Source organism: Aegilops tauschii, chromosome 1 (genome assembly GCF_002575655.3).
Source record: "Aegilops tauschii subsp. strangulata cultivar AL8/78 chromosome 1, Aet v6.0, whole genome shotgun sequence".
In the NCBI taxonomy this organism is placed as follows: domain Eukaryota; kingdom Viridiplantae; phylum Streptophyta; class Magnoliopsida; order Poales; family Poaceae; genus Aegilops; species Aegilops tauschii.
The window spans coordinates 37,927,564-37,999,652 of NC_053035.3; the positions used below are offsets into that span (position 1 = coordinate 37,927,564).

The 72,089-nt window shown below is 45.3% G+C and overlaps 3 protein-coding genes and 1 long non-coding RNA gene across 7 annotated transcripts; 2 read left to right on the top strand and 2 right to left on the bottom strand.

Moving 5' to 3' along the window:
* Positions 1 to 26,868: 26,868 nt before the first annotated feature.
* On the bottom strand, positions 26,869 to 31,451 carry LOC109782765 (uncharacterized). Of its 4 annotated transcripts, none has more exons than XR_005761010.3 (6): positions 30,678 to 31,451; positions 29,377 to 30,599; positions 29,051 to 29,095; positions 28,798 to 28,967; positions 28,430 to 28,520; positions 26,869 to 28,344 (listed from the first exon to the last, which is right to left on the bottom strand). It is a non-coding gene; the product is annotated as an uncharacterized lncRNA (long non-coding RNA). The 4 variants fall into 4 exon arrangements; XR_005761005.3 differs by having other exon boundaries at positions 29,051 to 30,413; positions 30,519 to 30,599; positions 30,678 to 31,445; XR_005761004.3 differs by having other exon boundaries at positions 29,051 to 29,503; positions 30,166 to 30,599; positions 30,678 to 31,410.
* A 4,644-nt stretch (positions 31,452 to 36,095) lies between these two features.
* Positions 36,096 to 37,040, top strand: LOC141027269 (protein FAR1-RELATED SEQUENCE 5-like). The gene has a single exon (XM_073504257.1). It carries the CDS (start codon positions 36,096 to 36,098, stop codon positions 37,038 to 37,040), a length of 945 nt encoding a protein of 314 aa, XP_073360358.1.
* An 18,548-nt stretch (positions 37,041 to 55,588) lies between these two features.
* On the top strand, positions 55,589 to 57,404 carry LOC123494770 (uncharacterized). The gene is made up of 4 exons (XM_045231128.2): positions 55,589 to 55,709; positions 56,148 to 56,253; positions 56,346 to 56,795; positions 57,141 to 57,404. Exons 2-4 carry the CDS (start codon positions 56,149 to 56,151, stop codon positions 57,402 to 57,404), a joined length of 819 nt encoding a protein of 272 aa, XP_045087063.2. The 5' UTR covers positions 55,589 to 55,709; position 56,148.
* An 865-nt stretch (positions 57,405 to 58,269) lies between these two features.
* Positions 58,270 to 59,856, bottom strand: LOC109782759 (uncharacterized). Its single transcript, XM_020341374.1, has 3 exons — positions 59,757 to 59,856; positions 59,492 to 59,702; positions 58,270 to 58,696 (listed from the first exon to the last, which is right to left on the bottom strand). The coding sequence occupies exons 1-3, from the start codon at positions 59,854 to 59,856 to the stop codon at positions 58,270 to 58,272; spliced, it is 738 nt and encodes a 245-aa protein (XP_020196963.1).
* Positions 59,857 to 72,089: the final 12,233 nt, after the last annotated feature.

Genomic DNA, 72,089 nt, shown 5'->3' on the forward strand with positions numbered 1-72,089 from the left:
GTTTGCTTCAGATAAAGAGTAATGTGTCTATATTTGAGGGACTTTAGCGTAATTGAGATATACATGGTCAATAGTGTGTGCACTCAAGGTTGATCAATTTGTTTCACAGTTTGGACTATGAGATAACGATACTTTTGAACATGCGTGACATACTTTGATGTACCAGAATTACAAACCTAAGATTGGAATTTTGGAATTCGACTCCATCATCAGCTTTTGTAATTCATTTAAACGGAGGTACATTTTTAAGCCGGGATTTCGTGATTTCAAATTCATATATCAAACCTAGAGATATACACATACAGGCATGTTCAAACTTTATAATCATCCACTTTATTCATACACATACACATTTTGCTTTTGTCATCATATTTAGGATAAACGCATTTGGAATTTCATTTGAATTGGACCATCTGATGGTATTTGCTTGTAGTAGCTCAATGATCCATATTTTAATTGAATGGACAATCTAAGTTTCGAGTTGAAGACATTGATTTTCAAAACTTGCACTTTTTTGCGTGCAAAACAAACAAATTCTCGGCCATGATATCATAGTCAGCCGTACAAGAGCAGAATATAATTTCAGGTGCCAAAAGCTTTCAAACTTCCCGCTCACATCGAAATATCTCGCGCCCGAAAGTTTAGCCCTGCGATATTCCTGTTTTACCCCTACCACATGAACGGAAAAGGGCTGCTTTGGTAACTCCATAGTTTTCCCCTCTTTGCCCCCAACATTCTTCCCGAGAGCCCCTCCCCTTCCCCTCCCCGACCCCCCCCCCCCCAACCACGGCAAGCCGCCGAATCTAGTCCTCCGCCGCAGCGGTGGACCTCACACCCCGACAGATCTACCTTCCGCACCTTGGAATCCCCAACTGCCAACTCACCACTTCACCGGAGCCGCTTCAGCGACTGGCTTCTACACCGCTCCAAATCTCCTTGACCGCCATCATGGTCCACCACACCGGATCTGCTTAACCGGCGCCCTCGTCCACCATAGTGTAGGCTCTTCACTGACTCCCTCATCCATCCCTTCGCTGGCCCTTCATACAAGCCCTCGTCCGCCACAACAGATCCGCCTCACCGAAAGCACTGTACAACGCGCCCGCCGAAGCCTTCGTCCACTGCACCGGACCCGCTCCACGGACGCCATATTCAACTCCACCGGCCTGCTTTACCGACACCGCAGCCTCATTAGGTTATTTTGATCTGTACTCCTTCGGTTTTTCTCTTTATAGTGCAACTGTTCACTTACCACAGATGAGCTTTCTTGTATGTCGACAAGCGCCGCAACCGTAGCACCGGAGCCGCTTCAGCGACGGCGACAGCCGGCCCAAACTCAACCGCAACACGAGTACCATCAATGATCCTTAGCTATCAAGTATGCCAACAATACCCATACGCCGCCGAGAATCAGGTACTATTATCCAACGGCCGGCGCCTACGTTCACTTTCTTAGCATAAGCACCGCACCTTTGAATTTCTTCAGGGCATCATTCAGTTTTTCATGAGACGTGTTATTCTGGTTGCACCTGTAGGGCCATACTTCTGGCAGTGAACATGTTACATGTGCTAAATTACATACCAGTGCACATATAGTTAATATGCTTTAGTTTTGTCCTAAGTATTACTGTACTTCCTAGATATCACTGCCTACTATTTTACTTCTTGCATGCTATATTTATGATAATGGTGTTGTTCTGATGCCACCTGTTGGTTCCATCAGACTGCTACATGTTCTCTATGCTTAATTACACATGAGCAAACTAGCATGTGGTTCCGCTTGTTTTTGTTCGTTTTACCCTACATTTTCTGATGCTAGCTATTACATCACTGCTACGAGCCTCTATTCATTACTTTTTTGTGTGTTCTTGATCTTCCCAAGTTGCATGACTAATTTGATGCTTCTATTAATTATGGAGCTGCCAACCCCATCAAGCAAAATATTTGTTCTTTTGGGGCTGGCACCTCGAACAAGCATAAAAATAGAGGGAAGCGGATATATTGCCGTGTATGCACACACCCTTCTTTCATTAGTTTAGATGAACCATTGATGATCAATTCAAACCAGTGCATGCGATTAAAAATTAATTTTACCTAAATAGAGGGTGCAGAATAAACTACAACAAGTAGATTTGCAACCACGGGATGCTGACGATATCTTCAAAGAACATTGCAACAGCAACGAGGCTTCACAGCAACATATCGTAAGCCAGTGTGTTTTAGTACATGTGAAATGTAATGCGTGTGGGTTGCTTCCTTGGCTTGTGCCCTCAACCTGTAATCCTACAGAATAACAAATAGTTCAGTTGTCTGCTTTGTTGTATTGCTTGATTCGAATGCTTGTTTGTTACTTGTTACGCTATACCTGAGTTGGCCAATATGTCAGCAGTGTCTGCTGTACTATCGTAAAGAAATGCATGCCTAGTTCATTTGAGTCCTTAACTTTTCCTCTGAACTTCATCACAAGACTGTCTTCGTAGTTTATATGAGGCCACACTGTTAAGTGCTTTCTCAGATTATTTCAATTGCTTAGATGCCTTGGCAACTTAGCGGTGGTACACTCCCTTTCAACTAGGGATGTCAACTCGGTCCCGTTTAATGCCGATTAAAGTCCACTAGTGGTATGATAGTTCAAAAGAGTTTTTGTTTTTGAGGAAAATGAACCAGGGAGCTAGCAAAAACTAACTAGATGGGACTGGCGGATGTCGTTTATTTGCCACTTACATCCCTAGTTTCATCTTACCATTTTAATTTCTTTTCGGCTGATGCTGCTTCAAACCATTTAAATATAGCTTGCCATGCTCGGCAATAATTCGTATGTCGTTTACCTTGTAAGCTTACTGCCTGGATCATGCGATAACTATCTCTTACTTATGTCCAGCGAAAACCTTTCAGGATGCCGTTCACACTAGGACACAATGTACAACCCCAGAATCTATTTGTGGAAGCAGTGCGCCATCCATGTTACCAGATGGTAGCAGTTCAGAGGCAACACCGCCGGAGAGCAGTCTGAGCACAGATATTACAGCTCTTGAGGCTCTACTAGAGGCAGAAAGAGATGGTGTGGCTGCCATGAATGAGGTAATCTCGATCGTGAAGCTGGAAATTATGCAATTAGCTGCACGCATTATGCAAGCAACCCAAGAAATGGAGGAAGTAAGAACGTTGCATTTGAAGACGGAGGAGGTCCTGCTGCTTCTGCTATCTGAAGCCCAGGGTAATCCCAGTTCTTCTTTAGATAGCAGTTGAAATTGTCATTAGATTATTGTACTTGCATGTTGTTTCATGTCTCTGAATGGATTATGTTGTAAGACCCACTATGTTGTCCATGTGTTGTAATGATCCAAATTTTTTAGGCGAGGTAATCCTCGGTACTTGTATGATTGACATAAGGTGAACTGTTTTTCGTGTGAGCATATTATATTGGATGAAATAACTGTTTGACTCAAAAGTGTATCCAACCTACTGAATTCGAAGATCATGGCATTTCTAAATCATAATCATATATAAAGGTGGAAAAAATCTTTGTTGTGGTTTTGAAGAAATAAATAACAAAACATAGAATTATCTGTGGATATTCGTAATCGAATAAAAATTGGATTTGGATTTAGTTGCCAGGGCCCAGGGCAAACGTGAATGCTAATTCTCCCAAGTTTTGAACGAAGCGGCTAAACACCCACTATCATTTGTGGGCTGCCCGAAGCAAGTGTTTGCGAGATGGAAATTACTGTCTACTCCTGACACTTGACATCCTTATCGACCGGATTTACACTGTTGTCGATAGGGGTAGACTAGTAACTTCAATCAGACGTGACACGACGGCCTCTGAGCCCATTCAGACACGGTGGGCGCCAAACATTGGTGGCAAAACACATTTGGTTCAAGTTCGTCCGAAAGACATGTGTCTCTCCCTCCATTTCCCCATTCATCCACGGTAGGCGGCAAAACAAACTCTCCTCGTCCGAAATCGATGTAGGCTAAATAGGGGCAGATGTGTAACTTCCCTCAGACGTGACACAACCGCCCTACCTATCAGCCCCGTTCATACACCGTGGGCGCCAACCGTGGGCAGCAAAACACCCTCTCCTTGCCTGAAATCGTTACCGGCAGATATTTGGGAGATGCGAGCTTATCGTCCTATCCCCAACCGACGTGATGTCCGAAATTTTAAATGGGGGATAAGTTCATAACTTTCCCACATTTCAGACAAGCGCGTCCCAAAGTTTGAGATCCCCCCCTCCCCCTCCATTTCCCCATTCATACACCGTCGGCGCCACGACAACCTCCCCACTGCGGCCAGCCTCCTCCATCCGCCACCCCATCCTCCACCTTGCCAGAGCCGCTACCCCTACCCCGTCGTCCACTGCAAGAGATGGACGTCTCTCATCCATGGCGCCAGACCAGGATCCTTTCATCGCGTCATCTCGCTTCATCGGCGCCGTCGTCCACTTTGCCGTTGCCGCTCCTACGACCGCCTCGTCCACGGCAACAGGATTTATCCCCCAACCCGGTCGTTTGCCATCTAAAGTCTTCTTCCCCGCAGCACCCTCAACGTATCAGCAGGGGCCTACACGGCGTCGCAAGAGAGGTGGTACTCTTCCATATGTGCTTAAGTTATTGATCTCACCGAAAAATAGATCTTAAATTGTTTACTGTACTTTTCTTGTCCGTACCAAATCGTAGTGGCTAGTTGAATGCAAACATTGGTTGCGAAGTAGCTTTGTCCATTTTGCACCTTCAGATCCGCCATTTCACGGTCACTATACTGGTAAAGCTTATGGTTTCCCCCCTTTATATTCACCACCATCATCGTAGGTGCTTCCCTGCTTCGTGTCGTGCTTGCACTGCTCCTCAAGACCTCAACCCATCAAGCGAAACAACATGCCACTCATAATTCCAAATCTTACGTGTTGAAATACGAATCTGATATGATGCTCATATTACTAAAATAGAGAACGTTTAATTGGTCACCTAATGTTCCTATATTCGTTTCAAAAAGCATGTGTGCCACCCACTGGTCCAGCTAGTTCCACTTTCCTGATTTTACTCTTGATGCTTAGGGTTTTCCCCTTTTATCTGCTCTACTATGATCTGCGTAGGTGCTTTCTGTCATACTAGCATTACTCCACCCTTCAAGCTAAACAACACAACACTCAAAATTCCAAAGCTTAGTTGTTCAAATATGATTGTGATATGATACTGATATTAGTTAACAGACACATTTAATTGGTTAGCTAAAGGTCCCACTTGAGTTTCCAAATGCATGTCGTGACATATAGAGAGACAGCAGAATTGCATTTCTTTGTCACTTGTTGACTGTACTTTCTTGTTCATACCAAATCTTAGTTGTTATTTCAAAGCAAATATCGGTTGCTAACTACCCTTTGTGCGGTTTGCAGCTTCAGATCTGCCATCCCACTGCCACGGTCAACACTATACTCATCATGCTTACGGTTTCCCCATTTTATGATGACCACGATCAGCCTACGTGGTTCGTGTCGTAATAGCACTGCTCCACCCATCGAGCTAAACAAGCTTAGTTGTACAAATTCAAATCTGATATTATGCTGATATTAGTAAAACTGAGAGATGTTTAATTGGTCAGCTAAATGTTCCTACTTTAGTTTCGAAATGCATGTGAGCCACATACGGAGAGACCGGAAGGAATAGTATTTCTCTGTGCGCTCTGGTTCATCATGGGAGGCCAACGGACATTGTATAGAAAGACTTGTAATATCTTCAATCTGCTTGCTCTTCTGCTCTTCTTTAAGATGATCCTCTTCTGTTGCGGTCGACTGGTCAGGTCGAGTTATTCTCCCTTAGTATATTTTGAATCTGTCAGGTCAGGTCGACTTGTACTTATTTACTATATGTTGAAGCTGTCATCTGCAAAGTATCATCACTTCTAGAGCTCTCATATTTTGAGTAGTAGGCCACATTATATTAATGCACACACCAAATTACAGCATGCATGGCACCTCTTAGAAGTTGCAGAGATAGCACAAAGGGGTTTACGGGGAGGAAGTATTGGATTAGAATCACTTCTGCATTACAAAGATAATCTCACTTGTTTTTATGTTTTCATGCATGTCAGGTATTGAACATTATCAAAATGAATATGAGAATGGGCGCACGAGAGGAATATTGCGGAATGATCCACTGGCTAACAAACTTGGCATGGTGGAGGATGACCTATCTTATTCACCCATCAAGGTGCATGCTCTAACTTGGCAAGGTTGTATTGGTCGCACATATTTTGCATCTGACCTCTTGCATTACTTCTACTTTGTTGCACCATTTGCTTAGTTTAAGCATCATATATGAGTATATGCCATACCTATCCATTTTCTGTACCTATTCCATGTGTCGTCATACTATGTTTTTCCAGTCAAATGTTGTTCTTTCGTAATAGATGTCCAAAAGGAAGAGGGTGATTGCAGATCCTCAAGGAGTACAAACTAGGTATTTGGAAAAGGTAGTGATACCTGTTAAATCAGATAGATCAGAAGCCACAGAAAACACAGGCCCAACTGTAATAGACTTTACCCCTACTTCAGTGGCCAAACCCCTATTAGAACTGCTGACAGCCCAGCGTCAGGTACTGTCTATGATATCAATTCAAAATTTGAACTCCTAAATTTCTGCATGTGCCTTACCTTCTCTCTTGTATGAAAACTAATTTCAGATGAATCTCCTTGCTCAAAGGATCATAGGATCTCACGACAATGCTGGGCTCTGCATTGCTCTTGTCAGTACCTCTTGCCCTTTGTCTGCATACTTACACTCATTGCTGTTTGATTATGTAGCATCACTGTAAATGTTCGCTTCTTTACCCTCCATTTGCTTGAAATTATAAGATTTATTTACTCTTAGATAAATGTAGAATTAACACAGTGGTTATTAAGTTTTGGATTGCTCATGTAAGTACCTATTGTCATGTACTCCCTCTGTATCGAATTAATTGTTGATCAATTGGATGTATTTAGAATTTAATAGTGCTAGATACATCCATTTGAGCGACAACTAATAAAGGACGGTGGTGGTATTACTGTACATGCATCGCGAGATAGTTGATTGTCTAGCATTACTCTGCATCTTATCTGCCCTGCCCTCCACTTTCTCCAAATTAACATATCTACATTTACTCTTACCAAAATGTTGAATAAAGCCAATGCCACTGCACACGTTGATGTCTGCATTCCTCTTGTCAGTACCTTTTGCCTTGTAACGCTGTACTTAATTAATTGCTATTTGATTATGTATCATCAGTCTGCACCTGAGCTTCATTATCCTCTATTTCTTCCAATATTATTTGATCTATATTTACTTTTGCAAAATGTAGAATAATGGCAACGCTTATAAAGAATTTTCTTCGGGGAATTTATTGAATTATCTTTCCATCAACATGGAGAAGGGCTTTGTCCAGCCCGTGTTAACATGTAATGTAAGTTCATCCTTCTCAAGCCTTCAAACTTTGTTCTAGTATGGATTTGGATAGGCATCATTTCCTCCACTACTGTTTACATCTAATTGGATGTTTGCAACAACTACCAGTTTAAATTGTAGTTGTAAAACATGTTCCTTATGCAGAACAGATCCGTTTATTTGCTTATATAATTGTGAAACCTGTTACGTGTCTCCTTGTTTCTCTTTCAGAGTCGTATCTCTTATGCCAGGCAGAACTTTAGGAAAGATAGTGAGCCAAACCATCTTGAGGACAGCGAGATGACCCAAAGGTCCTATCTTGATGAAGACAGTGAGTTGAAGCTACTCACCAGCAGGTGTGAGACAACCTCTGTGCAGTCGCTGCCTTAATCAGTTCGACTTCTTCAGTCTCAACTTAAAGCGGAAAGGCTTCCTTCAGCTCAGCTCCGACTTGAAGTCAAAGATGTAATGAAGATGTCAGGGGACTGCCTTGCGCACTATGGTGCCATACAGCTAGGGATGAAGCATCTATCATTGACACAACTGAGGTCTCATCAGCTTGTTCGGCTGCTTGCGGGGGCCCGAGCTTGCCAGGTCTAGTGCCTTCTGAAGTGCTCTCAGTTTTGTATATTCTTTTGTCGGCGCGTTTATATGCACTGGTGGCGACCTTTGATGCCCAGTGTATGTAATCCGCGGTCATGTTGCGCTTTATTATCACCGGGTAGCGAACTTGGATTCCTAATATGTCGTAATTTCTTTGTTGTATAGTCTAGTTTATTCTTTGGTCGGTATGTTGTAATTTAGGCCGGAAGGTTCAGTGGATCTCAGTGTTGTAGGTCTTCAGTCCGGCTCGTTACTCATATGGGCCAAAACGTGGGCCTATAATCAGCTTGGGCCATTAGCAGGTCTAAACCTATAGTAGTTTCCCGCCTTTAACAGGCCATGGGCTACATATTTACGATCGATTGGCCAAACATGGGCCAAAAACAGACCGCATTATGGCCGTAAACGGGCTAGAGTTGGAGTTGTCTGTTCATGGGCCGACCATAACGGGCCGTCGTTAATAGGCCGTATTTGATGACACTATGAAAACGGCCCAACGTATTAACGGGCCACAAACGGGCCGACTGTAACCACGGGCTGAATTTGGCCCACAAGCAGAAAATGGCAGTAACGGGCTGTAAGTAACCGAATGCTGGAAATGAGCCCAAGAATAAATGGGCCCTGAGAAGGCCGAAAGATAACATGGGCTGCAAACGGCCCAATGGATTAATGGGTCGTTAATGGGTATAAAGTGATACACTGTTCATTACGGGCCAGTTTCACCACGGGCCGTTAATGGGCCAAGAGTTACAAAGGGCCTCATATGGGCCGAAATACGTCATGGGCCATACATGGGCCGGAAGTTAAAACAGGCTGGAATTATATTGGACGGCCCAGATGACACTACTGGGCCTAATTCGGTTAGGCCGTAAACGGGCCCTGGGTTAGCGGGCTGTAAATGGGCTATATGCGAACAGGCCGTTAACAGGCTTCCCATGGGCCGGCCCGCCACCTTTTGACCAAGTCAAACGGGCCGGCCTTTTCACAGGAATGGGCCTCCGTTGGGCCGTGCCACGTGTGGACGTATCATAGGCGCTTTGTGTCCAATGAGTGGATGACATTTGTCCCAACGGTGAGCCGACACGTGTTTTCTCCAGCCAATGATCATTTTACACGTGGAAAATCCCCATTGGTCGGGGCTGTTAACGGGTTATCGGATCCAAAACCGGACCCGATAGCTTAACGGCATTCCGTTACGGTGGATGCCACGTGTCGGTCACCCTTGACGAAAGCACTTCTGTGACGCGCGATTTATCGTCATGGAAGTGGACACTTCCGTGATGATAATTTTGGTAATGTCATGGAACACTTCTACGACAGCACAGGTATGACTATCTTGATTATGTCATAAATTTTGCGTGGATGTACATGCAAGACAAAAAACACGACCTACTGTGACAAACACGTATCATCACGGAAGTGTCTTTTTTTTGTAGTGCAATACGTACCACATGGGGTGATGAATGATGTATTCTCTTCGTCTTCTCTTGTCATGAAGATCTGGTGGTAGCCCGAGTAGGCGTCGAGGAATGATAACAGATCACACCCGGCCGTGGAGTCAACAATCTGGTCGATGCGCAGCAACGGGAAGGGGTCCTTAGGACAAGCCTTATTGATATCTGTGTAGTCAATACACAGCCTCCACTTCCCGTTTTCCTTGCGCACCACCACCGGATTGGCCAAGAACGTCGGATGGAGCACTCCCCTCACCAAGACTGCTGCTTCCAACTTCCTAATCTCCTCTGTGATGAACTCCTGCCGTTCCAAAGCTTGCTTCCTGACCTTCTGCTTGACGGGTCGCGCATGGGGGCAGACAGCAAGATGGTGCTCAATCACTTCCCTGGGAACGCCGGGGATGTCGAATGCTTGCCATGCAAACACATCGACATTCGCCCGCAGGAAAGTGACGAGCGCACTTTCCTATTTGCTGTCGATGATGGAGCTTATGGTGAAACCCCTCCCGTGCCATCCTCCTTGACGGACACCTTCTTGGTCTCTAGTGGCGCAGCTCTGGATTTCTTGCTCTTGCCGGTGGAGCTCTCTGGCAAGTCCTCGACGGTAGCACAACACTCCGAAGAGGTGCGCTTGCCGGAGTGGGTGCGAGAGGTCTTGCCGGTCTTCTTCCCTCCCGGGGCTTCAGCGGCAGGAACAAGTGCCTTGGCGGCAGCTGCTGCAACTGCTTCCTGGTAGAGTAGGTCGGCGCAGATCAACGCATCCTTCTTGTCGCAGGGAACGGTGATGATGGTCATCGGCCCAGGCATCTTCGGCGTGTTGTAGGCGTAATGCGACGCCGCCATAAACTTGGCTAGTGTCGGGCGGCCGAGGATCCCATTGTAGGGCAAAGGGATCTCGGCTACATCGAAGACAATCATCTCCGTACTGTAGTTCAACTCGTCTCCAAACGTCACAGGCAACGTGACCTTCCCCTTCGGCTGGCTCCTTCCCGGGTTGACCCCTTGAAACGTGCCCGTCTCCTCGAGGTCTCCGTCAGGAATTTGCAGCCTTTTGATCACAACGGCTGAGATCAAGTTCAGACCGGCCCCACCGTCAACCAGCATCTTGTTCACCTTGAGGTTGCGTATCATTGGTGAAACCAACAACGGCAAACACCCGACCGCAGTTGTGCGATCAGGGTGATCCTCGGCGTCAAAAATGATGGGCGTGCTGGACCACTTCAGCGGCTTCTGAGCGTCGAACGATGGCTCCGCTGCTGTGATCTCACGCGCCCACTGCTTGAGCTAGCGGTGAGAAGTGTGCAGCGAGGCGGCACCATCAACGCACATGGCCTCCGTAGCCTTCTGAAACTCTTGCTCGCCGGACTCGTCGTCCTCGTCATGATCGTCGTCTTCATGCTTCTTGTCGCGGCCCCGAGCGGGACTCTCTTATTGGTTATCCTTGCCGCGGCGGCCTCCTTGACCGCCACGCTTCTTGTCGGATTCTTCGGCACCATCCTGACCCTTCTCCTTGTCCCGCCTCTCATACTCGTCCTTTTGCTTCTCAGCAAGCAGCTCGACTTGTCGGCAGTTCTGGAGGTCGTGGCCCTTGGTGCGGTGGATCTTGCAGTATTGCTTGTCGAAGCCTCCTGGCTTGTCGGCAGCCGCCAAGGCCCGGCAAGCGGCGCACCCGGCAATCTCCTTGCCGGGGTCGTCTGCCTTGGCCTTCTTGGCAGCGCCGGTGTCGTTGGATCCCTCGACGACAAGCACGGCCTTGCCCTTGCGTTTCCTGTTGTGACGCTGGCCCTTCTTTGTCGGGGCGGTGGTGTCTTCGTCGGTAGAGTCGGTTTCCACGCCGGCGTCCTCGCCGGGGTACTTCCTCCCCTCTTCAGCCCGAGCGCATCTATTGGCCAGAACATAGAGTTCGGCCACATCCTTGACCTTGTTCACCGCCAGCTCTTCACGCATCTTGCGGTTGCGCACATTCTGATGGAACACGCTGATCACGGTGGCAGGATGAACATCTGGGATGTTGTATTGCACCCGGCTGAACCTCTGTATGTACTTGCGCAGGTTTTCACCTTCCTTCTGGGGAATGATATGCAAATCACTCGCCTGGCCATGAGCTTGGTGGCCTCCGGTGAAGGCACCAACGAACTCATGACACGGATCCGACCAAGAAGAAATGGACTCCGCCGGCAAGTGCATCAACCAAGACATGACATTGGGTTTCAGGGCCAACGGGAAGTAATTGGCAATCACCTTGTCGTCGCGAGCTCCAGCGGCTTGCATCGCGATGGTGTAGATGCTGAGGAACTCCGACGGGTGTCTCTTGCCATTGTACTTCTCGTCGACGTCGGGCTTGAACGTACGGTGGGACGGCCATTGGAACTGCCGCAGCTCACGGGTAAAGGCCGGGCAACCCACCTCGTAAGGTAGGCCGCCGGAGCCTCCCGGTGCTAGGTGGTCCATAGCGGGCTCCGCCCGCCTATCTGACTGGTGGCTTGTATCGCGCCGGCGCTCGATGGTGGTTCGAGCGTCTTCATGGGCTCGCTCCCGAAGAACTTGGCGCTGGTCGCGGTGGGTCCGTGGGTCGGACGACGCTATGGAAATGTTATCACAAGCGTCATCACGACGGATCGACACCCGTGGTGGGTGGCGTGGAGGAGGAGAGTGCACCGTGGCCGCAGCACCTCCGGCCCCTCCACCGCTGGCATGCGGTGGTTCGACGGAGCGCCGGCCTGAGGGCCCCGCTGGCCGTGGCTCGTCTTGGTTGGCGACGCCGACAAGGCTCCAAATGGTGGCCCTCCACTCATCAAGCTTTTCCGCAGCAGGAGGGAAGTCGAGGAGTAGCTGCGCGCGCGCCAAAGCTTCTACTGGCGTGGGTGGTGGCGAGAGCTGCGTGGACCGTGGCGCGCTTCGACTTCTAACCATGTTAGAAGGAGCTCTATCACGGCCCAGCGGCTGCGTGCCATTTTCGGCAGCACTTCGGCGGGCATGCTGGCCTCCTTCGTCCCGCAGATGATGCACAGGACTCTTTCCACGGCAGCGTCCGGGGTCTCCAGCGTGGTGGCACTGCTCGTCACGCACACCCTGGGAAGAGCGCGCTGTGGGCGCCGGCGTAGGCGTCTTGGAGGTTGTTGCGCCGCCCGTAGGGGGCATAGTGACACCCCTGGAGGACCCCGCGCCGCCTGCGGGGGGCCCAACCCCGTCTTTGGATTTGGCGGTGTGCGGCCCGTCGTCTGGCACACGAACGACGCCCCTCGCCAGGCTCTGACTGCCTGAGCGATGCTGGTGCTCGCGGGCCGCTGCTCGGGTTCTGTCAGCGACCGGCCCGCTGCTCGCCCGCACTGGCGCGGGCCGTTCGGCTCCCGACGAGCCGATCACCGTGATCGTCTTCTTCTTGGGAGCCATGGCGATGATGAACTGCTAGGCTAACTTTTAGACCAGATTCTCGCAACTGCGCCCCCTACCTGGCGCGCCAAAGATGTCGGGGAAACGACACCTATGGGATCACTAGAATCCCTTCTACGGTTGGCGGGCGCGGGGTTGTGAGAAGAGCAGGTTTAGGAGCTAGCACAAAGATCGTTTACCCAGATTCGGGCCACGAGGATGCGTAATACCCTAGTCCTGCTTTGGTGTGTATTTCAGAGTGTTCTTGAGCTCTCGAACTAGCTACGGTGGCTGTGTAGTTCCAAAGAGCCGAATCCTTCTCCTGGTCGCCTCGGGCCTCCTTTTATAGGCAAAAGGGGTCGCCACAGTGGCACACATGAGGTGGAAAGGTGTACAGTGCGCGAGCTTATCGCCCGGCATTACTGGACAAAGCGCATTAAATGGGCTACTTAGGTGTCCATTAGCTTTATCGGGGACGGGAACGAGGCCCGTCCCGTCCATCGCCGCTCTGCCTCGCTTCGACACGCGCCCAGGCCAGCGATGTGTGCAGCGCCATGTAGGCAGGCAGGCTGGTGAGGTGGCGCGGTGGTGGAGCCTTCACGAAGATCTGCATGCCACCACACAGGTGCTTGCTGGGTTGGTGTAGAGGTCGCTCGTCGCCACGCAGGTGCCTGCCCAGTTGGTTGAGCTAGCAGCTGCATGGGGACGATGGTGGAGTCTTGGCTGGTGCAGGCCTGGCTGTGGCCCTGCTGATGCCCTCGACAAGGGTCTTGCGGGGGGGACCCGACAAGGATCTTGCCATGGCGCTACGGTCGTCCCCGGCAAGCGCCTGCATGGGGACGGCGGTGGAGTCTTGGCTGGTGCGGGCCTGGCTGTGGCCCTGCTGATGCCCTCGGCAAGGGTCTTGTCGTGGCACTGCGGTCGTCCCCGGCAAGGCGCTTGCCGGGGGTCTTGTGGATTTCCTCGGCTAGGATCCCGCCGAGGGCCGTCGTCTTCTGGTCCTCATCTCATTTCGTGTTTTTATGATCTTGACAAAGATCTGCATGCCACCGCGGAGGTGCCTCCCGAGCCCTGGTTCCAATGTAGTTGTTGACGGCGTTTGGAATCCTTGGTCTCAAGGGTGGCTCGCTCTGCTGGCGTTGGGCAAGTTGCCGCGGAGGGCATCCCGGCAAGGGTCTTGCCGGGGGGGTCCACCTCGCCCCTTTGCTCTTTGTGTTTCTGGTCTTGGCGTTGCCTCGGTTGTCTTGTGCTTCGGCTTCTCTCTGGCTTCCCTCCTCTGCCCTACTAAGTGCGGCCGCGGCGCGCGGCTCTGACTGCCCGCACACAAGTAAAGGGGTTAAAAGGAGAGCCCCTACTTTTGTACACCAACAATCACCGTCGCCACGCCGTCGTGCTGACGGAACTCTCCCTCGGCCTCAACTGGATCAAGAGTACGAGGGAAGTCATCGAGCTGAACGTGTGCTGAACACGGAGGTGCCGTACGTTCGGTGCTAGGATCGGTCGGATCATGAAGACGTATGACTACGTCAACCACGTTGATAAAACACTTCCGCTTTCGGTCTACGAGGGTACGTGGACACACTCTCCCCTCTCGTTGCTATGCATCTCCTAGATATATCTTGTGTGATCATAGGAAATTTTTTGAAATTACTGCGTTCCCCAACAGTGATATCAGAGCCAGGTTTATGCGTAGATATTATATGCACGAGTAGAACACAAAGAGTTGTGGGCGATAATAGTCATACTGCTTACCAGCATGTCATACTTTGATTCGGCGGTATTGTTGGATGAAGCGTCCCAGACCGACATTACATGACCGCGTTCATGAGACTGGTTCTACCGCCGTGCTTCGCACACAGGTGGCTATTGGGTGTCTGTTTCTCCAATTTTAGTTGAATTGAGTGTGACTACGCCCGGTCCTTGTTGAAGGTTAAAACAGCACACTTGATGAAAAATCGTTGTGGTTTTGATGCGTAGGTAAGAATGGTTCTTGCTAAGCCCGTAGCAGCCACGTAAAACTTGCAACAACAAAGTAGAGGACGTCTAACTTGTTTTTGCAAGGCATGTTGTGATGTGATATGGTCAAGACATGATGAGATATAAATTGTTATATGAGATGATCATGTTTTGTTGAAGTTATCGGCAACTAACAGAAGCCTTATGGTTGTCTCTTTATTGCATAAGATGCAAGCGCCAAATAATTGCTTTACTTTATCGCTATGCGATAGCAATAGTTGCAAAAGCAATAGTTGGCGAGACGACCATGTGACAACACGTTGATAGAGATCAAGATGATGGAGATCATGGTGTCATGCCGGTGACGATAGAGATCATGACAGTACTTTGTAGATGGAGATCAAAGGCACAAGATGATCATGTCCATATCGTGTCACATATTTTGATTGCATGTGATGTTTATATTTTATGCATCTTATTTTGCTTAGTATGATGGTAGCATTATATGATGATCCCTCACTAAATTTCAAGGTATAAGTGTTCTCCCTGAGTATGCACCGTTGCGACAATTCGTCGTGCCGAGACACCACGTGATGATCGGGTGTGATAAGCTCTACGTTCAAATACAACGGGTGCAAACCAGTTTTGCACGTGCAGAATACTCGGGTTAAACTTGACGAGCCTAGCATATGCAGATATGGCCTCGGAACACTGAGACCGAAAGGTCGAACGTGAATCATATAGTAGATATGATCAACATAGAGATGTTCACCATTGAAAACTACTCCATCTCATGTGATGATCGGACATGGTTTAGTTGATATGGATCACGTGATCATTTAGATGACTAGAGGGATGTCTATCTAAGTGGGAGTTCTTAAGTAATATTATTAATTGAACTTTAATTTATCATGTACTTAGTCTTGATAGTATTTGCATAACTATGTTGTAGATCAATAGCTCGCGATGTAGCTCCCCGTTTATTTTTGATATGTTCCCAGAGAAAAATAAGTTGAAAGTTGATAGTAGCAATGATGCGGACTAGGTCCGTGATCTGAGGATTATCCTCATTGCTGCACAGAAGTATTATGTCCTTGATGCACCGCTAGGTGACAGATCTATTGCAGGAGCAGATGCAGACGTTATTAACGTTTGACAAAGCTCGGTATGTGATGACTACTTGATAGTTTACTGCACCATGCTTTACGTCTTAGAACCGGGATTTCAAAAACGTTTTGAACACCACGGAGTATATGAGATGTTCCAAGAGATGAAATTGGTATTTCAGTCTCATGCCAATGTCGAGAGGTATGAGACCTCTGACAAGTACTTTGCCTACAAGATGGAGGAGAATAGCTCAACCAGTGAGCATGTGCTCAGAATGTCTGAGTACTACAATCACTTGAATCAAGTGGGAGTTAATCTTTCAGATAAGATAGTGATTGACAGAGTTCTCTGGTCACTGTCACCAAGTTACTAGAACTTCGTGATGAACTATAATATGCATGGGATAACGGAAACGATTCCCAAGCTCTTCGCGATGCTGAAATCAGCGAAGGAGGAAATCAAGAAAAAGCATCAAGTGTTGATGGTTGACAAGACCACTAGTTTCAAGTAAAAGGGCAAGGGAAAGAAACGGAACTTCAAGAAAGAACGGCAAGCAAGTTGCCACTCCCATGAAGAAGCCCAAAGCTAGACCCAAGCCTGAAACTGAGTGCTTCTGCTGCAAAGGAAATGGTCACTGGAAGTGGAACTTCCCTAGATGAAGGAAATATGCCCTAGGGGCAATAATAATGTTGTTATTTATATTTTCTTATATCATGATAAATATTTATTATTCATGCTAGAATTGTATTAACCGGAAACTTAGTACATGTGTGAATACATAGACAAACAGAGTGTCACTAGCTAGTACGCCTCTACTTGACTAGCTCGTTGAATCAAAGATGGTTAAGTTTCCTAGCCATAGACATGAGTTATCATTTGATTAACGGGATCACATCATTAGAGAATGATGTGATTGACTTGACCCATTCCATTAGCTTAGCACTTGATCGGTTAGTATGTTGCTATTGCTTTCTTCATGACTTATACATGTTCCTATGACTATGAGATTATGCAACTCCCGAATACTGGAGGAACACTTTGTGTGCTACCAAACATCACAACGTAATTAGGTGATTATAAAGGTGCTCTACAGGTGTCTCCGATGGTACTTGTTGAGTTGGCATAGATCAAGATTAGGATTTGTCACTCCGATTGTCGGAGAGGTATCTCTGGTCCCTCTCGGTAATGCACATCACTATAAGCCTTGCAAGCAATGTGACTAATGAGTTAGTTGCGGGATGATGCATTACGGAACGAGTAAAGAGACTTGCCGGTAACGAGATTGAACTAGGTATTGAGATACCGACGATCGAATCTCGGGCAAGTAACATACCGATGACAAAGGGAACAACGTATGTTATTATGCGGTTAGACCGATAATGATCTTCGTAGAATATGTAGGAACCAATATGAGCATCCAGGTTCCGTTATTGGTTATTGACCAGGGATGAGTCTCGGTCATGTCTACATAGTTCTCGAACCCGTAGGGTCCGCACGCTTAACGTTCGGTGACAATCGGTATTATGAGTTTATGTGTTTTGATATACCGAAGGTAGTTCGGAGTCCCGGATATAATCACGGATATGACGAGGAGTCTCGAAATGGTCGAGACGTAAAGATCGATATATTGGAAGCCTGTGTTTGGACATCGGAATGGTTCCGGAAGAGTTCGGGCATTTACCGGAGTACTGGGAGGTTACTGGAACCCCCCGGGGAGTATATGGGCCTTATTGGGCCTTAGTGGAATAGAGGAGAGGAAGGGAAAAGGTGGAGGGCATGTCCCCTAGCCCAATCCGAATTGGGTGCCCCCCCCCTTCCTTCCCTCTCTCCTCCCCTTCCTTCTCTCCTACTCCTACTACTTGGAAGGGGGGAATCCTACTCCCGGTGGGAGAAGGACTCCCCAGGGCGCGCCATAGTAGAGGGCCGGCCCTCCCCCTCCTCCACTCCTTTATATATGGGGGAGGGGGGCACCCCATAGACATAAGTTGATCGTTGATCTTTTAGCCGTGTGCGGTGCCCCCCTCCACCATAATCCACCTCGGTCATATCGTTGCAGTGCTTATGCGAAGCCCTGCGCCGGTAGCTTCATCATCACCATCATCACGCCATCATGCTGACGAAGCTCTCCCTCGACACTCTGCTGGATCGTGAGTTCGTGGGACGTCGCCGAGCCGAACGTGTGCAGATCGCGGAGGTGCCGTACTTTCGGTACTAGGATCGGTCAATCGTGAAGACGGTCGACTACATCAACCGCGTTGTCATAACGCTTCCGCTTACGGTCTACGAGGGTACGTAGACAACACTCTCCCCTCTCGTTGCTATGCATCACCATGATCTTGCGTGTGCGTAGGAATTTTTTTGAAATTACTACGTTCCCCAACACCAGATACTTGGCGGATAAGAAGGATGGCAAAGTGAACAAAGGTATATTTGATATACGTGTTATTGATGTGTACTTTACTAGTGTTTATAGCAACCCCTCGGTATTTGATACTGGTTCAGTTGCTAAGAGTAGTAACTCGAAACGGGAGTTGCAAAATAAACAGAGACTAGTTAAGGGCAAGGTGATGATGTGTGTTGGAAGTGATTCCAAGGATAAGATCACCATCGCACACTCCCTTTACCTTCGGGATTTGTATTGAACCTAAAATAAATGTTATTTGGTGTTTGCGTTGAGCATGAATATGATTGGATCATATTTATTGCAATACGGTTATTCATTTAAGTCAAAGAATAATTGTTGTTCTGTTTACATGAATAAAACCTTCTATGATCCTACACTTAATATAAATGGTTTATTGAATCTCGATCGTAGTGATACACATAATATTGATGCCAAAAGATGCAAAGTTGATAATGATAGTGCAACATACTTGTGGCACTGCCGTTTAGGTCATATTGGTGTAAAGCGCATGAAGAAACTCCATGCGGATGGACTTTTGGAATCACTTGATTATGAATCATTTGATGCTTGCGAACCATCCCTCATGGGCAAGATGACTAAGACTCCGTTCTCCGGAACAACGGAGCGAGCCACTGACTTATTGGAAATAATACATACCGATGTATGCGGTCCGATGAGTGTTGAGGCTCACGGCGGGTATCATTGTTTTCTGACCTTCACAGATGATTTGAGCAGATATGGGTATATCTACTTGATGAAACACAAGTCTGAAACATTTAAAAAGTTCAAAGAATTTCATAGTGAAGTAGAGAATCATCGTAACAAGAAAATAAAAGTTTCTACGATCTAATCGTAGAGGCAAATATTTGAGTTACGAGTTTGGCCTTCAATTAAAACAATGTGGAATAGTTTCACAAACTCATGCCACCTGGGACACCACAACATAATGGTGTGTCCGAACGTCGTAACCGTACTTTATTAGATATGGTGCGATCTATGATGTTTCTCACCGATTTACCACTATCGTTTTGGGGTTATGCATTAGAGATAGCTGCATTCACTTTAAATAGGGCACCATCTAAATCCGTTGAGACGACACTGTATGAACTGTGGTTTGGCAAGAAACCTAAGTTGTCGTTTCTTAAAGTTTGGAACTGCGATGCTTATGTGAAAAAGCTTCAACCTGATAAGATCGAACCCAAATCGGAGAATTGCGTCTTCATAGGATACCCAAAAAGAAATTGTTGGGTACACCTTCTATCACAGATCCGAAGGCAAGATATTTGTTGCTAAAAATGGATCCTTTCTAGAGAAGGAGTTTCTCTCGAAAGAAGTGAGTGGGAGGAAAGTAGAACTTGATGAGGTAATTGTACCTTCTCCCGAACTAGAAAGTAGTTCATCACAGAAATCAATTCCAGTATGCCTACACCAATTAGTGAGGAAGAATGATGATGATCATGAAACTTCAGATCAAGTTACTACCGAACCTCGTAGGTCAACCAGAGTACGTTCCGCACCAGAGTGGTACGGTAATCCGGTTCTGGAAGTCATGTTACTAGACCATGACGAACCTACGAACTATGAGCAAGCGATGATGAGCCCAGATTCCGCAAAATGGTTTAAGGCCATGAAATCTGAGATAGGATCCATGTATGAGAACAAAGTATGGACTTTGGTGGACTTGCCCGATGATCGGCAAGCCATTGAGAATAAATGGATCTTCAAGAGGAAGACGGACGCCAATGGTAGTGTTACTATCTACAAAGCTCGACTTGTCGCGAAAGGTTTTCGACAAGTTCAAGGTGTTGATTACGATGAGATTTTCTCACTCATAGCGATGCTTAAGTCTGTCCGAATCATGTTAGCAATTGCCGCATTTTATGAAATCTGGCAAATGGATAACAAAACTGCATTCCTTAATGGATTTATTAAAGAAGAGTTGTATATGATGCAACCAGAAGGTTTTGTCAATCCTAAAGGTGCTAACAAAGTATGCAAGCTCCAGCGATCCATCTATGGACTGGTGCAAGCATCTCGGAGTTGGAATATACGCTTGATGAGTTGATCAAAGCATATAGTTTTATACAGACTTGCGGTGAAGCCTGTATTTACAAGAAAGTGAGTGGGAGCACTACAGCCTTTCTGATAAGTATATGTGAATGACATATTGTTGATCGGAAATGATGTAGTATTTTCTGGAAAGCATAAAGGAGTGTTTGAAAGGAGTTTTTCAAAGAAAGACCTTGGTGAAGCTGCTTACATATTGAGCACCAAGATCTGTAGAGATAGATCAAGACGCTTGATAAGTTTTTTCAATGAGTATATACCTTGACAAGATTTTGAATTAGTTCAAGATGGAACAGTCAAAGAAGGAGTTCTTGCCTGTGTTGCAAGGTGTGAAGTTGAGTAAAGACTCAAAACCCGACCACGGCAGAAAATAGAAAAAGAATGAAAAGTCATTCCCTATGGCTCAGTCATAGGTTATATAAAGTATGCTATGCTGTGTACCAGACCTATTGTGTACCTCATCATGTGTTTGGCAAGAGGGTACAATAGTGATCTAGGAGTAAATCACTGGACAACGGTCAAAATTATCCTTAGTGGAATAAGGAAATATTTCTCGGTTACGAAGGTGATAAAGAGTTCGTCGTAAAGAGTTATGTCGATGCAAGCTTTTACACTGATCCGGATGACTCTGAGTCTCAATCTGGATACATATTGAAAGTGGGAGCAATTAGCTAAAGTAGCTCCATGCAGAGCATTGTAGACATAGGAAATTTGCTAAATACATACGGCTCTGAATGTGGCAGACCCATTGACTAAACTTCTCTCACAAGCAAAACTTGATCACACCTTAGTACTCTTTTGGTGTTAATCACATGGCGATGTGAACTAGATGACTAACTCTAGTAAACCCTTTGAGTATTAGTCACATGGCGATGTGAACTATGGGTGTTAATCACATGGTGATGTGAACAATTGATGTTAAATCACATGGCGATGTGAACTAGATTATTGACTCTAGTGCAAGTGGGAGACTGAAGGAAATATGTCCTAGAGGCAATAATAAAGTTGTTATTTATATTTCCTCATATCATGATAAATGTTTATTATTCATGCTAGAATTGTATTAACTGGAAACTTAGTACATGTGTGAATACATAGACAAAACAGAGTGTCCCTAGTATGCCTCTACTTGACTAGCTTGTTTATCAAAGATGGTCATGTTTCCTGACCATAGACATGTGTTGTCATTTGACGAACAGGATCACATCATTAAAAGAATGATGTGATGGACAAGACCCATCCGTTAGCTTGGCATAATGATCGTTTAGTTTTATTGTTATTGCTTTCTTCATGACTTATACATGTTCCTCTGACTATGAGATTATGCAACTCCCGAATACCGGAGGAACACCTTGTGTGCTATCAAACATCACAACGTAACTGGGTGATTATAAAGATACTCTACAGGTGTCTCCGAAGGTGTTTGTTGAGTTGGCATAGATCAAGATTAGGATTTGTCACTCCGTGTATCGGAGAGGTATCTCTGGGCCCACTCGGTAATGCACACCACTACAAGCCTTGCAAGCATTGTGACTAATGACTTAGTTGCGGGATGATGTATTACGGAACGAGTAAAGAGACTTGCCGGTAACGAGATTGAACTAGGTATCGAGATACCGACGATCGAATCTCGGGCAAGTAACATACCGATGACAAATCCTACAACGTATGTTGTTATGCGGTCTGACCGATAAAGATCTTCGTAGAATATGTAGGAACCAATATGAGCATCCAGGTTCCGCTATTGGTTATTGACCGGAGAGGTGTCTCGGTCATGTCTACATAGTTCTCGAACCCGTAGGGTCCGCACGCTTAACGTTTGATGACGATTTGTATTATGAGTTATGTGATTTAATGACCGAAGTTTGTTCGGAGTCCCGGATGAGATTACGGACATGACGAGGAGTCTCGAAATGGTCGAGAGGTAAAGATTGATATATTGGAAGGCTATATTCGGACATCGGAAAGGTTCCGAGTGATTCGGGTATTTTCCGGAGTATCGGAGAGTTACGGGAATTCACCGGGGGAAGTAGTGGGCCTTAATGGGCCATACGGGAAAGGAGAGAAGGGCCTCAAGGGGTGGCCGCGTGCCCCCCCATGGGCTGGTCCGAATTGGACTAGGAGGGGGCGCCCCCCCCCTCCTTCCTTCTCCCCTCCTCCTCCTTCCCTCCTTCTCCTACTAGGAATAGGAAAGAGGAGGGGAATCCTACTTGGACTGGGAAGTCCTAGTAGGATTCGCCACACGTGGCGCGCCCCTAGGGCCGGCCACCTCTTCCCTCCCCTCCTTTATATACCTGGCCAGGGGGCACCCCAAAGCACACTCTTAGCCGTGTGCGGTGCCCCCCTTCACAGTTACACACCTCGGTCATATCGTCGTAGTGCTTAGGCGAAGCCCTGCGCCGGTAACTTCATCATCACCGTCGCCACGCCGTCGTGCTGACGGAACTCTCCCTCGGCCTCAACTGGATCAAGAGTACGAGGGACGTCATCGAGCTGAACGTGTGCTGAACACGGAGGTGCCGTACGTTCGGTGCTAGGATCGGTCGGATCGTAAAGACGTATGACACTACATCAACCACGTTGATAAAACGCTTCCGCTTTCGGTCTACGAGGGTACATGGACACACTATCCCCTCGCGTTGCTATGCATCTCCTAGATATATCTTGCGTGATCGTAGGAATTTTTTTGAAATTACTGCGTTCCCCAACAGCTCCCTCCCTCCCACCTATATATATGTGGGAGGGGGCGCCTAGCACACAACAGACAATTGCCTAGCCATGTGCGGCGCCCCCCTCCACCGTTTACACCCCTGATCATATTTTTGTAGTGCTTAGGCGAAGCCCTGCGGAGATCACTTCACCATCACCGTCACCACACCATCATGCTGCCAAAACTCATCTACTACCTCGCCGTTTTGTTGGATCAATAAGGCGGAGGACGTCACCCAGCTAAACATGTGCAGAACGCGGAGGTGCTGTGTGTTGGGTACTAGATCGGTTGGAGCACGAAGAAAGTTCGACTACATCAACCGCGTTGTGAAACGCTTCTGCTTACGGTCTACAATGGTACGTAGACACACTCCCCCCTCTCGTTGCTATGCATCTCCATGGATATCATTGCGTGTGCGTAGAATTTTTTTTTGTTTTCCATGCAACGATTCCCAACACTTGTGCCTCAACCCGTTCTCTCCGGATGAACTCGCGACCATACACAGAATCGCCGTGCTTCGTCTTCTTCCTCTTGTGCATCGCCACTAGCATAGCAATGTCCTCGTCTTCGATAAGATCATATTCCTCATCCGACGAGGAATCGTCCATGAAAGAGGAGTTGTACAAGCTCATCTACAATGCGGAAAATCACCGTCAAACTACCTCTCCAACCCCAATAAAAAAACTTCAAGTTTGCTCGATTTTTTACCTTGGGGGAATTTCTCGAACACCTTGCTTGCGGGGTGGAAGAAATCGACCGGCTGCGGATTGGGTAGCCGTTCAATAGTGGCTTGTGCAGGCAGCGGCGGCAGCTCGACAGAGGAGACGGCCGCAGCCCCATAGAAAAGAAGGCGGGGCCGTGCCGTGGAAGCCATTACAGTAGTCGGACCTCCGGTGAAGCTTCGATTCAAAGCAGCGGCCGAAATCAAATCGGCGGATGCGGGGGACAGCCGTCGCTACTCTAGCGAGGCAGGCAAAGTCGCGGCGGGGCGGGCAACGGCGGCGTCGATTTTGGGCAAATCGGCCGGCGGCGGAGTAGGCGGCAGGCTGTCGGTCGGAAAGGATATGAAGGTAGTTTGACGGTTGGCACGCAGCCTTCGTTTTTACATCTCTTGAAGGTGGAGTTGCGAATTTGCATCTCGAAGTGTTGTGTTTTACATTTACATCTCCGGGACGGGGAGATGTATATATATATATTTTTTTTTGCATCTACATTATCTGTTGGAGAGGAGTTTTGGAGCCTCGAAGATGCAAAAGTTAGCTATTTTTGCATCTACATCATCTATTATAGATGCTCTTAGAGGTTGATGCCTTCAATTGAAAGAAATTGTGCGGAAATACTATAAAAATAGTTTATAAACAATAATTACTATATTATAGTATATAAGAGTCCGGAAAAAATCCACATAAGAGCTGAAAATAAAAACATAGACGCATGGTTGAAAACTATAAAAAAACGTTGTAGCTCCCACGCCAGAGTGTGCATATGTTGTTCCAGAGCAAAACAATATGTGTTTTCCACGGAGAAAATTCCGTGACATGCAGCAAAATCCTCCTTGATCCGACCTTAGAGGTTGATGCCGCCAGTTGGAAGAAAATGGTGTGAAAATACAATAGACAAATTTTATCAGCAATAATTACTATATTATATGTAAGAGTTGGAAATTTCATGATTATCCAAATGTCATGCAATAAAGTCCTCCTTGATCCGGTCTTCGAGGTTGATGCCGTTAGTTGGAAAGAAAATGGTGTGGAAATATAATAGGCACAGTTTATCAGCAATAATTACTACTTCATCCGTTCCTAAATGTAAGTCTTTTTAGAGATTTCAATATGGACTACATACCGATGTATATAGACGCATTTTAGAGTGTAGATTCACTCATTTTGCTCCATATGTAGTCCTTAGTGAAATCTATAGAAAGACTTATATTTAGGAACGGAAGAAGTATATTATATATAAGAGTCAGGGAAAAAAGGCACGTAAAAGTTGAAATATTAAAAAAAAACATGGACGCAGGGTTCAAAACTACAAAAAAAAGCCATGTGCTAATGTCTAGCACAACCTTCCATGGGTACACACTGTTTCTTGTCTTTTTGTGTGGGCACGCGGCCTTGGGGATTTTTCGGCTCTGGCCTCTTTGGGCACTAAGGCCTCTTTTTTTTTTCTTGGGCTCCTCTTTTTCTTCTTTTTAAGGCCACTTTCCTTTTTTTTTCTCTTGGGCTCTAAGAGCTGAAAATAAAAACATAGACGCATGGTTGAAAACTATAAAAAAACGTTGTAGCTCCCACGCCAGAGTGTGCATATGTTGTTCCAGAGCAAAACAATATGTGTTTTCCACGGAGAAAATTCCGTGACATGCAGCAAAATCCTCCTTGATCCGACCTTAGAGGTTGATGCCGCCAGTTGGAAGAAAATGGTGTGAAAATACAATACACAAATTTTATCAGCAATAATTACTATATTATATGTAAGAGTTGGAAATTTCATGATTATCCAAATGTCATGCAATAAAGTCCTCCTTGATCCGGTCTTCGAGGTTGATGCCGTTAGTTGGAAAGAAAATGGTGTGGAAATATAATAGGCACAGTTTATCAGCAATAATTACTACTTCATCCGTTCCTAAATGTAAGTCTTTTTAGAGATTTCAATATGGACTACATACCGATGTATATAGACGCATTTTAGAGTGTAGATTCACTCATTTTGCTCCATATGTAGTCCTTAGTGAAATCTATAGAAAGACTTATATTTAGGAACGGAAGAAGTATATTATATATAAGAGTCAGGGAAAAAAGGCACGTAAAAGTTGAAATATTAAAAAAAACAATAATTACTACTTCATCCGTTCCTAAATGTAAGTCTTTTTAGAGATTTCAATATGGACTACATACCGATGTATATAGACGCATTTTAGAGTGTAGATTCACTCATTTTGCTCCATATGTAGTCCTTAGTGAAATCTATAGAAAGACTTATATTTAGGAACGGAAGAAGTATATTATATATAAGAGTCAGGGAAAAAAGGCACGTAAAAGTTGAAATATTAAAAAAAACAATAATTACTACTTCATCCGTTCCTAAATGTAAGTCTTTTTAGAGATTTCAATATGGACTACATACCGATGTATATAGACGCATTTTAGAGTGTAGATTCACTCATTTTGCTCCATATGTAGTCCTTAGTGAAATCTATAGAAAGACTTATATTTAGGAACGGAAGAAGTATATTATATATAAGAGTCAGGGAAAAAAGGCACGTAAAAGTTGAAATATTAAAAAAAACAATAATTACTACTTCATCCGTTCCTAAATGTAAGTCTTTTTAGAGATTTCAATATGGACTACATACCGATGTATATAGACGCATTTTAGAGTGTAGATTCACTCATTTTGCTCCATATGTAGTCCTTAGTGAAATCTATAGAAAGACTTATATTTAGGAACGGAAGAAGTATATTATATATAAGAGTCAGGGAAAAAAGGCACGTAAAAGTTGAAATATTAAAAAAAACAATAATTACTACTTCATCCGTTCCTAAATGTAAGTCTTTTTTGAGATTTCAATATGGACTACATACCGATGTATATAGACGCATTTTAGAGTATAGATTCACTCATTTTGCTCCATATGTAGTCCTTAGTGAAATCTATAGAAAGACTTATATTTAGGAACGGAAGAAGTATATTATATATAAGAGTCAGGTTAAAAAGGCACGTAAAAGTTGAAATATTAAAAAAAAACATGGACGCAGGGTTCAAAACTACAAAAAAAGCCATGTGCTAATGTCTAGCACAACCTTCCATGGGTACACACACCGTTTCTTGTCTTTTTGTGTGGGCACGCGGCCTTGGGGATTTTTCGGCTCTGGCCTCTTTGGGCACTAAGGCCTCTTTTTTTTTTCTTGGGCTCCTCTTTTTCTTCTTTTTAAGGCCACTTTCCTTTTTTTTCTCTTGGGCTCTAAGCTCTAAGGCCTCTTTTCTCTCTTTTTTTGGGCTCCAAGCCCTCTTTTTTTTCTCTCAGTCTGTTATCCCAGTGGAGGTGATACCATGATAGCCAACGCAGTATATAAACTGGCGATGCCGTCCCACAACGGGCGATGTGGGACTAATCAAAGAACCGTGCGGTCTCGCCCGCATGGGCCGGCGCGCGTGCGAGGCCCAATCGAGGCGCGCGTGAAATAAAAAGGCACTTATTTACGTACGGACGGGAAGTCGGTCGAACGCCCGACGTCCTTTTTACCAACCGTGTCGTCTAGAAAAAAAAAACCATGTCGTTTGGAAACACATCATTTCCCCTCTTAAAAGAAACACATCATTTCCGGTTCCGGTTAAAGATATCGTTCTCCAAAACTATCACTATCGGGCCCTACCTCCCGTCGCTCTCCGGCGAAATCACATCTCCGCCGTCTTCCACCTCTGCGAACACTCCCAACTGCACTGCACTCTAGGCCATTGGCAGAGAAACCATCTTCTTCTCATTCTTGTTGGAAGAGAGAAGTCCGCATTGGCCCCCTATACTTGAGTTGTCACAAGCTCAAACTCGCTAAACCCAAAATCACCCCCACCCCTAACCCAGTTAAACTGGCTTTTAGTCCAGTTTTCTTCAAAACAACTCCACATGACATCCAACACAGAAGATGTAGCCGGTTGAAGGATGAAATACCTGGAGCTCGGAGCCGGTGGGAAGAACAGGTCATGTCATGGGGAGTTCAGACGAGCAAGAGAGCTGGGAAAGCATAACCGTGAGCGGCGAGCAGCAGTGGGCCGACGTCACCAAACGCAGGAGCAGTGGCGGCAGGGTGTGCGAGGATGAGTGGGAGAGGTGAGGAAGTGCCGCCGCTCACGGCAGGCAGATGTATGAGCACCAGCGGCAGCAAGTTGCCTCTTAACAAGGGCATGGGCTGGCAGAGAGAGGGAGAGGAGAAAGAAGAAAAGAGAACCGAGACCAAAATCGGTCTAAGCAGGTTAGGGGGAGATTTAGACGGTTAAGCAAGTTCGAGGTTGTGGTTTGGACCACCTGCACTGTAGGCCATTAGCGGAGAAACTGGTGCAAGCTACGAGAATCATCTTCTTTTCATCATAGCAGTACATCTCATTGCTGTTGGAAAACATCTCTCGGATGATGAACAGAATACCTTTTGCTGGCAAGTACACGAACCCTTCTGGAAAATCCCCGGGTCGTTGTTGTAGTTCATCCGAAACCGCTGAAAGAGCAAATTGTTCTTGTCCGTTGATAATGTTCCCTTCAGAGAAAACACTACAGTTAGAGAACGTAGATAACAGAAGAAATGAATGGGATATTAGATCATGTAGATGTTGACATAAGACCTTCAGTATCCATGAGCTTCGCCTTCACCTTCACCTTTTCCGGACTTCACCAGTATCCAAAAGCATGTGTTGTACTGGTTTCTGTTGTGGCCTGTGAATTAGCATGTGCAGGGAGTCAACTCATTTTCTTATGGGTATGTTCTAACTACTAGAACAGTCAAGCCCTTGCAACAGGATACCATTAAGAAAAGGGGACACTGGCATTAATAAGTATTCGTCACGGCATACCGCAAAAAAACAAGCAATAAATTTAAAGCATGCGTACTGCTTAAGTTGAACAACTAAATTCAGATACTACATGCTGGTTGACAAGTTCCTAAATACTTTCGATTAGTTGAACATGTGCTCTTTTAGGAGGAATAACTCACATTCTGCTTGTCTCCATGACAAATAATCACAAACAATCTCTGGCTTTGGGTAACATAGAACCTCTGCTTCAAACTGTGGTGGCTGCACTAATTCTTTATTTGGGAAATATTCTTTCCACTTCATCATGTAAAAAGAAGTGAGACATGGTGACCATGAAGAAAGGATTAATCTGCAAAAGAAGTCGCACATCTTATCAAAGGCTTGACCAGTTGAAAACACATACTGTAGAAATTCATAAAACTAAATAAGTACCACTCATCTCTCTGATAAAATTCAGTGTTCTCCTGGAACACAAAGCTGCAACAATAACAAAAAATAAATATGATCATCTGCAACAAATGCATAGGTTAGCCATCCAGCAAACATAAAAACACCCACTTAACTTAAGTGTCCCAGGTTCACATTTACAGCTTCATTGGATGGTTAATTTATTACGGTTTTAACAAGATATCTTATCATTCCAATAAATTCAATCAAATCACTTCTGCTGATGAGAAGAGGAAAATTTGCGCCATGCGGAAACACATGTTCTCTCCTTGCAAAAACAGTGATTCTGACGGGGTATATCCTAACTGTACCAGTTGCTAAAACCATAGCCAAAGATGATATCAGGGAATCACTCCATCATAAGAGAAGCAGAAGCATTCATCAATTTTAGAGCACTCTCATCGTTCGGCTTTTCAAATGAATGGGATCAGCGAGAATCTGGAAAAGAAAAAACTCAAACGATAAGACAACACAACTACTTAAATGGCATTGGAGCATGCATTTGAATAAATAGGAAACTATGGATCCTCACTGAACAGATCTATATGTTTGAACTTAGAAGAGTCCCGTAAAAATACATTTTGTTGATAAATGAAGCGACATTTCGATTTGACAGTTAGCTTGTTAATATTTGCCGAAGTAACAATTTATTCATTTTGTTGTTGTTGAGAGTATGCAACCAGTCAGTTTGTTTCTTATTTTGCCACTGCATTTATCTTTTCCCAAAGCCATCTGGGATAAGGACACGGAAGTCTTCAGGGAGATTCGATCATGTACCCTTATTTTATTTTATTTTTGCAGGGGATTATATGCCCTCATTTTCTTTGCCTTCTTGGTCATTTGCCCTGTCTAATTACTTGAATAATTTCAAAATTCTGAGCCTACTAATACCACGTGAAATGAAGGTCTTGCCCCTTGGTAAATTTGCAATTTCTCCAAACTCTACATATCTCAACAGAACCAACCAGCCCGACATGTTCGTCCCATTTGACAGACCGAGCACCGTCTCATACAGGATGGCGACCACGATCAATTGCGCGGATATTCCACTTCGCTAGCAACACTAGAAGAAGAATGACGAAAAGAAAGTACACAAAAACCTGAAGCTTTGCATTTTGGGCGGCCAACTTCTCGATTCGTCGATCCAGTGCTGCAGTCTCAATCCTAATAGCATCAAGTTGAGCTATTGTAGCATCAATTTCAGCGCTTGTAGCATATATGCTTCGCTGCATTTCTCGTGAAAGCTACGAGCAGCCGCATTGCCCATGATGAGCACATTTATCATCCAAATTTCGTCGACCATGCCCAACTACTTGTCCAGCCACAGGAAGGAACGCCAGTCTTTCACCTGTCCAAACATACTTGCTTGAAGCAGACATCAGGAAAATCATATGACATACAAAATTCAGTAAGTTTCTTGTTGACTCTGAACATTAAAGAACAGAGAAGTAACCTTCATATCCCTCCATTCGTTGGGCATTCCACTAAATATTTGTCGCTGACTGCTTCAGGATGAACTTTTCTCTTCCACATTCTGGACATCCAGTCAGAAGGAGTCAAGGCTGGAGAAAAATTGAAAGAACAAACGCAATCGGCAGGTAGAATCGGTTACCTAGTCGCCGGAGGTGCGGCACCCGTGCTCGCCAGATTCGCCGCCGGGCCCGTGGTGCTGGGGGAATAGCGGCGCCCGTAGTGCCGGAGTAGCCGAGCCGCCTGCGGTTGCTTCCTGGTGGCTGGGGTCTCCGCGCCTCCGGAGCCGCTGGAGTCGCCGTGCCACGCCGGAGTGGCTGCACCGCCGCTCCGCTGGAGACGAAACAGAGGACGAGACGGGGGAGCTGGTTCGGTCGGTCGGTCGGTCGATCCGTCCAGGTCGGGCTGCATAGAAAAACAAGTTGATGGAAATTGCAAATTTACCACGAGCGCAAGACTGACTTCCGTGATGTAAATCTAAGTACGTAGCTACAATAAGTTGTCATGAGATAAAATATAGTACTCCCTCTGTGAAGAAATATAAATGCATTTAGATCACTACTAGTGATCTAAACGCTCTTAGGCCCTGTTTGTTTAAAAAGTCCTAGGACTTTTTTTAGTCCCAACTAAAAAGTCTCTAGTCCCTACCTGTTTGTTTCCAGGGACTAAATATGGACTAGAGGATAATAAATGACATGCTAAAAGACCATGCTGCCCCTAATAATTAACTAGTACAGACTACATAAATAATAAAAACAGAAAAACCACTTGTTCATCGCCGATAGAAGTCCCAGTTCGGCTCCTGAATGCACTCCGCCGCATTGCACTCCGCCGCTAATAATTAACTAGTACAGATTACATAAATAATAACAACAGAAAAACCACTTGTTCATCGCCGATAGAAGTCCCAGTTCGGCTCCTAAAAAACCATGTTGCCATGTTGACAGGCTTCCCAGGGCTCAACCGCATATAGAAGTCTCAAGGCCAACAACACTAGAAGAGAACACTTGTTCGTGCCAACAATTGTTCATAAGAACCGAAATAAGCTTGTTCGTAACAACCAAAACAACACTAGAAGAGAACACTTGTTCGTGCCAACAATTGTTCATAAAAACCGAAATAAGTGAGATTACATAAGCAAAGAACACTTGTCCATAACAACCGAAATAATATATTATTGCTGTTTCAAGCTCCACAACCCATCAGCGACCCAATTTCTAAATTGATTCATAGCAGCACTATCCATCTCATTGGTTGAATCATTTGTTGGAGTGGTCGTTGGCACAGGCAATGGTATATAATTTTCATCTTGATCACACTTGTCGAAATCTATATCAGCTAGTTGACTTTCTCTAATAAAATTGTGCAGTGCAATGCAAGCCACAATGATTTTGCTTTGTTTCTGTTGTGGATAACTTGGTAAGTGAAACAAAATCCTCCACTTGTTCTTCAAGACTCCAAAACACCTCTCGATGACATTTCTAAGTGAAGAATGGCTGAAATTGAAGTGTTCCTTTTTTCCTCTAGGCATTGTGCCATCACGGTACTCCTGGAAATGATAGGTTAAACCCTTGTATGGTGCAAGATAACCAGGTCTATTTGGGTATCCTGAGTCCACAAGATAGAACTTTTCAGGTGGAGGTTTTGGAAACTTGTCACCAAATCTGGATCGGGCATCATTGAAGACCCTCATGTCATGCACCGATCCTGGCCAACCGGCTAGGACAAATGTGAATCTCATATTAAAGTCACAGACACACATCACATTCTGACTCTTCTCCTTATGTCTATTCCTATGCTGGACAGCAGTGGCAACTGGTACCACAACTTGTATGTGTGTCCCATCTATTGCTCCAATGCAATTGTCCATAAATGGTGCATACTTTCTAGATCTTAGTTTTGAATGCACAGTTTTGAATGCACAGTTTTGAATTGAGGATCTGTTGGCTTGATGATGTCTTTTGCGAGCTTGATCAGGCAGGCCAAAAACTTATCAAACTTCCTTACAATTGTGTCCAATGACCTAACAAATCTGTTTTCTGCTTGTCTTAGAGATTGAGGGGAACCAACTATCCACAGAAACAGGCCTAGAGACTCAACTGATGACATTCTTTTGGTGGACTTCAAACCATAGGAATCAACAAGCGCACTATGCAATTTCTCAAAGACTGGTCTATGCATTCTAAACATGTTGTAACAGGAAGTTTTGTTGCCTAGTGTTGTCATAACCCAATCATGCCCAGACTGTATTGGTACTCTTCTAGGTCCTTTGTTACAGTAAGAGTCCAAGTGGTACATACCAACCATGCAGGCCATCTGCAGCATTCTTCTCTTTCTGTTTTGGTGCATCAACAACATCAGTGCTTCATCATCACTACTGCTCCCATCAGCACTACTGCCATCATCAGCACTGCTGCCATTGTCCTGAAACATGCAAACATTAGTACAAATTGTTCATCATGCACCACGTCTTCAACTAGCAAACATTAGTACACCCAAACATTATGAAACACGGTAACATGCAATGATCATTTAACAAGGTCGCACACTACAGGTCCATTACATAGTTATATTGGAAAAAAGAACACTAGTACAGAAGAACACTAGGACAACTTCTTCATCATGCACCACCTCTTCAACCAAGTCAGTCTAGCATCATCACTTGTAATGTTCACAAATATGACTCTGTTTGCCTCATCTGCAAACAGTTGAGTTGCCATGAAGTACTCGACACTTGTTTCTTCTGCACCACATTGAACCGCCAACATTTGACAACGAGTAATGCTCTCTTTAGTGCTGTTTGATCTCTCTTGCCTTGTCCTTTGCTTCCTGCCTTTTGTTTGCATATTCAGTGATCATCTCAGAAGTGTTATCACTATTGATACTGTTGATCAGCCCTGTCATTAGTTTCACCATTGGGCTCTTGTGTTTCTTGGCTGGGCTTGTTGCTGACTGTTCAGCGCCGCTGCTTCCCCTCTTCCTGCTGATGGTGCTCATTGGACTCTGCTCATATCCATCATTGGCAGCATCATATTCTTCTTCCTCTTCATCTATGGGCACATAAGCTGATGATCCATTAACTGCCACACCTTGGAATAGCTCTATAAGCATATCCAAATACTCAGGATTGCCAGCCTTGAATTTTCTGACATCTGGTCTTTCCTGCAGCATTAGTTAGGTAATTAGGACAAGGCTAACTAATGTAATCAACTGTGAGCAATTCAACTGTAATTTGCTGAATGATGTACCTTAATTTTTGTGGTCCACCACTCATTTGATGCGGTTATAGCCCCGTCTCCAGTTCGGCCACAACCACTTTGCTGCACCAACCACGCCCAAGCGCTATAGAAGCTCTTGAGTTTAGTTAAACAATTTTTGAATTGCTTGGTAGTATGAAGGAGTCCGGCGCGTTCATAAAATTTTGTCTTCATATTATTGTAGGCTCTAGTTGTCCAAGCACCATTCACACAGTGCCCATCCCTAGCTTCCTCACAGGCAATGTTACAAAATATAGTAATATTCTCGTCTGTCCATTCAGCCTTCGCAATGTTTTTCTAAACAAAAAATAAAAAATACACAATTCAAACAAATTGGGTGGTGAATTCCGTATACAAATATATTCGGTGGTGAATTCCATATACAAATTTAACTATTTCTATTTACAAAATTATGATCACAGAAGGTGCTTTTATATACGGTACGCTAAATCTGACAACAATTTCTAAAGTCTTCTACACCCAGTTACAAAAAGAAGATGAAATGTGGTGTACATAGTTGCATATAAATCTATAGCATTGATAAATATTATACGCTAAATGACCTGGTCAATCCCTTAAAAAGAATTGCATAAGTGGCATGAAAATCTTTTACTAGCAAGAACACATGGACATGAATTTGCACAACTCAGAAATTTACCTCTCCAAAAACACAGTTGTCGTCTCCATCTTCAAATCCTTCACTGTCGTCGACATCTTGTGAAGGCACAGCAGATGACGACGCACGTTGCCGGCATGCAACTTGAGAGATGGAGAATCCCCGTCCTGCGACGCCTATGCTGCCGGCCGATGAGGCCCTACGAGCTCGACCTACACCGCGTCCAGTGCCCTGGGGCACGGACCTCCCACACCCTCTGACGCCTCCGTCACCAACAGCTGCGCCCGGGGCGACGAACGGACGCATGGGAGAGCCGGATCCGCCTCCAATGTTCAGAGACCGGGCGCGGCCTCCTCCGCCCTGGGACATGGACCTCCCACGACCAAGTCCAATCCGAGGAAGACCATGACCGGCCGACTCACCACGGAGGAGTTGCTGGTACGAGCCCAAGTCGGGGTAGTCGTCGACGTTGCTGTTCAGATCGAAGAAGCCCATGCCCCTCCCCAAATTTCCGCCCGCGGATGAGCCCTGTGAAGCCTGGTGATGGGAGGGGACCTGAGAGAAGAAGTGAAGACCATCGTCTTCATCGCCGTCCATGGCGGCGGCGGCTCCGGGCAATGGAGGCGGGGCACAGGCCGGAGACTGGAGGTGCGGTGCGGGGGCGGGGAGCGGCGGCGACTGGAGGTGCGGTGCGGGGGCGGGGAGCGGCGGCGACTGGAGGTGCTGTGCGGGGGCGGGGAGCGGCGGCGACTGGAGGTGCGGCGTGGAGGCGGGGAGCGGCGGCGACTCTGCTGTGCGGGGCGGGGCAGGGAGCGGGAGCGGTGTGGATAAGGTGAGGCGCGATGGGGGGCAGGGCAGGAAAAAGTCTCAAAAAGACTCTATAAGAGGGACTTCTTCTTTTTAGTCCCAAATGCCTAGTTTAGTCCCTAAAAGTCTCTCCCGTTTGGTAAAAAAGTCTCTAAGAGGGACTTTTTCTAGTCCCTAAACAAAAAAGTCCCTGGAAACAAATACCCCTTATATTTCCATACAGAGGGAGTATGATGATATACCTTTTATCCTAGAGTTGTTTTACGGTGATTGGGTTAGTACTCGGAGTACTTAGCAGTACTTACATCTCTGATCACGTCTGATTTTTATTAGCCGTCCGATCTTGCGGGGAATTAAACTTGATTAAATTTAATATGTTAATTGCGATAAGGGCATAATGGTCCAGGGGGAAATATCTTTTCTTAAACCGATCACCTGAGGACCAGATCCATGTCTACTCGATCCAGATCAGAATCCTCCTCCGATCTATTCGTCGCCGCTCCTGACCTTCTCCGTCCTCGACCTGCCCGGTGAGAGGAATAAATTCATCGTCCTCGTCCTCCACCCAACCAACCCCAGCCCCCCCCACGCCGTCACCGAAGAAGAAGAAGGCCGGATCTGCGCCGGCTGAATCGGCGGCGACGGCGGCGGGCGATCCCATCTCTTCACGCGTACCAGGTATGAATCCAGTTTATTAGAGTCATCATCCATGCTAGGATAGTACTTGTTGGACGTTGATGATTGGTTTACCTCACATGTCAAACGAGCAAAGTCTTTTCCATGCACTTGTCTTTGCCTATGAGCTATTTTACACCTGCAACATTGATAAACAGAAAGATGTTGATGATTGGTTTCCCTCACATGTCATATGCAGGAAGACATGGCGTATGCAAGTGATGAGAGTATGTTCGAGTATCTAAATGTTGTCAGCAAGATGTTTGATAGTGAGGCTGAAGGCTATGAATTCTACAACAAATATGCTCTTGAAAAAGGTTTTAGTGTGAGGAAAAGCTACGTTGAGTGGGATGGATCCAACAAATACATAATTTTAAGGAAAATTGTGTGTAGTCGTCAAGGGTTTCGCGAAGAGAAGCACATGAAAAGAAAGATGGAAGATAGAAAGAGGAGGCCACGAAGTTTAACTCGTGTTGGGTGTAATGCTAAATTGGTCATTACGAGACAGGAGGAAACCGGTCGGTGGTTTGTCAAGGATTTCATCGATGAGCACAGCCATCCTCTAGCCCCACGGGATCTTTCCTGTCTGCTGCGTTCGCACAGACGAATTAGCGATGAGCAGAAAGCGGACATTGCGGACATGGAAAAATGTGGGATCCGCAAATACCGTATTATGGATATTTTGTGCTTTCAATATGGTGGATTTGATAAGGTTGGATGCATAAAGAGGGACATTTATAATTTCTGCCATGCTAATAAGCAGGAGACAATCAGTGCCGGTGATGCTAATACGGTGATCATGCACATGATGGCGAGGCGAGAGCGAGATGTGGATTTTTTCTTCAAGTACTTGGTAGACGAGCATGGCCATCTGAAGGGACTGTTCTGGGCTGATAGTCAATCGCGACTTGACTACGAGGCTTTCGGAGACGTCATTGTTTTTGATAGCACATACAGAACCAACAAATACAATCTGCCATTCGTGCCGTTTGTCGGGTTGAATCACCACCGGAGCACTGTCATTTTTGGCTGTGGTATAATTTCTCATGAAACAAGCCAGGCATACGAGTGGATGTTGCGGACCTTTTCTGATTGCATGGCACAGAAGCATCCGATATATGTGATCACAGATGGGGACCTTGCAATGTAGAGAGCAATCAGGGTGGTCTGGCCAGACTCAAACCATAGACTATGTATATGGCACATTCAGCAGAACATTGTATGCCATCTGCATGATGACGACGTAAAGGAGGAATTCAGATCTTTCATTTATGATACTTCTTCCATTGAAGAGCATGAGATAGAATGGATATACTTCTTACAAAGGAATAAAGTAACCAGTGAGGAGTCTTGGCTGCATTAGATGTATCAAATGAGAAAGTTGTGGTGTGCTCCATATCTTGAGGGGCGTTGTTTCCTAGGATTGAGCAGCAATCAGAGGAGTGAGAGCTTGAACTCTGTGCTACATATGCATCTTGAGGGTAAGATGTCGTTGTTTGAAATGCTAGAGCACTATGAGCGTTGCCTTGCGTCGCGACGGACTAACGAAGCTCTCCATGACGTCGAAGCCTTGCAGTCCGTTCCATTTATAGAGGAAAATGCTTCGCCGCTTGAGAAACAGGCCGCAACAGTTTTCACACCTAGTGTCTTTAAGATGGTCTTATGGAGCATAGATGCTGTCAGCAAATGTCAGATCAGAGAGATACTAGATGGATCAGAAGATTCCACTTGTGTTGTGTCCAAGCAGGAAAGAATGGATAAAAAGTTTGGAGTGCGCATTGAAGAGCAAGGAGGTCTTTTGCACAGGGTGAGTTGTTCTTGCCATAAGCTGGAATGCGCAGGCACACCATGTTCCCACATTTTTTACATATTGGGGATTTTAAAACAAACAATTCTGCCCAGTTGTTGCGTTCCCACTAGGTGGACTATGAATGCAAAATGTGCATACGCACCTACCAGAAAAAACCAGATGTATGACTATTCGGTAAGCCTGCAGAGGTACCGCGAGTTGCGGAATTGTAGTCACGCCGCAAGTTTCAAGGCATGCCACTCTGATGAGGACTATCACCGTCTAATTATGCTTTTGCAAGCACAACATCATGGCAAGCAATCAAGTTTTGAACAAGCTGACAGCAAGGAGTCAACTAATGCTCAGCATAACAACATTAGGTTTGGCCCGTTGATGCCGTACTCGGAGAAAGTTGATAAGGTTCTGGATCCCGTGCATGTGCCAGGCCGAGGTGCATCGAAGAAAAGGCTGCAGGCAAAGACAAAGAAGTCAAGATCACAGAATATCTGTGGCTATTGCAAGAATCCTGGTCACAATCGACGTAAATGCGCTAAATTGCTAGAGGTACGAAATATGTTCATATTTATTTTTTGCATGTGTTTTACTCATAATTGATGTCCATGTGATTTATTCTATTCTTCTGTGTAGGATCTCGAGGCTAAACTGTGATGTCTACATACAGCATGAACCGACGATGAGCCAGAGAAAGTCGTGTGCCATTCAGCTTTGTGTGACGTGGTCTTTACATTCTATTTCATCGTGACAGTAATTTAGTGAAGTGCGGTTGTACTGCCATGTTACTGTATTAGTTTGACATCTTTCGTTTCCATTTTCTGTGTGTATCATTTGATGTCCAACTTTAAGAATGATGATGTATTTTGAACAGGAATAAGGGCTAGCATGGAGCACTTGTTATTGTCGAGTAGAATAATTTTTGTGATGTATTTCTGCACGCACGCACGGCCGCCAGACGGATCTCCCGCGCGATCCCACGGTCTACATGGCTCATGCATGGCAGGCCGTTTTCCTACGTAGACCCAAACACCGGCCCATCCGAGGTTGCAGCTCCGGACGGCCCACGTCACGTACGATCTCGCGCGTTGTTCTCGTGTAACTAAAAATAGTCCCACCTCGCCCCTCGACCAGCTCCTTTACCTGCTTAAATACCTTCATCGAGGTGATTTTAGCAAGCGTTGGTCCTCATTGTAGGATGAATATGATTCTTCACCCTTACTATGGTTGTCATGCATATTCATAATCATCATGCATATTCTTCATTTAGAGATCATTAATGACTGACGTATTTTTTAAATAAGCGGGGCCCAGTGGGGTGTGCTTGGAAATATTTGAGAAACCTCCATGCACGTTCATCTTCGCTGCATGCAAATCGGGCGGCAGCCGCTGTGCCAGCAGTTGTCAAGGCCTTGATGAATCACTATTCACATGCAGGTCCCCGACTCTTGCATGCAGGTGCCTGGTTTTTGCATGAAGGTCCTTGGGTCGCATCATTGGTTGAGGAAGTATCTCTAGAGTGTTTCGAACTGACATTGCCCAGGGCATAAAAAATTCAAAAAAATACAAAACCTTGGAAACCTAGCATTGTTTGTGCTAGAGATCATGTGTGCCAAAATTGAGGTGATTTGGAGGTGGTCGAAAAATGCCCGCATTCCGGAGGGACCATTTGGTCTAACTTAAGCTAGTTTTTGAAAAAAGGTGAATTTTTCCACCGCCTCCAAATCACCCAAATTTTCTTGTACATGGTGACACACATGTGCCAAACATGTCTATGAAAGAAATTTTGAAAACAATTATTTTACAATGCCCCCTTGAGGCATAGACCGATGTTTTCAGCAGTCAGTCTAGAGGGCATTATAAATTCAAAAAAATTCAAAAAATACAAAAACTTGGAAACCTAGCATTGTTTGTGCAAGAGATCATGTGTGCCAAAATTGAGGTGATTTGGAGGTGGTCGAAAAAATGCCCGCATTCCGGAGGGACCATTTGGTCTTAAATTAAGCCAGTTTTTGAAAAAAGGTGAATTTTTCCACCGCCTCCAAATCACCCAAATTTTCTTGTACATGGTGACACACATGTGCCAAACATGTCTATGAAAGAAATTTTTGAAAAAATTTATTTTACAATGCCCCCTTGAGGCATAGACCGATGTTTTCAGCAGTCAGTCTAGAGGGCATTATAAATTCAAAAAAATTCAAAAAATACAAAAACTTGGAAACCTAGCATTGTTTGTGCAAGAGATCATGTGTGCCAAAATTGAGGTGATTTGGAGGTGGTCGAAAAAATGCCCGCATTCCGGAGGGACCATTTGGTCTTTTAACTTAAGCCAGTTTTTGAAAAAAGGTGAATTTTTCCACCGCCTCCAAATCACCCAAATTTTCTTGTACATGGTGACACACATGTGCCAAACATGTCTATGAAAGAAATTTTTGAAAAACATTATTTTACAATGCCCCCTTGAGGCATAGACCGATGTTTTCAGCAGTCAGTCTAGAGGGCATTATAAATTCAAAAAATTCAAAAAAATTCAAAAAAATACAAAAAAATACAAAAACTTGGAAACCTAGCATTGTTTGTGCAAGAGATCATGTGTGCCAAAATTGAGGTGATTTGGAGGTGGTCGAAAAAATGCCCGCATTCCGGAGGGACCATTTGGTCTTAAATTAAGCCAGTTTTTGAAAAAAGGTGAATTTTTCCACCGCCTCCAAATCACCCAAATTTTCTTGTACATGGTGACACACATGTGCCAAACATGTCTATGTAAGAAATTTTTGAAAAAAATTATTTTACAATGCCCCCTTGAGGCATAGACCGATGTTTTCAGCAGTCAGTCTAGAGGGCATTATAAATTCAAAAAAGTACAAAAACTTGGAAACCTAGCATTGTTTGTGCAAGAGATCATGTGTGCCAAAATTGAGGTGATTTGGAGGTGGTCGAAAAAATGCCCGCATTCCGGAGGGACCATTTGGTCTTATAACTTAAGCCAGTTTTTGAGAAAAAAAGTGAATTTTTCCACCGCCTCCAAATCACCCAAATTTTCTTGTACATGGTGACACACATGTGCCAAACATATCTATGAAAGAAATTTTTGAAAAAAATTATTTTACAATGCCCCCTTGAGGCATAGACCGATGTTTTCAGCAGTCAGTCTAGAGGGCATTATAAATTCAAAAAAATTCAAAAAATACAAAAACTTGGAAACCTAGCATTGTTTGTGCAAGAGATCATGTGTGCCAAAATTGAGGTGATTTGGAGGTGGTCGAAAAAATGCCCGCATTCCGGAGGGACCATTTGGTCTTTTAACTTAAGCCAGTTTTTGAAAAAAGGTGAATTTTTCCACCGCCTCCAAATCACCCAAATTTTCTTGTACATGGTGACACACATGTGCCAAACATGTCTATGAAAGAAATTTTTGAAAAACATTATTTTACAATGCCCCCTTGAGGCATAGACCGATGTTTTCAGCAGTCAGTCTAGAGGGCATTATAAATTCAAAAAATTCAAAAAAATTCAAAAAAATACAAAAAAATACAAAAACTTGGAAACCTAGCATTGTTTGTGCAAGAGATCATGTGTGCCAAAATTGAGGTGATTTGGAGGTAGTCGAAAAAATGCCCGCATTCCGGAGGGACCATTTGGTCTTAAATTAAGCCAGTTTTTGAAAAAAGGTGAATTTTTCCACCGCCTCCAAATCACCCAAATTTTCTTGTACATGGTGACACACATGTGCCAAACATGTCTATGTAAGAAATTTTTGAAAAAAATTATTTTACAATGCCCCCTTGAGGCATAGACCGATGTTTTCAGCAGTCAGTCTAGAGGGCATTATAAATTCAAAAAAGTACAAAAACTTGGAAACCTAGCATTGTTTGTGCAAGAGATCATGTGTGCCAAAATTGAGGTGATTTGGAGGTGGTCGAAAAAATGCCCGCATTCCGGAGGGACCATTTGGTCTTATAACTTAAGCCAGTTTTTGAGAAAAAAAGTGAATTTTTCCACCGCCTCCAAATCACCCAAATTTTCTTGTACATGGTGACACACATGTGCCAAACATATCTATGAAAGAAATTTTTGAAAAAAATTATTTTACAATGCCCCCTTGAGGCATAGACCGATGTTTTCAGCAGTCAGTCTAAAGGGCATTATAAATTCAAAAAAATTCAAAAAAATACAAAAACTTGGAAACCTAGTATTGTTTGTGGAAGAGATCATGTGTGCAACATGTCTATGAAAGAAATTTTTGAAAACAATTATTTTACAATGTCCCCTTGAGGTATAGACCGACGTTTTGAGCATTAAATCAGGGTGTGTACAACTCTAGTTTGTTCTTGCCAAAATGCAGCATTATGGATAGGCTGCAATGGAAATAATGGTGACAAATGAAAAAAATGAAATAGACAAAAAAAGCCCGCCTACTTGCCCGCTTTCAAAATTCAACGGCCTGCATACGACTAGTAACCCAATCATTTATTGGGCCAGGATGCAGAGGCCCGCCAGATTGTGAAACAGGTAGCAAGTAGGCCCCACAGGGCAGGGACGGAGACGGTTAGGCAATGTGCTGCCCGCTTTAGAAAGGAACTTGAGAGGGAAAGCTCAGCCCGCTATATAAACCGGTGCTAGCTCCCCTCGCTCGGCGAGGCGGGACTGAACTCCCTGCACCCCTGGGATGTGCCCGGCGCGAAGCTCGCTTGGGCCTAATTCGGGTGGGCCGTCCCACGCCAGCCTCACCCGCTGGGTCGCTGGATGGACCGTTGGGCCATCTCGTTGTCTGCGCCTGAGGCCTGCATGCATGGGAAGGGCGGCGACGTGGGTTTGCATGCGCGGGTGGCGGACGTGCATGCATGCGAGTGAGCCGATTAAAACCTTGTTTTCACACTTTTCGATTCAATGTGGCAATTAAAACCTTGGTTTCACACTTTTTTGATCCACCCGCATGTATTCAACGTGGCAATTAAAGCCTTGGTTTCACACTTTTTTGATCCACCCGCATCTATTCAACGTGGCAATTAAAGTGGCATATGGATCGTTCGACGCGGCTAGTTTGAACGTAAGCGCGGTCGGTTCCCTTCCCTTCCCCTTTCCCTATTTAAACCACCAGCCCTCACCTTCTGCACACATCCATTTGCGCCGCCCTTCTCTTCTCCCCCAAACCCAGAGCACTCTCTGAGCGAGCCGCGAGGATGTAGTACAACGGCCCCACCTACCGGCTCCCACCGACCGTGCCGGAGAGACAGTATCCGGCCGGCGTCGTCGTGGAGAGCACGCTTCGCGTGTGGGCGTTCTCACGCTGGAGGGGTGCAAGGGGCTTTGCCCAGTGGTTCCTCCGTGCGGGCTTCGCCCACCTCCCGGCGGGCTCGCCGGTGATGTTCCGACTGGATGATGTGCGTCCAAACTCCTGGTCTCCGCCGATAGGGCTCACCGTCACCTTCACCAACAGATTTGATGCATACTACCTCCTCGGCAAGGTGTTTTGGTGTGGATGCGAATTCATCGCATTCACAACCCACAACATCTTCACAAACTTCGACTGCGTCTTCCCCACCCGCGACGGTATGCACACCCTCCCCTACTACATCGGCGAGGACGGGATGGAGAGGAGCACTGGAGAGGAGGCGCAGTGAAGATGGTGGTGAAGGCCCGGTCTCGTCAGCTTGTCTTGCCCTAGCGTGTTAGGGCAAGTTTTTTATCTTTTAAATATTTCTATTAAATCATGTTGTTGGTTCTACCGTCAACTTTATCTATCCGAACTATGTTATGATTTCTACCCGTCTATTTGATATGTTGTTGGTTATCTGTGTTTTGCTTGCTATTTCTATCTTCTTCCCTTGATATTTCTATCTTATTTGACGTCAAAACCAGCAAGTATTGGGGTTAGCTCAGATTTCACGCGGCCCACGGGGGTGTGCTTGCGCGCTTGATGGAAAAAGTTGGTGTCATTCAACTTAGCCGTCCGGGTAGCAGGGGATGTTCCGTCTGGGAAGACGGATTTTTTCGGCATGCTTGAAATGGACCCAAATTTTTTTTGAAACCCTTGTACCAACATGACAAGCATCCATGCCAACTGGAAATTGTTTTGCGACGTTGTATGGTTTTGTAGGCTATAATGATTACACGTGTAGATGAAAGGCACGAAAAAACAGTTTCAACAAAGACAACATAAATGATTTTTTACAAGTTTTATAGATGGAAACTTCTTTAGATGCAATGCCATCTCACAAACAACTCAGAAACAACTGTATGATTGATCATAAAACACATGCATTGTTGTTCAAAGAACTGTCTCATGAATAAATTGTACCATAATTGCGAACATAGTGTGAAACGGAAAAAATGTTTGTTTGCAACAAAATAATCCTGGTTTGAAGCTTAAACTGGTTGAAAAACAATTGAGCCTACTCCATATGGTCTTCTGCACTGCCAAAATCCAGCGACCTCTTGCGTTGCGACGTTGGAGATTGTGCCGGGCTTGGCGATGACCCATGTGCTTCAATCTTTTTCTCTTTAACATCAATGTAACCATACAACTGAAGTTGTTCTTGTTCTTTCTCCGCCAACTCTCTAGCAAGACCCTCCATTTCTTGGATTCTCACTTGCTGTAGAAAACCATAGGAATTGTATTAGGAAGAACTTAAAAATGACGTAGCCATAAACTAGATGCATGTAACATGTAAAATTTGAACCTCTGGATCAATGTCATCCTCGGGAAAACAACCCGTAGTTCTATTGTACACAATGTACATGTGAGATGTCTTGCTGCCATTCAGATCAGAAAGCATTTTTTCTACATCATCTGGTCCTGCAATCAAGAACATTCCTTCTGGCAGCTTCCACGCAGACCAGGGTAAGAAGTAGTACAGTTCTGCTCCCAGTTTGCAAGCAAAAGTATCTCTCATTTCACTCATAATGAGATCGTAGGTCACTTTGGCGGGTTCAAAAATTCTGACTTCTGCCGGGTGTTCATCAAAGTATGCTCTCGGGACATGTGACATCTCATCATCCCTACTAACAAAAAATTCCATGACTAGCACCTAGTATCTCACATCAGAGTTAATACATTCAATGAGTAAAGGGGCAAACATAATTTTTTATGTGCATAGCAACATTGCGGTGTTGTTACCTGCTTTTGTGGAATGTATCCTTCATGTGGAGTGACTGGGGATTGTGCCATCTCAAACCTTCTCACCTTGTTATGTGGAATGTATCCTTCATGTGGTGTGACTGGGACTCTGCCATCACACGTTTCTTATCCTGCGTATGAAACGTCGACAGTGGGTTTACACACAAATTTTAAAAGGTCATACCATATCTTGGGTATGGCATCGTTGCGAGGTACTTACAAGGGGAGAATTGAAGATATGTTGTTGGGGTGGAGTGATGTGGCATTGAACGGGTGACTCTATCGCAATGTCTCGAGTGGATGGCGACTGTGCCGTCTCATGATGCTTAGCCTACATACAATCGCCGACATAAGGTTGCCACAAATTGAAGATGTTTGTATCATAGAATACGTAGGTCCTTAATGTATTCAATCAGTGCAAGATACTTACAGGGGGAGAAAAATTGAAGACATGTTGTCGGGGTGGCCGTGAGATCGCACGGGCTTCTAACATATGTCCTTCCAAACGGACCTTCTCCAGCATGGCCTTATAATCCATGTCCGACCGCTCCTGTAGCAGCTTGCTGTCCATATCCGAACGTGCCTGCAACACATAGGCATCCATCCTGACTCGCTCTGTCTGTATAATACTGTCCACAAGCTTCCGGTCCTTCTGCAACGTTTGATGCATTTCCTTGTAGCCAAGGAAAAACTTTTTTTCCATGTCCTCACAGTCCCGCTTATACTTTTCTTCAATCTCAAGACGCATCTTCGCCTTCTTACGGGAAAACTCCTCACGCTCCTCCTTTATCATCCTGTCCACGTATGAACGTTCTTTTTTGAGTTTCTTATCTACCTCAGCGCGATCCTTTTGCACCTTCAAGTCGATCTCCCGGCGCGCTTCATGCAAAGACTTGTCGTACTCCGCATGGTTGTTATGCGCCTCTGAGACCATGGTCCCTACAACAACACATATACCCATAGTATGAAAACTGTATCCACAACCTCATCCAACTAATTCCTAACAATACCACCGAGAAAATATATTCATAACCAGTTCGTACGAACAACTACTACAAACTATCAATCAAAAAGCTCTTGCATGACATCCTGTACTCCAATTACACCAGAACTACTCAACTATGGCAAAGGCTGTATTTTCTAATCTCTTCGGAAATGACTTCTTGGTCGAATCAATGGAAAAAATAATCAGCACTTCAATCGAAGATGGGAGGAGCCGTGGAGGAGACCTTTTTAATCCGGCGTCGGCGTGGTCGCTTGAGAAGCGATGGCGCGATCCCGGCGATGGCTATGTGAGGAGAAACAAGGTAGATGGGGGTGGTTAGGATAGGGTTGATATGCAGTAGAATGGGAAAGTATATATCCGTGATTGTAGGGTTAATTAGTTATTTTGAAGTAATGCGCTTCGATGCAAGTTTTTTTTAACGAGCACGATCTTTTGGGGGCTTCCAAAACATGTGCACTGACCGTGGGTCCAACCACATATCACAGAAGCCGGAGCCATCGCCGTGCCCGTGCCAACCCGCGGCCCACCATTGCCTCCCTTTCCCTTGCCCCACCAAATTGTTATTCTTCTCCGGCGATGAAGCCTGCCATCGCCGGCGGACGGTGAGAGACGAGAGATGTCCATGTCCAGTTCGGCCTCTCCGTCATCATGGCCGCGGTATGGTTCACTACCGATGACCAGATGCCCCGACTGCCCACGCATCGCGCCACTGAAGCGTTTGACAACCATATCGGACAAGAATGGAAACCATGGGCGGGAATTTGTGAAATGCGAGAGCAAACCAGAAGCGGGGAAGGTTAAATCTATGTTCTGTTGTGTCTTTTTGCTATGAATTCTGACCCCAGATTTATTTATATTTCCTCGGAATTGGTATTTAGGGTTTCCCTTCCCTTTTTCAGAAGCTGAAAACATGCAAGCATTTTGAGTGGCTGGATGAATACGTTGAGAGGCTTCAAACGGATGGCTTAATTGATTTGAGGCACGGGGCAACCCTAGAGGTAGATCTGCCATCGGCGGTGGATAATAAGGGCTATGCCAATGTTCCTCCGATGGTGGCGGATGCGGAACTCAAGGTGGAATTGAAGAAGATCAACAAGAACTTAAGGCAGTTGATCGATCTGAAGAAGCACGCAAATCTGATGGCCGCGGGATTTTATTTTTCAATAATTGTTGTGGGATTTGTTTACTTGTTGATCATCAGTCGTTAGTAGTTGTTAACAAATTATTTCAGTCAGCTTCTGTATAAGCAATGTCATGTGTGCTTAATGCCTTGTATGACCAGACAAAGGAAAAGCTCATTTGAAATATATTGGAAAGGACAAATAAAATTGAAAACTGATTTCTTGTTTCCAAAATAAAATTTGTAACTTATTGTTCTCTAAAAAAGGAAGAGCAATAAATTCCTTCCAAGAATTTCCAGAAATAATTGTCAACCCATTTTCGTTGGTAATTACGTGATATGTTTGGCGCAATTAGTGGCTAACTGGTTTTTTTGGAGGAATAGTGGCTACTTGGTTTGATACATGCCAAACGTTACGTTCAGATTAGTTGCATTATTTCGTTCATTTTTTACCCAAAAAATCTATACAAAGTGTTAATTGGACAATGTGAACAATGTGGCACGAAGGTTGTCGGCCGAGCCAGTGGATGGACCGGATCGATGGTACCGGATGGAATCCATTGTAAACCAACCCTAAACCCAAAAAACCAAAAAACCCTGAACCCTAACCCCCCCCCCCCCCCCGCACACACACACAAAACCGTAAAAACATTCAAAATTTTGCCCCACATGGAAACCATTATGCATGCATTCTGTATGGGGTCATGGGATGCCATGAAGAAAGTTTGGGATCATTAGTACATGTACACAGAAGTACGATCTCTGACACGCGCATTTCTGGTCCCTGTACATGTACATGTAAACCAACCCAACATCGATCCGGTTCAGTGGATGGATGCATACTCTATGTGGCACGAAGTATGTCGGTCGAGCCAGTCGACGGAACAGATCGATGCTACCGGAGGGATTCCATTGTAGACCAACGCTCGACCTATGTCCGGTTTGTGTGATAGGTCCACTGTAAGACAAACATAGTTCCGTCAACCCTAAAATCGTAAACACTGATAACCCTAACCCCCCCACTAAACCGTAACAACATTCAAAATTTTGCCCCACATGGAAACCATTATGCATGCATTCTCTATGGGGTCATGGGATGCCATGAAGAAAGTTTGGGATTATACACGCAAGTACGATCTCTGACACGCGCATTTCCGGCCTAGCATGTCAACACCCCGAAAGCACTAGCTGGGTTCCTCACCTGTATGAAACCAACCCAACATCGATCCGGTCCAGTGGATGGATGCATGCTCTATGTGATGAAGTTTGTCGGCCGAGCCAGTCAACGGACCGGATCGATGCTACCGGGGGGAATCCATTGTAGACCAACGCTCCACCAATGTCCGGTGTGTGTGCTACGTCCACTGTAAGACAAACATAGTTCCGTCGACCCTAAAACCCTTAAACCCTAAACCCTAATAACCCTAACCCCCCCACTAAACCGTAAAAACATTCAAAATTTTGCCCCACATGGAAACCATTATGCATGCATTCTCTATGTGGTCATGGGATGCCATTAAGAAAGTTTGGGATCATTAGTACATGTACACGCAAGTACGATCTCTGACACGCGCATTTCCGGGCTTGCATGTCAACACTAAACCCTAAACCCTAAACCCTGATAACCCTACCCCCCCACTAAACCCTAAACCCTGAACCCTAATAACCCTAACCCCCCCACTAAACCCTGAACCCCTAAACCCCTAAACCCTAATAACCCTAAACCCCTAAACCACTAAACGAGTTGACAAGATTTTCTTATTTTTTATATCATTTATCCAAATCTCACATAACTCACGCGGCCCACCCCTCCCTAAATCCCGCGATTACAACTCCGCATTCTAACCACCCGGGCCGTCCGCACCTCCGACGATCGCTGCAAGATCAGATCGGAGACGTCGGTCGCCCACGGAATACAGGAGTCGGTGGCCACCACTCGCCGCCCACCGCCAACGTGATCTGAGGGGTCGGACGTCAGTGTTCTTCTCGCCGCCTCCTCCTCGCGTGAACGCGCCGTTTTTCCTTTGCGTCGTCGACCACGCTATACCAGCACTTGTAGTTTGCGACACACTAACCTCCGCGATCTACTCGGCGGCACCGTCTCCGAGAGAAGGTATTACCTGATCGTAACTCTTTATAATCGTTGTCGGGCGCTCCTTTAGTAGTTGAACCCTCATAGGTTTTGCACCCAAATAGGTTCTGTGCTTAAACCCATAAGTGGATCATATGTTAAATGACCCAGTTAATTTTGTTAAAATTAATTCGCTGCTAATTTTGTTATGTATTTTCCAATTTTGTTCAGATTAATTGAGCCGGATTTTATCATTGCATATGAGCCAGTAATGTCAGTTTCAGATACGAACCTTCATAATGGAGAAAAGCCAATTACCGATGCGGTAAGTAATTGACTGTTTGTGTACAATCGTTTCGTACACATAATTCATGTGTACTCAGTATAATTTAATGGCATGTAACAGGAACTCGGAGAAAAGCATGGTCATATGAAGTTAGTATGCTCACAGACAAGGTTCGGAAAAACCATGAAACTGTTGTCACCAGACCACAAAAAGTACATCATATCAGAAACCAGTCTTGGTGGTCTAACCCAGATGCATGAAGTGACTCTACGGCGCATAATGTTGGTTAGACTAGCCAAGAGCATAGATATGGACACCCAATCCATTACCATCGGAAAAACGCCAATTCCTATAACAAAAGAGGACGTGCAGTGTATATTTGGCATTCCGATAGAAGGGGAGGATATAGAGCCACATCTGGAAATGCAAACCGACACAGAATTGTTTACCGCCTGTGCAAACAATGGGCAAATTTTGATTTCTGACCTTGAAACGGCGATCCGAGCTTCCAAAGCCCCAGACGGCGATTTCCTGAGACGGTTCATTCTGTACGCAATTGGTACTGTTCTAGCACCAACAGCACAACATTATGTGGACTCGAAATTTCTCAACCTTGTTACAGATCTTCAAAACCTTCGGAAATTTAACTGGGGATGTTTCACACTTAATCACTTCTTCAAGTCCGTTCACAAGTTTAGAAATCGAGATCACGTAAATCTACAAGGAAATCTAATTCTGCTCCAGGTTAGTGCTAGATCACTACTTAATGTCCTTTAATTATTGTTCTGTTGCATATCTGTATGGTGATGAACTAATTTATTGTGTAGTATTGGTACTGGGAGCACGTGCGTAGTGGCCGATTGATGTATGCTTCTAGACCCCCTCCATTGATCGCACGATGGGACGAAATGACGGCTACTTTAAGAAGCGATGCTTACGACAAAGGAGGTCTTCATAACGGGCTGGTCCTATCTACAATTGAACTTTCTATATCCGATTTTTTATTTGGTACTAATGGTTCATTATATTTTATAAAAAAAGGTTGTCATGGAAATTTGTGCTCCTCAACGACCGTCTGAGAATTCTAATAATTTTCCAAGAAAAAATGATGAACATGTGCATCAACATGATTCGTATCGAGCACCATCACAAGGACAACAATTTAGTAGCCAGCAAGTATGTACTCCAAAGACTATTTGTTTTTGCAATATCACAAATAGGTGTCATGGAACCTCATTCATTTAGCTATTGTTATCAACGGGGTTTTATTTTGTTTACACAGATTGACATGGTAGTTGAAGCCATGAATGCACGCTTAGCTGATCATGAAAAGAAGGTAGGCAGGAAGTTAATGGAAATTGAGCACAGATTTGATGTCAAATACCAGACGCTAGGTGAAGACTTGATCGACATGAAGACTAAAACTGGCACTAATCCTAGGTTGTCGAAGGCCGAGGACGAAATTAAATACTTAAGGAGGGAACTACATGTATGTCATACTGTGCATTTTGTATTTTGTATGAATATGTTCCTTCATGTTCATTATTGTTTGCATTGTTACAGGAATTAAAATACGAATTTACAAGCAACCGACAATCAGTGTCACAGAAAGGAGGCGTGCAGGTGATCTTTATGGCCCAACACGTTAATATCTAAAAGTAACAAACTAATGATGAACTACCTTTGTTCTTTGTAGGATTAAGTCAATGTGTGCAATTCATCCCTGACAGGAACTCCTAGGGCTAGCCAATTCACGGCAGGGACTTCGACTACACCAAGTGCAAGACATGTGACGGAAAACAATGAGAAACCACAATTAACTCCGATGAAGCCTGTCTTTGGTAATGATTACAAGTTCACGGATGAGGACATAGAGACAGCCGTTTACATCCGCGGAACATACGACCCTGTTGAAATAGCTAGAATCGGAGACATTACCCTCACAGCGGAAAAACTGAAGCGAAATTTGGACGACAAATACATTTATGGTGATGTAAGCCCATTATACTCTAGTCTACATCATTACTGCAACAACTTTCTTATTATTGTATGATTGAAAATTTGGCAGGTTATTATGGCATATGCTCGCATTAGCCAAATTGAGAATGATACTATCTCAATCATATCCCCTGAAGAAACCGAAAAGCTGTTACAAATGAAGGGGGTGGTTCCTGTTGGACGTGCACCCTCATGGTTAGCTCGTGTAGCAGAAAAATTTGTAGGGCGCCGAAAGGTACATGTTTTCCTCACTTTCATATTTTATGTACACACTGTACACGACAAATTTCGGTTCTCAACCCAACCCAAATTTTACTGCAGGTGCACGTCCCACCGAATGTACACCAAAACCATTGGATGCTAATGATGTTTAATTTTGACAAAAAAGAAATTCAGACTCTGAACTCCATGAATTATCATTGCGAGAAGACCAAGGAAGATTCTCTTGTAAGTGTTCTCTTGCTGCCTCTTTTGATCCGCATGGCACATGAGCTCCCAAAGTAGCGTAACCCTATGTATAACTCGTCGTACCCTAGGTGGACTCGATTCAGTTCTGCATCGACGAAGCTGTCAAGAATGGGTTGATATCACCAGCTAAGAACATCAATTTTGCCGAATGGACCAAAAAACGCTATGAGAACATACCACAACAGACCGATGGGTACGCATGGCCTCATAAATTATTATTTGCCTACACGAATAAGATTACTGATCTTTAACTAAACATCGCAGGACTTCCTGTGCGGTTTGGACACTGCAGTACATGTTGTCATGGAACGGGGATGAAATGACCGATATTTTCAACCAGGTAATTGAATGCCTAATTTACATTTGTACTTTGTTTAGCTTGAAAGCTATGCTGACGTAAGTGTCGGTTATCAAATATAGGCAAGGATAGATATTTTCAGGTGGAAAATATGTACAGCCTTACTGCATTCAAATTGCAACGCGCTTCGTCTCGAATCATATAAGTTCCCCATAACGGTTAGTGCTACATCAAGAATATATCATTTATTTCATAAGTCTCATGATTAGAACTAACGCAACACTCTCTCTTATACAGAAGGAGGTGTACGATGCCCAGCAAGCAGTTCTACCTGATGGTTCAGAAGACGACGTACAATTAGTCAACAATCCTGATGGTTCCAACGAACCCGACACATCCAACTCCCAGAAGGATACCGGTGCACCCAACTCCCCCAAAAGTGGTGCACCCAACTCCCCAAAAAGGAAGAGAGCACGTGGACTCCCGAGAAAGCTAGTCGATCCCGGGGAAGCAGCAAAAACAAAGAGTCTTAAAGAACTGAAACTTAAATTTGACAGCAAGACCATAGCCAACCAAGTGTCTTCGTTACCATCACGGTCACGCAGAGAGCATAAACCAGCACCAGCTTTATTGAGCCCATTCAAACACAAATAGGTAGCATCAATTGATAAATGCTCATGCTCATGCTCTACTTTTAGCATCATTTCATACACGTTTAGTTCTTATCAGAAAGTGGAAATAGGTACTTTTGGCAATCATGAGCATCCTCTACTTATAGCAATATCTAATGCATCATCAGTACAAAGCTTGATTTGGCAATAGGTGGAATCAGAAATCATTTGCATGCTTTAATTTTGTGAAGCTATAATCATGCTAAGTTATACACTAAACGTAATCATGCCAAGCTATAACTACCATAGTCATAAACCAGGCTTTTCTTAAGCACAGGTGCTTATTTGTACAGGGTAGACGCATAACTAGGCGTCTCTCCTCTAGAAATAGGCACCGGTGCTTCAGAAAAACCCTATTTATTTATCTAAGCACCACCCTAAGCATCTAGCATTGTACAAGGCTTAACATGCATCACCAAAATAGTATTAACAACTTGGAACACTAAACCAGAGTAGCAGCAAACTCTTAAGATAAATGGCATAGGTTCAGACACACCATAGGACATCCGTTTTAGAGTCGAACAACAAAGAAACATAGATAACATAGGAGGACACGGCGGTCCTGGGGCAGTAGCAGCACTCTAGCAGCACATCACTTCTCTCCCTTCTTCAATGGAGGTTGTAGGGCTCATTGACTTTGACAATCTCGAGGAAGCGTGCGTAGGCCGCATGTTTAGCCAGAGTACTGGCCTTATGGTTCTTAGCATGTCCATTGCCAGTGCTGAAGGCATGCTGGATCATGCCATCTATGCCGCCACGGATCACCTTGCAACAGAAAGGGCACCCAATCTTGCCAAAGAAACGGTACTTGATCTTGCCAGCAATCAGATGCCTCAGGGTGTAGCGGCTCTTGCTGTGCCTGCTGTCCACGTCGTCGTCATCCTCCTGTGAATTAGTGAATTAGTACACATAGAAGAACTCAGCTAATCTATTATGGTACATTGCCTTAAGTACAATGTTTTGAAAGTACACATGTGTAACATGGCAACTATCTATTTGCTAGAAATAAGGCGTATGTGCACATACATAATTGAGGCAAAGAAATTGACATGCATAAATATGGACGGTGGAATAGTTGCATTTATAGATTAGTGCACAAGTAGTACATAATTAACACATGAAAGACTTCATGAACTGGCTTGGTTTAATGATATTTGATACTTGTTACAGGTGTAATTCTGATTGGAATCAGAAAAATGGCTTCATTATACTCCTCCATGTTTCACACAAGGGGGGTTTGTTCTATCTACTGGAATGAAGAAACCATTATTCTTTCTGACAGCGGCAATACTGCTTCTCCAACATTGTTAGACCCTGATAAGTTTCAGAAGGAAATTGGTAAAGGAGCTATGGGGTGTCTCACTGCTCATATTGATGAGAGATGTGGCTGTGATCATCTAGATAATATACTGGGAAAAATTGGCTACATGAAATGTTTTGATTTTGTGTCAGCCCATAATTATTAAGGGAGCAATCACTTCCTTTGCAAAATGGAAATCTGTACAGAATTTGCAAATGGATCATCTATGAACATGTGTGCAAACTGATCATCTATGAACATGTGTGCAAATTAATTCATCTACATAAACTAAAATGAATCAGGAACTGCAGCATTTGTCACTGTCCTGGGGAAGCCAATGGAGAATCCTGCCATATATCCGTTGTTTAACCCACTTTTTTCATTAATGTATCCCTGCCATGAACATTTTCTTGTATTTGGGTTCATTACCCCACTTCTTTCATTAATGTATCCCCTGTGAAACTTATGCTCATCTAGTTAACAAGACAAACCCCAATGCCATGAAAAAAAACAGAGTATCTGCTGGAATCAGAATGTGAATCAGATTTAAAATTCCACATCCAACATGAAGATCTATGCTACATCCCTACAATCCTACATACGTACAACTAGCACGCCCTAATGAATTTGATGCTCATCTAGTTAACAAGAAAAACCTCGATGCCATGAAAAAAACCAGAGTATCTGCTGGAATCAGATATAAAAATCCAGATCCAACATGAAGATCTATGCTAAATCCCTACAATCCTACATATGTACAACTAGCACGCCCAAGTGAAATTGATGCTCATCTAGTTAACAAGAAAAACCCCAATGTCATGAAAAAACAGAGCAAAAAACAGAGTACTACCTCAGATAGCTCGTCGATGGCATCCTCATCGAAGTCGCTGCCCTTCCTGCAATCTACGTCGAACTCCTTTATGGCGTTCTCCTCGTAGAGCTCTTCGATTTCGTCATGCACCTTGCGCTTAAGCCTTCTCATCTCCTCCTCCAGATCTTCCCCGACCTTCTGCTTGCCGACGGGTGCCTCCACGGCTGCGATGGCAGCGGGAGCAGGCACAACGGTCGCTGCACCGCCAGCTTTCACCGCTACGGCGGACTCAGCCGCTCCACCCACGGCTGCAGCCACGGCAGCAGACTGCTATGCTCCGATGGTTGCGTCCGGCTCGTCCGCCGCATCTTCACGCCCGCGTTTCATCATCGGTCGAAGACAGGAGGAGGGAGGCGTAGGAAGGGAGGAGGGTGGTGAGGAAGGAGGAGAGGGTGGTGAGGTGGTGAGGAAGGAAGAGAGGGTGGTTAGGTTCGGCAGAGGACGAGGGTTTTCTACCCGATTTGGGGAAGAAATGCACTACTCCTGCCTATTGGAGTTACCGAGAAGCCGCGGGTACCGATTTGACTTGACACACCCACCCGGCCGTCCCCATTCCACGTGGGGACATGGCGGTCGTGCACGCGGTCGTGCACCTCCTGCGGTTTGCCATCAATTGCTATCGGTCTCACAAGTGGGTCCCCTTGTCATCCACACAACCACGCGACCACATGTACCACATTTTTCTTTCTCCCCGTCTCGACCACTCCACATCTTTCTTTCTCCCCTTCTCGACCAGCGCCGCCGCCGCCGCCATCTCCCGACGACCCCTCTCTTCGCTGCCGGTGCGCGGCCGCCGCCAACTCCGGCAAGTACGTGAGATCTCCCCTCTTCTTCCCTTCCCCAACCGCGTCTCCCTACGGAGGCGGATCTGAGCCGATTGGCTGTTGCCGGCCGGATCTCTCGATGTCATGTCTGATCTAGATCCAAAAGTTGAAAACGGTTTGGACTGGGTTGGATGACGAGCATGTATAGTTTGGTTTGGTTTAGATTCTAAATGAAAATATCTGATTGGTTTGGTTTTGATGTGTGCCGTGGATTGGACTGGTTTTAGTTTGGATGCCGAACTATTCCCAGGTTTAGATGAGACGGGCATTGCCATTGTCATTGGCATTGCTTTATTACGTAGATGATAGTAAATAGATTGATTAGCCATTGCCAGTATAGGTTATCACTATGATTTATTATATGTATGATCTTTGTATTGTACTATGTACAATTCAACTTAGAGTTCAACATGTTCTGTGTAGAATGGAGGAAGCACCATGTGGACGCTGCAACTCACGGTGCCGGACCAGCCTTTCTACTGCCACGCTGTTCGGCATCTACTTCCAGCCTTCTTTTGTTGTTGCAGCGGTAACAATTTATATGAACCTTCTGACAGTACATTCTTTTTTTGCTATTTCCACTAATGTATTGTGTCTGTTATTTGTTTTTATCTTACACAGATCGTACCATGCAATGTGAGATTGGCATTCAATGATCTCATCGGAGACACCGTGACCTTCGACGCTCTTGGGGGGCCATACACTATGCAGGTCGAGAAGGGGCGAAAGATAACCCAGATAGGAGGAGATGATTGGGATTGTTTCATCGCCCGCATGCGTCTTAGTGGGGGTGAATTGATCAGCTTCTCCTTCAGAAGAGATAGGCCCAGGATTTCTGTTATCTATCTAAATTTGATTCCGGATAGTGAGGATGAAGTTCATGAGGAGGAAGATGGTGCTGATTCAGATGATGATGAGAACCCACTTGTTGAATACCTGTATGCCCAAGGACTCAGACTGGGTGACGAGGAAATCGGCAACCTCTGGGACATGCTTCCGCTACGTGAAGACTACCTAGGGAAGCCATTCGTGACCCGCCTCACAAGGACGAATGTTAAACGGCATATCATGGTATGTTACTTAGTGTGGTAATTACATGATATGCATGCTTAGTTAGTGTAGTAGTTCATATGATATGCATGTTGTAGTACTGTGATGAGAGGCCTAGTTTAGAATTCATTTAGTGAAGAATTTTATGACATGCATGTAGTGTAGTAATATGCGATGATATGCTTAGTGTACGCAGTAATCTAATGATATGCCTAATTACTGTAGTAATTTGATGCTTGGCGTATAGTGTAGTGATGTGATGATATATATGCTCAGTGCTGAATCCAATGATATATGTGTCTTGAAGTGTATGCTTTGTTGATAATTGCACGTGACATGATCATATATCATGTCAACTGTTTTCAGAAATTACCTAAGAGGTTACTTGATAGCTGTGGCATCGACCCGGACGAAGAAGGCATGGCTGCTGGACTACGCCTTACCAGAACGGGCTCCATCACCAGCTGTGCCTATGCAGTGGACACGGACAGTCGCACTGTCTTGAGAAGGGCAGGGTGGAAGAAGTTCCTTCGTGGCAACAATCTTCGGGTAGGACAGGCCATCCTACTCACTGTTGCGAACACCAGTCGCCATGACTTGAGGATGATGATCACCATCCACCTCATTTAGAACTTGTTATGTTAGCTCTTGTTTGCGAGTACTTGTCGTGTATTACCGTACCTATATCTACTCATATCTAGGTACTATTGCTTGTGATGGATTGCAACTATTATTAACTGGTAACTAATGCTCTACTAGCTATGATTATTCCACTGTGTGATGTTTTATAGACTGTAGTGTGACATGGTAACTGTTATATATGGTAGAGTCTGGTCTCTAAGACCTTGTACAATGCAAGGTGCTTAGGGATGTACTTAGATAAATAAAGCGGTTTTTTCTGAAGCACCAGTGCCTATTTCTACAGGAGAGACGCCTAGTTAAGCGTCTACCTTGTACAAATAAGCACCGGTGCTTAAGGAAAATCTGGTTTATTTCTCTAAGCACCTCTCCTAAGCACCCTGCATTGTACAAGGCCTAATTGGACCGACATGTTGAACTAGTATCGATGGTAGAGGCTAGCTGCCACAAAGTTCCATTCACAAGCTACTATGAATTTGAAATAATGCATAAACAAAATACGAAGCTTTTCTTAAGCACAGGTGCTTATTTGTACAGGGTAGACGCTTAACTAGGCGTCTCTCCTATAGAAATAGGCACCAGTGCTTCAGAAAAACCATGTTTATTTTTCTAAGCACCACCGTACGCATCAAGCATTGTACAAGGCTTATCATGCATCACCAAAATAGTACTAACAACTTGGAACACTAAACCAGAGTAGCAGCAAACTCTTAAGATAAACGGCAGATCAACCACCGCACAGCATAAGTTCAGACACACCATAGGACATAAGTTCAGACACACCAAACAACAAAGAAACATTGATATCATAAAAGGACACTACGCTAGCAACTTGAAGGCAGACTTTGATCTCTCTTCATGCCGCGTAGTGGCAGTGGTAGTAGGGGTCAGCCTCCTGTGCTTCTGAAATTTCCACACCTGATTTGATGTTGTCTATTATCTTCCAAGCCTTGTAGGTGGCGTACGCATCCTTCGCTGCGTACTCGATGAGGTATTCTGGCAGCGGGCTGATCCCCCACAGTTTATGGTCTTCGGTCCTGTTGATCTTCTTCTTCATGTTTTGGTACAATGGGTGGATGACGCTGGCTGCAACATCAGCCAAGGAGTCGTACTGCTTCTTTCTGCCGGCATATGGAACTCTATAGTTTTTCTGAATGTCGATGTACTTTTCGGGGTTGATCTCCAAACCAGACATCTTCAGCATCTGTTTGTCATTATGAATGCTGAAACCGGCAAAGGTGAACAACTTCTTCTCCTGGAGGAAGCTCTTGAGGCGCTTGGGCCTTCAAGGGGAGAGACATATTGAAGATTAGTAGTAATTTTGAAGATTTAGGAGTTGTTTGGTTTGTGACTAAGTTTGCCAAAGATTGCCACACCTAAGGTTAGGCAAGTTTGACCAACTTAGGTGTGTGTTTGGTTCAAGCCACACCTTAGGCAAGCCACACTTGGGTCCCACATGGCATACACACAAAAAGTGTGGCAAGATTCCCTTAGGCTTGCCAACTTGTGGCCCTCATTTTGATGAACTAACCTTAGGCAAACTTGGCAAAAAATTGTGGCAAAGTGTGACAATGCTAGTGCTGGAACCAAACAATACGAGTGATGAATGCATGAAGTACATGATGTTATTTCTCTTTTTGGATCATACAGTTGAAAATAACACTACAGCAAACTACTTCACTACATCAACTTCAGAAACAACTTTTAATACATCTAGTCCAGTGCATCCACACCGGTATACACAACACTAATGCATCAATATCAGAAAATACACTAGTATATCAGAAACTACACTAGTAGACACAACACTAATACATCTAGTCCAGTGCATCAACTTCAGAAAATAACACTAATCCACAGCGGTAGACACAACACTAATGCATCAAGATCAGAAACTACACTAGTATATCAAGTTTGGTAATTAATCTGGTGTAAGATTTTAAGATACTAATCCAGTGCATCAGCGTAAAAATCTATGCCAGTGCATGTACTTGAGAAACCACACTAGTGCGTCCACTTCACAATCTACACTAGTACATGTAGTTGAGAAACTAGGGTATATGAGTAGGATGGCTCACCATTTTGTGGCCGCAACGATGTGGTAGACCAGGCAGAGTTCATCCACGCATAACTGCAGAACTGCTGCGTACTGCGGAGGTTCTTCATCCCTGGTATACTCCACATCAACGCCGACGAATCTAGGATACCTGCCGACGGCTTTCATGAAGAGCCTCGTGAGCATTTCGTTGGCAGTGTCTGGATTGCTGGTGCAGACGACCTCCAGCGTCTCTTTGCCGTGGAGTTACACCTTGTCAAGTTTGGTGGTGTAGTCGCGCTTCTCACCGGGGACCTGAACGTCGTCTTCCTTGATGCTCTGCTCTTCCTTGATGCTCTGGTCGGACGTCTCGCCACAGTGACGCTTGGTAGACGGCTCCTCCGCCATTGCCCTTCTCCAGCGACGGCGGTTTTGAGACAGAGACGGTGGTTGCAGTTTGTGGAGTAGATGGACGTGGTTCGCATAATGAGGGAGGAATGGAGGAGAAGGTGCCTTTTTGAGTTCTGGGGGAGGCGGTTCGTCGCGTGAGGGAGGCGCTCGTCGTTATCGTGATCGTGGGGGTCGTGGGGCTCGTGCTGTTCGTGTTCCATTCTGTAACCACCCACGGGCCTGCATCGTGGCCCATATCACTGGGTTTGTAGTCGTATGCAGGCCGTGGTGTGTGAGAAAACTCATGTTAGGTAGGTGGGCTTTTCTCCTCCTTCACCCGGCGGCCGTGATGTAAACATGAGAAGCAAGTTTGCTAAGGTTGTAAACGGACCCAATATTTTTCTACATCTTTGTATCAACATGAAAAGCAATCATGACTAGTTTGCTAAGGTTGTCGGCATTTGTATGGATTTTCTAAGGTTTTTGCAACGATAAAATGCTTAAAACACTTCTGACATGTTGTGATGTTTTCGGTATTTAGTGGTCTACTCGCTGGGATTATTCCACTGTGTGATGTTTTGTACGTGCCAGGTTGTAGTATGAAATGCTAACTGTTCTATATGGTAGTGGTTGGTCACTAATTGGACCGACATTTTGAACTAGTATCAATGGTAGAGGCGTTTCGTTGTGCGCCACATCCAACAGTTCACATAATTAATTATCCAAAGATTAAGGTATCAAACCCTTGGTCATACAAAGCAACATTTCGTTCCTAAAAATTAAGGTACTTCCACATTCAAACTAACTAATACTACAAATTCGAAGGAACTACTTAATACATTAACAGCACATAGGGAAGTAGCCCTGGTCCAACGGCTTGAGAAAGGACAAACAAAAGCTGAAAGAAGAAGGATCAGCTAGTAGCAGCACCATCAGCCTCCCAGCCTCACAACTTCAGCCAGCCTAGTGAACTCCAGGTTTTTTCCTGCAAAACACACATGGGATGTTGGAGGCAAGAAAATAAATTTGCCAGGGGTCTTGTCATGGCATCTAATCGCACGGAATGCTAGTACAAATGATGGAGAACAAAACATCCAACATGAGCAAATTCATAGGAGGTCTAGATCCATGGATACCATCAAGAAAAAATGCTCAGTTCTAATTCAGACACAACACTTGGTGAAAACATGCATATTCATATCAGCAACATTGATATGGCATCTTTGCAAGCTTGGGTCAGTGACTTGTCTTGTGTTTCATGGCATGACAATAATTTTAACAATAAATAGACATGAAATTGACCCAAACTCATGTACAAAGTTAGGACATATGATGCATGGATTAATTCACAAATAAATGACAAAATGCCAACTTTGTATAGAATTTGCAGTACTGAAATATTTCAGTGTGTACCGGTGTGTACTGAAACTGCAGTACTGAAATAATTCAGTGTGCATCGGTGTGTACTGAAATTGTAGTAACGAAATATTTCATTGCCTACCGGTGTGTACCGAAATATTTCAGTGTCTACCACTACAACATTACAAATTTTGCCTAGGGCAGTACCGAAATATTTCAGTGCCTACCGGTGTGTACCAAAATATTTCAGTGTCCACCACTACAACATTACAAATTTTGCCTAGGGCAGTACCGAAATATTTCAGTGCCTACCGGTGTGTACCAAAATATTTCAGTGTCCACCACTACAACATTACAAATTTTGCCTAGGGCAGTACCGAAATATTTCAGTGCCTACCGGTGTGTACCGAAATATTTCAGTGTCTACCACTAGAACATTACTAATTTTTCCTAAGGTTCATATGGTGCCTAGGGTTCACATACATCATAATCATCCTCCAAATCCATGTACTCAAATATTCATGCAATTCATTGAGATTAAAATGCCATATAGCATTCCCTCTCTGAGCTATTACGATCAGTATCACCACGATGTAAGCACGAGCAGTAGGAAGATGAGGAGTGGGGAAGCTTACTCTAAACATAGCTACCGCCGCCGTTCAGACGAGGAGAGCGGCGAGGGAAGCGTGGAGAACGACGGGGAAGCGAGGTCGCGACCACTGTCCTCCTCATCTTGTGCTTCGGAGTCTCCGATGACTCGGTTGGAGGCTGCACAATCTGCAACGGCACCTCGTGCACGGTGGGTTCCTGATCCAGTGGATGCTCTACCCTGGATCTGAACGCCCACCACCTCCGCCTGGTCCACTTGCTGAACGAATTGGCCTGCTCCATCGCCCAGAGGAGGATCTCGATCTTGTGAATCGGTTGTGCAGGCGGGGTGCAAAACTTTGCCCTCTCCTTCTTCGTCAAATTCTTGAGAGTGGCCATTGCCGTCCAGCTCATCTGCCTTGTGTTGTCAAACCAAGAACGGATCTCCCTCAACCTGGCCAACTTGACCTGGTCGCCGCCGGCGATCTGCACGAAGTCGGTGTTCTCGCCGCCGGCCATCAGCTCGATCTGCCGATTCTTGCTTCGATGGAAGAGGGGGTGGGGGTGGGTGGGGGGGGGGGGGGTTGCCTGAGTGGAGAGAAGTTGCAGCGGCGAGAAGGAGGAGATGACTGCGGTGGACCATGGCGGCGGTTTTGCATTCGACGAGAGGGGCGGCGCGTGCAAATTTTCCTAGGACTAAACTGCCCCTATATTAAAACACGTCCCCACCTTGTCACGAGTACCGGCCCCACTCGTTTTAGTACTTTCGCGTACTTTCATCGGAGTACTACCCAGTACTTCGTATTTGTCTGCCGTTAGATCGACATCAACGAACGGTTCTAAAAAAGCCCAACCACTCTAAAACTTGTATTTATCCTATGAACGTTAGATGTTGAGTTGGCACACCATTTTGAGTTCGTTTTTTTTCAGAAAACTTCAGATATATTTATCAACTGTCAAGTTGTACAAAGAAACCAAAAGTAAAATTACATCTAGGTCCGTAGATTACGTAGCGACGACTACAAACATTGGAGTAAGCCGAAGGCATGCCATCATCTTTGCCCCTTCCACATTGGAGTTGGGCAAATCTTATAATAGTAGACAGTCAGGAAGTTGTCGTGCTAAGGCCCTACAAGACTAGCGCGCCAGAACAGCAACCGCCGCCGATGAAGAGAAGCGTAAATCGTAAAGATCCAACCTATAGACACGTGAACGAATGAAGACCGAATCCACACGGACCCACAGAAAACAAACGCTGACCGAATCCCGCGAGATTCGCCGGAGGCAAACCTCCACACACACCCTCCGACGACGCAAGAAACACTGCCGAGACGGGGTCTAGGCGAGGAAAACTTATTCCATCTTCAAAGAGCGGTCGTTGACTCGCCTTTCCAAGCAGAATACAAACCCTAAAAAAACTCATAAAGACAAGGAAAACTCTCCCGCCGGCAAAAGCCGCAATCCACCACACCTTCATTGTCCTAAGGATACAAAGACAAGGCAGCCGATGCACGTGGGAGGCACACAAAAGCTAGCGGCTAGATGGCCTTTGCGGGAGCGGCGGCGCTGTTACATTGAGAGTGCATCTGTTCTTCCAAAGCCAAACGATACACGACTGTCATAGAGAAAATTCCATGATTGTCCGAGTACCATGCAGCAAAGTCCTTCTCGATCAAGCCTTAGAGTTAGAGATACCGTCAACCAAACAAAAATGCTAATGAAAATACAAAAACAAAGTTTATCGACAATATGTCAAGAGTAAGAAAAAAAGCACGCAAGAGTTGCGTTGACAACGGTTCAAACCTAGAAAAAACATTTGCGTACAGGTCCCAGCCTTGAGCGACAGCTGACCAGCCGAGCACTTGTAGCTCCCACGTCCAGAGTGTGCATATATTCTTACATATAGGCAAACAATACACGCTTCTCACAGAGAAAAATCCACAATAATCCGAGTGCCAAGTAGCAAAGTCCTCGATCCGGCCTTAGAGGTTGATGCCGTCAATTGGAAGAAAATGGTGCGGAAATACTAAAAATAGGTTTATAAACAATAATTATTGCATTATAAACAAGAGTCATAAAAAAGCCACGTAAGAGTTGAAAATAAAAACATTGACGCATAAATGAAAAATACAGAAAAGGGCCTTTTAGCTCCCACGCCAAAGTGTACATATGTTGTTCCAGAGCCAAACAATACGTGTTTCCCACGGTGAAAATTACTACATTATATATAAGTTGAAAATTCCATGATTATCCAAGTGGCATGCAGCAGAATCCTCCTCGATCCAGCCTTAGAGGTTGATGCCATGAGTTGGAAGAAAATGGTGTGGAAATACAATAGACAAAGTTTTATAAGAGTCGGAAATTACATGATTATCCAATTGCCATGCAGCAAATTCCTCCTCGATCCGGCCCTAGAGGTTGTTGTCGTCAGTTGAAAGAAAATGTTTTTGAAATGCAATAGACAAAGTATAATTATTATATTATATATAAAAGTCGGAAAAAAGGCACATAACAGTTGAGAATAATTACTATATTATATATGAGTCGAAAATTCCATGATTATCCAAGTGGCATGCAGCATAATCCTCCTCGATCCGGCCTTAGTGGTTGACGCCATGAGTTGGAAGAAAATGTTGTGGAAATACAATTGACAAAGTTTTATAAGAATCGGAAATGCAGCAAATTCCTCCTCGATCCGGCCCTAGAGGTTGATGCCGTCAGTCGAAAGAAAATGGTTTTGAAATGCAATAGACAAAGTATAATTATTATATTATAATTATAAGAGTCGGAAAAAAAGGCACATCAGAGTTGAAAATAGATCCGGCCCTAGAGGTTGATGCCGTCAGTCGAGAGAAAATGGTTTTGAAATGCAATAGACAAAGTATAATTATTATATTATAATTATAAGAGTCGGAAAAAAAGGCACATCAGAGTTTTGAAATGCAATAGACAAAGTATAATTATTATATTATAATTATAAGAGTCGGAAAAAAGGCACATCAGAGTTGAAAATAGATCCGGCCCTAGAGGTTGATGCCGTCAGTCGAAAGAAAATGGTTTTGAAATGCAATAGACAAAGTATAATTATTATATTATAATTATAAGAGTCGGAAAAAAAGGCACATCAGAGTTGAAAATAGAAACGTCCAAAACTACAAAAAGCCATGCATGTCTAGCACAGCCTCCATGGTACTGTTTCTTTTTTCTTTTTGTGTGAGCACGGGCCTTGTGCAGCATAATAATATAATATAGTATAATTATTATATTATAATTATAAGAGTCGGAAAAAAAGGCACATCAGAGTTGAAAATAGATCCGGCCCTAGAGGTTGATGCCGTCAGTCGAAAGAAAATGGTTTTGAAATGCAATAGACAAAGTATAATTATTATATTATAATTATAAGAGTCGGAAAAAAAAGGCACATCAGAGTTGAAAATAGAAACGTCCAAAACTACAAAAAGCCATGCATGTCTAGCACAGCCTCCATGGTACTGTTTCTTTTTTCTTTTTGTGTGAGCACGGGCCTTGTGCAGCATAATAATATAATATAGTATAATTATTATATTATAATTATAAGAGTCGGAAAAAAAGGCACATCAGAGTTGAAAATAGAAACGTCCAAAACTACAAAAAGCCATGCATGTCTAGCACAGCCTCCATGGGTACTGTTTCTTTTTTCTTTTTGTGTGAGCACGGGCCTTGGGGATTTTGGCTATGGCCTCTTTTTCTTTCTATTGGGCTCTAAGGCCTCTTCTCTATTTTCTGGGCACTAATAAAGTGCCTCTTTTCTTTCTTTTCTATTGGGCTCTAAGGCCTCTTCTCTCTTTTTCGAGACTCCACAGCCTCTTTTTTTTTTCTAGGCCTATTGTCCCCCTGGAGGTGATACCCTGATAGCCAACGCACTATATAAACTGGAGGTGCCGTCCCACGACAGGCGATGTGGGACAAATCAAAGCTGGGAAGCGTGCGCGCGACCGAGGCCCAACCGAGGTTTCAGCGAAATAAAAATCCCGACACGCACGCAGCACGTACGGGGCTAAACCCCAAAGATGGAGGGATCGAACGCCCGACCTCGCATTATCCATCCATCCATAATATTGACTTCTTTTTGCATGGTCATCCATAATATTGACTTGCTATCCTCATCCTGTTAGCTTTTTAAAAAAAAAGACATGCTATCCTGTTTACCAACCGTATCGTATCGTGTCGTTTCTTTTGGGAAAAATGATGAAAACCACGTACGTCTACGTGGGACATCCCATCGCTCTCCGGCGACATCACATCTCCGATCCGCCGTCTTCCACCTGCAAACCGGCCCTACAACCTTGCGAGTTAAGGAGCGCTCCCCGACACCCGTGTGGCTCCGCTCGGGTGACTCGGGGGGAACTTCGCCGGTCGCCAGTGGCCTCCTCCCCTACGCCTCCTCTCTGTCGCTGCTGCCACCATGGCGCGGCCCCTGCCTTCGAAGGTGGCTCGAGGAGATCCCGCGGCGGACACGTGGTGGCCGCGTCGCCGGGGTCGTCTTGGTGGCGACTTCTGCCGAGCTCGAAGCCGAGGGGCGTGTGGGGAGTAGGGCGGCGTCGAGGTGTCACAAGGCTTGCTCGCCGGCTCCTGGGGTGGCACACGCGTGTTTCCCTCTGCGGCGGATCTGGCCGGCGCGCTGGATCCGGGCCAGTGGCTGGCTGTGGGCATTGGGGGCTTCAGACCCGTGCGCCGGTGTGGTGGTCGCGCCGTCTGCGACCACACGGACGGCGTGGGAGCGGGGCTAGGCCGGTGGCCAGCCACTTCCTCTCTTCCCAGCCAGATCCAAGTCGGGGGCGGCAAGGTTCCTCCTCTGCTCACGTACTCCAGCGGATCTTGCACCCCCCGTCGTTGCCTTGCTCAGTTCCACCTCTTCGCTGCTTCGGCGGTCTGGTGGTTCGACCGGCGGGCACTCGGTCTCCGTCGCCACCGGAGGTTGGTTGCCCCCATGCGGTGGTGCATTCGGTCTTAGCAGTTACATGGCTCAGCAGAAGGGTGGCGAGGGTGATGGCCACGGGCGAAAGCCCTGTGTCGGCTTCAGTTGGCACCGGCGGCAGTGATGCACTGTTGTGTCGGATCCCTCCTTGGAGGTTCCGTCATATCATGCCTGGTTCGTTCTCCGGGTGAAAGCCTTAGATCCAGCTCCTGGATCGGACAGCGGTGCTGTCCTCGACGCTGTTACCACCTTGGTGGCGCCTGTCTTCGGAGACACTGCTCCATGCTGCTTGCCTGAGGGTTGGGGTGGTGCTTGGCTGGTTTGGGATTGGTGGTTGGTGGTGGTGGTGCGGCCAGACTGGGGTCGACGGTGGTGTGTGTCGTGCTCGAGTGCTCTCTTGGTGCATCTCTACTAGGCGGTGCCCTACAGCTATGCCGATGGCACACAGGTGTCATAGCATCGTCTCGGCCTCGTGCAACCTTTCGAATGCACCCCTGACACAGGTGGTATCGTGACGTTATGCAATCCCGATTGTATGGAGCCTTTCGGTTGGGTCGACCGTGCAGTGCCGTGGTTTGGTCTGCTTGGTGATGCCTTTCGACTATGCTGGTGGCACATAGGTGCCGTGGCGTCGTCTCGGCCATGCGTGGCCCTTCGAATGTGCCTCGTGACACAGGTGGTGTCACGATGTTGCGCAGTCAAGGATGCACTGAGCCTTTCGATTGCGTCGACGGTGCACTGTCGTGGTTTGGTCTCAGCTGGCCGACTTCTCCTGTGGTCCTCTTTGTTGTGTTCTGTTGTGCCATGTATGTCTGTTGTGGCGTGTGCTGTTTTTGCTTATCTCTTCTCCTCTGTGGCCCCTGTAATCCTGCTTCACTTGAACCTATCTTCCGACAGGTTGCAAAGCCTTATAGGCAAATGAATACAGTTCAGATGGGGAAATCCCCCCTTAAAAAAACGGCCCACCTGCACTGTAGGCCATTACCGGAGAAACTTCTCATTGTTAAAACTCTACTTTGAAGAAACCACAACCTCAAACTTGCTAAACCCTTAAGACCCTAACCCAGTTAGACTGGTTCGTAGTCCTGTTTTCTCCAAAAGCAACTCCACGTCACCACTCGTGCTTGCCCAACCTCAGCCACACGGCCCCATATGCTCCGCACCGTCGCTTCGGTCACCATGGACTGGGTGCCAGCCAACGAAGCGACAACGCCGCAACGTTGGGCGATGATATTGACCAGAGGTGCAGCAAGGCTAGCCCACGATCAGAGTATAGGAGATGGAGTGATAGCAGCCGGTTGAAGGATGAAATACCAACAGCAGCTCCAAGTAGCGGGCCGGCATCTCCGAGTGCAGGAGCGGTGGGGGCGGGGTGCTTGAGGACGAGCGGGAGAGGCGAGGAAGTGCTGCTCGTGGATGTACGAGCGCCAGCGGCAGCAAGTTGCCTCTTAACTAGGGCATGGGCTGGAGAGTATCATGGCTGGGAGAGAGAAGGAAACAAAACAGGAGACAGAGAGAGGGAGAGGAGAAAGAAGAAAAGAGAACCAAGATCAAAATCAGTCTAAGCAGGTTAGGGGGTGATTTAGACAGTTAAGCAAGTTCGAGGTTGTGGTTTGGACCACCTGCACTGTAGGCCATTAGCGGAGAAACTCGTACAAACTACGAGAAACTGCTTCTTCTAATCATAACAGTACTTCTCATTGTTGTTGAAAAACAGTTCTTAGATGATGGACAGAATACCTTTTGCTGGTAAATAGACGAACCCTTCCGGAACATCTCCTGTTCATTGTTGTAGTTCATCTGAAACCACTGAAAGAGCCACTCGTTCTTGTCCTTCGGTAATGTTCCCTTCAGGGAAAACACAGGGCAGTTAGAGACTGTTGATAACAGAAAAATTGAATGGGTTATTAGATCACGTAGATGATGACATAAGACCCTCATATTCGCCTTTTCCGAAGAGACAAGTGAAACTCCACCCCGAGATCCGTTCCCCGTTCCCTCGCGTCGCCCTCTCGAGGGCGACTCGGGGGCAATCGACCTCCCCGTCCGCCTCCCCCCTTCTCGATTCCTTCCCTCGCCGCCGCCGGAGACGGGCGCCGGGTCCCCTGCGCGGCCGCCGATGAGGGTGGCGGCGAGGCCCTCGGCCGCGACGCCGCTCGGGCTCGGGCCTAGGGTTTGAGGCGGCGACCTCTGCTGGTGAGGGCGGCGTCGTCCTGGGCGGGCGGCGCTCGCCGGTGTTGAGGGCGGCGTCTACTCGGCCGCGCGGGCGGCGAGTTGGCGGTGGATGCGGGCGCCGCGTTGGAGGGATCCCCTGCTGCTCTCCTTCGCCAGATCTGAAGATTGCGCCCCCCGTGCTGCTGCTTCCTCCTCGTCAGTCCGACCGGATCCGGTGGCTGACTGCGCAGATGTGGGGTTGGGAGCTCTGGATCGGAGTAATTTCTTGGCCGGCTGTGGCGGCCACGACGCCGGCGGCGCTCCGGGCGCTGTTTCCTTCTTAAAGGCGGCTTCGAGATCCAACTCCCTCCCCTGCGTCCTCACCCTGCACCCGGGTGAAAACCCACAACTTTGGTTGGGCGGTGGCGGTGCCCGGCTCCGTCACCTTCTTGAAGGCGCCGCTTTGGGTCCGCGGGGAGGTGGGACAGGTGCAACGCGTTCTTGGCGTCCCTGATGGCGGCGGTTCTCTCTTTAGTGGTGTCGCTTCGCCATGGCAGTCGGTTGGTCCGGCTCTCGTGGTGATTGTGGTGCTCGCTGTGTCTTCCTGGGGTGCTCCCGTTCAGAGAGGCTGGAGGTGGAGCGGCTTCGTCTTGCACGGAGCTTCGGTGGAGATGTCAAGTCATGCCTGACCGACAGGTGCTACGCTTTGTCATGCCTAGTCGGCAGGTGCTACGCACGACAGATCTTCCAAAGACTTCAAGCTGTGTCGGCAGGTGGTACTTGGCAGCATGGTGCTGAGGTGTATCAGTGGCGACCGCGACGTGCTCAGCTGTTTGCGCGCAGGGAGGAGGTGCCGTTGGGCGCCGTGGTGGCGTCGACGATAGCTGGACCGAGCAAGGTTGATGCATCAGTATAGTTCTGAAGATGGAGCGGTGGCAGTTGGCGGCGGCGGCCTCTGAGTGCACGCCGGACCGGTGAGACCTATGCCCGGCAGGCGTCCTGGATGGGACCTCAGGTCTTAAATGTTAGGTTTGGCTGCGATGTCTGTTTGGTATTAGGCCCAGGCTATCTGCGCCCCTTCATCAACTGGATAGGTGTAGCGACAGTTTGTTGCTTAGACGGCGGCTTTAGTCTTACTGTTGTATTACTTTGTAAGGTCTTGTGAGAATAATTAATAAAGTGACCGTATGCATCGCCCAGATGCAGAGGCCGGGGGTCATCCTCCTTTTCTAAAAAATATTCGCCTTTTCCGGACTTCACTAGCATCCAAAAGCATGTGTTGTGGCCTGTGAATAGCATGTGCAAGGACTCAGCTCATTTTCTTATGGTATGTTCAAACTACTAGAACAATCAAGCCAATGCAACAGGATACCATTAAGAGAAGGGGACACTGGCATTAATAAGTATTCGTCCCGTTATATTGCTAAACAGGCACTAAATTTAAAGCATACGTGCTTCTGAAGTTGAACAACTAATTCAGATATGACATGCTGGTTCACAAGTTCCTAAATACTTTCGATTAGTTGAAGATGTGCTCTTTTAGGAGGAATAACTCACATTCTGCTTGTCTCCATGACAAATAATCACAAAGAATCTTTGACTTTGGGTAACATAGAACCTCTGCTTCAAACTGTGGTGGTGCACTAATTCTTTATGCGGGAAAAATTTCTTTCCAGTTCATCATGTAAAACGAAGTGAGACATCATGAACATGAAGAAATGATTAATCTGCAAAAGAAGCCGCATATGTTATGAATGACTTGACCAATTGAAAACACGTACTGTAGAAATTTATAAAACTAAATTCATATAAGCATTCAACTAACCGCTGGCAATTACACTGTCATATTTCGATATCATAGGATCTGAGTTTTGGGAAAACATCAATACATTCTTCGAGAAGGTTAGTTGAATCATTCTAGATGGTTCACGATAAAACAATCATACTAATGCTACAAAAGACAACTCAAATTCTAGAAACCATATATTGAATGCTTGGTGTGCCTCTTTTTCAGTTTTTCCAGAATTAAGAATTTTGCTGCAACTATTGGTAGAGAAGTCAATATCATGAGATCTTATAATTGAATGGTTCCAATAGTTTTGAGTATGGCAATTATATCATAAATAATCAGTGAAGAAGTGAACAAATCAAGTAAGGTACCTTTCTCATCTTTGATAGAATTTTGTTTCCTCTCTGAAAACATAACTATACAGAGCAAATAGAAATGTAAGAAACTTAGATTGTTATCCAGGAAGAAAGCCTGTGCAATTGAAAACAGTGTCTCCATTCACAACGGTATTTGCATAGAATTATTTTGATGTAAAATCTGTATGCATTTTTATAATTTAACTTTCATGAGAAGATGCTATACGGGTTATACCTGTACTCATCACTGAACACCATAAGCAAACACTATGTCAGGAAATTTCTCGAGCATAGAGCTGGCACAAGTGTTCATCAATCTTAAAGCACTCTCATCCTTTGCTTTCTTGAAGCGGTGTATCTTCGAGAATCTAACAAAAAGAGAACTGAAATTAGTGGACACTGGACAAAACAACGAAGATGAACTATTTATAGTCTGAAGAAACAGTAATTCCCAAGTGAAATTACATTGGTACATGAAATAGAATACTGGATTAAGAACTTTGACATGGCCAAATGATTGATGAAGTTGCGTAACCACTTCTCTCTTTTTTTTTTCCTTTTTGAAGGAAGAGATGAACTGTACTGGTGAAAATGGCAGCCATCAATGCGGATGATGATCCAGTTGGACTGTTGGAGGCCGGGAGGTGGCGGTCGAACTCGAACTCCCTTTTCACATACTTGCACTCGCTAGCTATTGGCCATCACACACAAGATACCTGCTCTTGGAGCTACACCTACATAAAATTGTAGCAACTTGGTGAAATCTGCATTTCTTGCTTGCCACTAGCATTTTTTGATTTTACAGATTTGCCATCGAAAATGAGCTAATTTCTCTTGCGACGTTGTAAATGCCTTTTATTTTTCATTATAGCAAGAGGCAATGTTGAACATGACAAAATAACCCCATTTCTCTTGCCGTGAAGATTTAACAGAAATTATTTTTTGTTCTCTGCTGAGGCAAACTTCATTGAACACCAGTTGCTCAATAAGCAATTCTACTGTAGACATAGGTAAGAATGAGACACCGCAGTTAGGAATTGCACGCTCA

Excerpts from the sequence above, each read along its gene's own strand:
- LOC141027269 (XM_073504257.1), top strand. The coding sequence starts at position 36,096 with ATGGCGTATGCAAGTGATGAGAGTATGTTCGAGTATCTAAATGTTGTC.
- LOC123494770 (XM_045231128.2), top strand. The coding sequence starts at position 56,149 with ATGGAGGAAGCACCATGTGGACGCTGCAACTCACGGTGCCGGACCAGC. Across the intron at positions 56,254-56,345 it reads CTTCTTTTGTTGTTGCAGCG|ATCGTACCATGCAATGTGAG; the intron begins GTAACAATTTAT and ends TATCTTACACAG. Across the intron at positions 56,796-57,140 it reads ATGTTAAACGGCATATCATG|AAATTACCTAAGAGGTTACT; the intron begins GTATGTTACTTA and ends AACTGTTTTCAG.
- LOC109782759 (XM_020341374.1), bottom strand. The coding sequence starts at position 59,856 with ATGGCGGAGGAGCCGTCTACCAAGCGTCACTGTGGCGAGACGTCCGAC. Across the intron at positions 59,703-59,756 it reads AGACGACGTTCAGGTCCCCG|AGACGCTGGAGGTCGTCTGC; the intron begins GTGAGAAGCGCG and ends TCCACGGCAAAG. Across the intron at positions 58,697-59,491 it reads ATCGTTGCGGCCACAAAATG|GCCCAAGCGCCTCAAGAGCT; the intron begins GTGAGCCATCCT and ends CTCCCCTTGAAG.